Raw genomic sequence first — 72,089 nt, 5'->3', positions numbered from 1 at the left:
ACGGCCTATATTACCCAAAGAAATGACTGATGGATTGGGAGTAAACACTCAGTTCAAAATCCCTGTTGTAAAACCTGATATATAAAAACAAAAAATACCTTAGAATACCAAACATTTACACAAACTCTTTGCAATTATTTCACTCTACATTTGTGCACTTTATATTTTCATTTTAAATATACACTTTTTTCATAAATTAAAACTTTGAGTTTTCGCTCTCCCTTCATCCCGTAAACCAAAAAGGCAAATAGATCACAACAAAATGAAAATTTTAGAGTTCATGTAAGGAAAAATATTTAAAACAATAACAAATAAAATTAAAGAAAATTTATTCACACACCACAAATGAATACAAAAGTTTTGATGTCCACGTTTTGGAAATTCCACTAGTTCTACCCTAACAGCTTGGATTTTGATAAGAAAGTGATTTCCTCCACACATGCTTGAAAAATGGATTTGCATGTTTGAAACATGTTAAAGTTGCAAATCACCTATGGATCCAAAGATTTTGAAGAGAATAACAAATGCTCATTAAATTCTCAAGTGAACGTGCGGTGGGATATTCACCCGAGTCAAACAAGCCATTATTTTGCCCATCTACAAAAAGCTGACCCAACGATCATAGATGATTGTAAATTGATTTATCATGCGTAACAGGCTAGATTACCGTAAGAAATGACTTATGGATTCGGAGTCAAAACTCAATTAAAAATCCATGCCTCCCTTTTTTTCCCGACGATTGCAAAACCTGATATATAAAAACTAAGAAGAGCTTACAATCCCTAAAAATAACAAAAACTCTTTGGAATTATCTCTCTCTTCATTTGTGCATTGTGTAGTTCCAATCTAGAAGTACTCTTTTTTCTTAAAACAAAACTTTGAGTTTTCGCTCTCCCTTCATCTCGTAAACAAAAAAGGCAAATAGATCACAACAAAATGAAAATTTTGGAGTTTAAGTACGGAAAAGATTTAAAACAATAACAAATGTAAGTAAAGAAAATTTATTCACACACCACAAATGAACATAAGTTTTGTTGTCCAAGTTTGGGAAATTCCACTAGTTCAACCCTAACAGGTTGGAATTTTATAAGAAAGAGATTTCCTCCACACATGCTTTAAAAACGGATATGCATATTTTAAACATATGAAAGATGCAAATCACCTATGGATCCAAAGCTTTTGAAGAGAGCAACAAACGCTCATTCAATTCTCAAGTGAACGTGCGGTGGGATATTTACCCGAGTCAAACAAGCCATTATTTTGCCCATCTAAAAAAAGCTGACCCAACGATCATAGATGATTGTAAAGTGATTTATCATGCGTGACGGGCTATATTACCCAAATAAATGACTTATGGATTGGGAGTCAACACTCAGTTAAAAATCCTTGCTTCCCCCTTTTTCCCGACGATTGCAAAACCTGATATACAAAAACTAAAAAGACCATAGAATCCCTAAAAATTACAGAAACTCTTTGGAATTATCTCACTCTACATTTGTGCATTGTGAATTTTCATTTTAGATGTACACTTTTTTCATAAATAAAAACTTTGAGTTTTCGCTCTCCCTTCATCCCGTAAACCAAAATGGGAACTAGATCACAACAAAATGAAAATTTTAGAGTTCATGTATGGAAAAAATATAAAACAAGAACTAATGTAAGTAAAGAAAATTTATTCACACAGCGTAAATGAATACAAAAGTTTTGTATTCCAAGTTTGGGAAATTCCACTAGTTCAACCCTAACAGCTTGGAATTTTATAAGAAATAGATTTCCTCCACACATGCTTAAAAAATGGATTTGCATGTTTGAAACATGTTAAAGATGCAAATCATCTATGGATCCAAAGCTCTTGAAGATAATAACAAACGCTCATTAAATTCTCAAGTGAACGTGCGGTGGGATATTTACCCGAGTCAAACAAGCCATTATTTTGCCAATCTACAAAAAGCTGACCCAAAGATCGTAGATGATTGTAAAGTGATTTATCATGCGTAACGGGCTATACTACCCTAAGAAATGACTTATGGATTGGGAGTCAAGACTCAGTTAAAAATCCCTGCCTCCCCCTTTTTCCCGATGATTGCTAAACCTGATATATAAAAACTAAGAAGAGCTTGCAATCCCTAAAAATTACAGAAACTCTTTGGAATTATCCCTCTCTACATTTGTGCATTGTACATTTCCATTCTAGATGTACTCTTTTTTTTTAAAACAAAACTTTTAGTTTTCGCTCTCCCTTCATCCCGTAAACCAAAAAGGCAAATAGACCACAACAAAATGAAAATTTTGGAGTTCAAAACGGAAAAAATTTAAAACAATAATAAATGAACACAAAAGTTTTGTTGTCCAAGTTCGGGAAATTCCACTAGTTCAACCCTAACAGCTTGGAATTTTATAAGAAAGAGATTTCCTCCACACATGCTTAAAATATGGATTTGCATGTTTGAAACTGGTTAAAGATGCAACTCACCTATGGATCCAAAGCTTTTGAATAGAATAACAAACGATCGTAAAATTGTCAAGTGAACGTACGGTGGGTTATTTACCCGAGTCAAACACGCCATTATTTTGCCCACCTACAAAAAGCTGACCCAACTATCATAGTTGATTTTAAAGTGATTTGTCTTGCCTAACAGGCTATATTACCCTAAGAAATGACTTGTGGATTGGGAGTCAACGCTCAGTTAAAAATCTCTCCTTTCGCCTTTTTCCCGATGATTGCAAAACCTGATATATAATAACTAAAAAGACCTTAGAAACCCTAAAAATTCCAGAAACTCTTTGGAATTATCTCCCTCTACATTTGTGCACTGTGCATTTTCATTTTAGATGTACACTTTTTTCATATATCAAAACTTTGAGTTTTCGCTCTCCCTTCATCCCGTAAACCAGAAAGCAAATAGATGAATAAAAAATGAAAATTTTAGAGTTCATGTACGAAAAAAAATGTAAGTAAAGAAAATTTATTCACACACAACAAATGAATACAAAAGTTTTGTTGTCCAAGTTTGGGAAATTCCACTAGTTCAACCCTAACAGCTTGGATTTTGATAAGAAAGTGATTTTCTCCACACATGCTTTAAAAATGGATTTGCAAGTTTGAAACATGTTAAAGAGGGAAATCACCTATGGATCCAAAGCTTTCAAAGAGAATAACAAACGATCGGAAAATTCTCAAGTGAACGTGCGGTGGGTTAATTACCCGAGTCAAACACGCCATTATTTTGCCCATCTACAAAAAGCAGACCCAACGATCATAGATGATTGTAAAGTGATTTGTCATGCGTAACGGGCTATATTACCCTAAGAAATGACTTATGGATTAGGAGTCAACACTCAGTTAAAAATCCCTGCTACCCCTTTTTTCCCGACGATTGCAAAACCTGATATATAAAAACTAAAAAGACCTTAGAATCCCTAAAAATTCCAGAAACTCTTTGGAATTATCTCGCTCTACATTTGTGCACTGTGCATTTTCATTTTAGATGTACACATTTTTCATGAATCAAAACTTTGAGTTTTCGCTCTCCCTTCATCACGTAAACCAAAAAGGCAAATAGATAAACACAAAATGAAAATTTTAGAGTTCATGTATGAAAAAAAATTTAAAACAATAACAAATGTAAGTAAAGAAAATTTATTCACAAACCACAAATGAATACAAAAGTTTTGCTGTCCAAGTTTGCGAAATTCCACTAGTTAAACCCTAACAGCTTGGATTTTATAAGAAAGTGATTTCCTCCACACATGCCTAAAAAATGGATTTGCATGTTTGAAACATGTTAAAGATGCAAATCACCTATGGATACAAAGCTTTTGAAGAGAATAACAAATGCTCATTAAATTCTCAAGTGAACGTGCGGTGGGATATTCACCCGAGTCAAACAAGCCATTATTTTACCCATCTACAAAAAGCTGACCCAACGATCATAGATGATTGTAAATTGATTTATCATGCGTAACAGGCTAGATTACCGTAAGAAATGACTTATGGATTGGGAGTCCAAACTCAGTTAAAAATCCCTGCCTCACCTTTTTTCCTGACGATTGCAAAACCAGATATATAAAAACTAAGAAGAGCTTACAATCCCTAAAAATAACAAAAACTCTTTGGAATTATCTCTCTCTACATTTGTGCATTGTGCATTTCCAATCTAGAAGTACTCATTTTTCTTAAAACAAAACTTTGAGTTTTTGCTCTCCCTTCATCCCGTAAACCGAAAAGGCAAATGGATCACAACAAAATGAAAATTTTGGAGTTCAAGTTAGAACAAAATTTAAAACAATAACAAATGTAAGTAAAAAAAATTTATTCACACACCACTAATGAACATAAAAGGTTTGTTGTCCAAGTTTTGGAAATTCCACTAGTTCAACCCTAACAGCTTGAAATTTTATAAGAAAGAGATTTCCTCCACAAATGCTTTAAAAATGGATATGCATGTTTTAAACATGTTAAACATGCAAATCACCTATGGATCCAAAGATTTTGAAGAGAATAACAAACGATCGTTAAATTCTCAAGTGAACGTGCGGTGGGATATTTATTCGAGTCAAACAAGCCATTATTTTGCCCATCTACAAAAAGCTGACCCAACGATCATAGATGATTGTAAAGTGATTTATCATGCGTAACGGGCTATATTAAATTAAGAAATGACTTATGGATTGGGAGTAAGCTCTCAATTGAAAATCCCTGCTTCCCCCTTTTTCCCGACAATTGCAAAACCTGATATATAAAAACTAAAAGGACCATAGAATCCCTAAAAAATACAAAAACTCTTTGGAATTATCTCGCTCTACATTTGTGCACTGTGCATTTTCATTTTAGATGTACACATTTTTCATGAATCAAAACTTTGAGTTTTCGCTCTCCCTTCATCACGTAAACCAAAAAGGCAAATAGATAAACACAAAATGAAAATTTTAGAGTTCATGTACGAAAAAAAATTTAAAACAATAACAAATGTAAGTAAAGAAAATTTATTCACACACCACAAAAGAATACAAAAGTTTTGCTGTCCAAGTTTGCGAAATTCCACTAGTTAAACCCTAACAGCTTGGATTTTATAAGAAAGTGATTTCCTCCACACATGCCTAAAAAATGGATTTGCATGTTTGAAACATGTTTAAGATGCAAATCACCTATGGATCCAAAGCTTTTGAAAAGAATAACAAACGCACATTAAATTCTTAAGTGAACGTGCGGTGGGATATTCACCCGAGTCAAACAAGGTATTATTTTACCCATCTACAAAAAGCTGACCCAACGATCATAGATGATTGTAAATTGATTTATCATGCGTAACAGGCTAGATTACCGTAAGAAATGACTTATGGATTGGGAGTCCAAACTCAGTTAAAAATCCCTACCTCACCTTTTTTCCTGACGATTGCAAAACCAGATATATAAAAACTAAGAAGAGCTTACAATCCCTAAAAATAACAAAAACTCTTTGGAATTATCTCTCTCTACATTTGTGCATTGTGCATTTCCAATCTAGAAGTACTCTTCTTTCTTAAAACAAAAATTTGAGTTTTTGCTCTCCCTTCATCCATTAAACCGAAAAGGCAAATGGATGACAACAAAATGAAAATTTTGGAGTTCAAGTAAGAAAAAAATTTAAAACAATAACAAATGTAAGTAAAAAAAATTTATTCACACACCACTAATGAACATAAAAGGTTTGTTGTCAAAGTTTTGGAAATTCCACTATTTCAACCCTAACAGCTTGAAATTTTATAAGAAAGAGATTTCCTCCACAAATGCTTTAAAAATGGATATGCATGTTTTAAACATGTTAAACGTGAAAATCACCTATGGATCCAAAGCTTTTGAAGAGAATAACAAACGATCGTTAAATTCTCAAGTGAACGTGCGGTGGGATATTTATTCGAGTCAAACAAGCCATTATTTTGCCCATCTACAAAAAGCTGACCCAACGATCATAGATGATTGTAAAGTGATTTATCATGCGTAACGGGCTATATTAAATTAAGAAATGACTTATGGATTGGGAGTAAGCTCTCAATTGAAAATCCCTGCTTCCCCCTTTTTCCCGACAATTGCAAAACCTGATATATAAAAACTAAAACGACCATAGAATCCCTAAAAAATACAAAAACTCTTTGGAATTATCTCGCTCTACATTTGTGCACTGTGCATTTTCAATTTAGATGTACACATTTTTCATAAATCAAAACATTGAGTTTTCGCTCTCCCTTCATCCCGTAAACCAAAAAGGAAAATAGATCACAACAAAATGAAAATTTTGGAGTTCAAGTACGGAAAATATTTAAAACAATAAAAAATGTAAGTAAAGAAAATTTATTCACACACCACAAATGAACATCAAAGTTTTGTTGTCCAAGTTTGGGAAATTCCACTAGTTCAACCCTAATAGCTTGGAATTTTATAAGAAAGGGATTTCCTCCACACATGCTTTAAAAATGGATATGCATGTTTTAAACATGTTAAAGATGCAAATCACCTTTGAAGAGAATAACAAACGCTCATTCAATTCTCAAGTGAATGTGCGGTGGGATATTTACCCGAGTCAAACAAGCCATTATTTTGCCCATCTACAAAAGCTGACCCAACGATCATAGATGATTGTAAAGTGATTTATCATGCGTGGCGGGCTATATTACCCAAAGAAATGACTTATGGATTGGGAGTCAACACTCAGTTAATAATCCCTGCTTCCCTCTTTTTCCCGACCATTACAAAACCTGATATATAAAAACTAAAAAGACCTTAGAATCCCTAAAAAATACAAAAACTCTTTGGAATTATCTCGCTCTACATTTGTGCACTGTGCATTTTCCATTTAGATTTACACATTTTTCATAAATCAAAACATTGAGTTTTCGCTCTCCCTTCATCCCGTAAACCAAAAAGGAAAATAGATCACAAGAAAATGAAAATTTTGGAGTTCAAGTACGGAAAATATTTAAAACAATAACAAATGTAAGTAAAGAAAATTTATTCACACACCACAAATGAATATAAAAGTTTTGTTGTCCAAGTTTGCGAAATTCCACTAGTTAAACCCTAACATTTTGGATTTTATAAGAAAGTGATTTCCTCCACACATGCCTAAAAAATGAATTTGCATGTTTGAAACATGTTAAAGATGCAAATCACTTATGGATCCAAAGCTTTTGAAGAGAATAACAAACGCTCATTAAATTCTCAAGTGAACGTGCGGTGGGATATTCACCCGAGTCAAACAAGCCATTATTTTACCCATCTACAAAAAGCTGACCCAACGATCATAGATGATTGTAAATTGATTTATCATGCGTAACAGGCTAGATTACAGTAAGAAATGACTTATGCATTGGGAGTCAAAACTCAGTTAAAAATCCCTGCCTCACCTTTTTTCCTGATGATTGCAAAACCAGATATATAAAAACTAAGAAGAGCTTACAATCCCTAAAAATAACAAAAACTCTTTGGAATTATCTCTCTCTACATTTGTGCATTGTGCATTTCCAATCTAGAAGTACTCTTTTTTCTTAAAACAAAACTTTCAGTTTTTGCTCTCCCTTCATCCCGTAAACCGAAAAGGCAAATGGATCACAACAAAATGAAAATTTTGGAGTTCAAGTAAGAAAAAAATTTAAAACAATAACAAATGTAAGTAAAAAAAATTTATTCACACACCACTAATGAACATAAAAGGTTTGTTGTCCAAGTTTTGGAAATTCCACTAGTTCAACCCTAACAGCTTGGAATTCTATATGAAAGAGATTTCCTCCACAAATGCTTTAAAAATGGATATGCATGTTTTAAACAAGTTAAACATGCAAATCACCTATGGATCCAAAGCTTTTGAAGAGAATAACAAACGATCGTTAAATTCTCATGTGAACGTGCGGTGGGATATTTATTCGAGTCAAACAAGCCATTATTTTGCCCATCTACAAAAAGCTGACCCAACGATCATAGATGATTGTAAAGTGATTTATCATGCGTAACGGGCTATATTAAACTAAGAAATGACTTATGGATTGGGAGTAAGCTCTCAATTAAAAATCCCTGCTTCCCTCTTTTTCCCGACCATTGCAAAACCTGATATATAAAAACTAAAAAGACCTTAGAATCCCTAAAAAATACAATAACTCTTTGGAATTATCTCGCTCTACATTTGTGCACTGTGCATTTTCAATTTAGATGTACACATTTTTCATAAATCAAAACATTGAGTTTTCGCTCTCCCTTCATCCCGTAAACCAAAAAGGAAAATAGATCACAACAAAATGAAAATTTTGGAGTTCAAGTACGGAAAATATTTAAAACAATAACAAATGTAAGTAAAGAAAATTTATTCACACACCACAAATGAATAAAAAAGTTTTGTTGTCCAAGTTTGCGAAATTCCACTAGTTAAACCCTAACATTTTGGATTTTATAAGAAAGTGATTTCCTCCACACATGCCTAAAAAATGAATTTGCATGTTTGAAACATGTTAAAGATGCAAATCACCTATGGATCCAAAGCTTTTGAAGAGAATAACAAACGCTCATTAAATTCTCAAATGAACGTGCGATGGGATATTCACCCGAGTCAAACAAGCCATTATTTTACCCATCTACAAAAAGCTGACCCAACGATCATCGATAATTGTAAATTGATTTATCATGCGTCACAGGCTAGATTACCGTAAGAAATGACTTATGGATTGGGACTCAAAACTCAGTTAAAAATCCCTACCTCACCTTTTTTCCTGACGATTGCAAAACCAGATATATAAAAACTAAGAAGAGCTTACAATCCCTAAAAATAACAAAAACTCTTTGGAATTATCTCTCTCTACATTTGTGCATTGTGCATTTCCAATCTAGAAGTACTCTTTTTTCTTAAAACAAAACTTTGAGTTTCTCCACTCCCTTCATCCCGTAAACCGAAAAGGCAAATGGATCACAACAAATTTTGGAGTTCAAGTAAGAAAAAAATTTAAAACAATAAAAAATTTAAGTAAAAAAAAATTTATTCACACACCACTAATGAACATAAAAGGTTTGTTGTCCAAGTTTTGGAAATTCCACTAGTTCAACCCTAACAGCTTGGAATTTTATAAAAAAGAGATTTCCTCCACAAATGCTTTAAAAATGGATATGCATGTTTTAAACATGTTAAACATGCAAATCACCTATGGATCCAAAGCTTTTGAAGAGAATAACAAACGATCGTTAAATTCTCAAGTGAACGTGCGGTGGGATATTTATTCGAGTCAAACAAGCCATTATTTTGCCCATCTACGAAAAGCTGACCCAACGATCATAGATGATTGTAAAGTGATTTATCATGCATAACGGGCTATATTAAACTAAGAAATGACTTATGGATTGGGAGTAAGCTCTCAATTAAAAATCCCCGCTTCCCACTTTTTCCCGACGATTGCAAAACCTGATATATAAAAACTAAAAGCACCTTAGAATCCCTAAAAAATACAAAAACTCTTTGGAATTATCTCGCTCTACATTTGTGCACTGTGCATTTTCAATTCAGATGTACACATTTTTCATAAATCAAAACATTGAGTTTTCGCTCTCCCTTCATCCAGTAAACCAAAAAGGAAAATAGATCACAACAAAATGAAAATTTTAGAGTTCAAGTACGGAAAATATTTAAAACAATAAAAAATGTAAGTAAAGAAAATTTATTCACACACCACAAAATAACATCAAAGTTTTGTTGTCCAAGTTTGGGAAATTCCACTAGTTCAACCCTAACAGCTTGGAATGTTATAAGAAAGAGATTTCCTCCACACATGCTTTAAAAATGGATATGCATGTTTTAAACATGTTAAAGATGCAAATCACCTATGGATCCAAAGCTTTTGAAGAGAATAACAAACGCTCATTCAATTCTCAAGTGAACGTGCGGTGGGATATTTACCCGAGTCAAACAAGCCATTATTTTGCCCATCTACAAAAAGCTGACCCAACGATCATAGATGATTGTAAAATGATTTATCATGCGTGACGGGCTATATTACCCAAAGAAATGACTTATGGATTGGGAGTCAACACTCAGTTAAAAATCCCTGCTTCGCTCTTTTTCCCGACCATTGCAAAACCTGATATATAAAATCTAAAAAGACCTTAGAATCCCTAACAAATACAAAAACTCTTTGGAATTATCTCGCTCTACATTTTTGCCCTGTGCATTTTCAATTTATATGTACACATTTTTCATAAATCAAAACATTGAGTTTTCATTCTCCCTTCATCCCGTAAACCAAAAAGGAAAATAGATCACAACAAAATGAAAATTTTGGAGTTCAAGTACGGAAAATATTGAAAACAATAAAAAATGTAAGTAAAGAAAATTTATTCACACACCACAAATGAACATCAAAGTTTTGTTGTCCAAGTTTGGGAAATTGCACTAGTTCAACCCTAACAGCTTGGAATTTTATAAGAAAGAGATTTCCTCCACACATTCTTTAAAAATGGATATGCATGTTTTAAACTTGTTAAAGATGCAAATCACCTATGGATCCAAAGCTTTTGAAGAGAATAACAAACGCTCATTCAATTCTCAAGTGAACGTGCGGTGGGATATTTACCCGAGTCAAACAAGCCATTATTTTGCCCATCTACAAAAAGCTGACCCAACGATCATAGATGATTGTAAAGTGATTTATCATGCGTGACGGGCTATATTACCCAAAGAAATGACTTATGGATTGGGAGTCAACACTCAGTTAAAAATCCCTGCTTCCCTCTTTTTCCCGACCATTGCAAAACCTGATATATAAAAACTAAAAAGACCTTAGAATCCCTAAAAATTACAGAAACTCTTTGGAATTATGTCACTCTACATTTGTGCACTGTGCATTTTTATTTTAGATGTACACTTTTTTCTTAAATAAAAACTTTGAGTTTTCGCTCTCCCTTCATCCCGTAAACCAAAATGGCAAATAGATCACAACAAAACGAAAATTTTAGAGTTCATGTAAGGAAAAAATATAAAAAAAGAACTAATGTAAGTAAAGAAAACTTATTCACACAGCATAAATGATACAATAGTTTTGTATTCCATGTTTGGGAAATTCCACTAGTTCAACCCTAACAGCTTGAAATTTTATAAGAAAGAGATTTCTTCCACACATGCTTAAAAAATGGATTTGCATGTTTGAAACATGTTAAAGATGCAAATCACCTATGGACCCAAAGCTTTTGAAGAGAACAACAAACGCTCATTAAATTCTCAAGTGAACGTGCGGTGTGATATTTACCCGAGTCAAACAAGCCATTATTTTGCCAATCTACAAAAAGCTGACCCAACGATCATAGATGATTGAAAAGTGATTAATCATGTGTAACGGGCAATATTACCCTAAGAAATGACTAATGGATTGGGAGTCAAGACTTAGTTAAAAATCCCTGCCTCCCCCTTGTTCCCGACGATTGCAAAACCTGATTTATAAAAACTAAGAAGAGCTTGCAATCCATAAAAATTACAGAAACTCTTTGGACTTATCTCTCTCTACATTTGTGCATTGTACATTTCCATTCTAGATGTACTCTTTTTTCTGAAAAAAAAACTTCGAGTTTTCGCTCTCCCTTTATCCCGTAAACAAAAAAGGCAAATAGATCACAACAAAATGAAACTTTTGGAGGAAAAAATTTAAAACAATAACAAATGTAAGAAAAGAAAATTTATTCACACACCACAAATGAATTAAAAACTTTGTTGTCCAAGTTTGGGAAATTCCACTAGTTCAACCCTAACAGCTGGGAATTATATAAGAAAGAGATTTCCTCCACACATGCTTAAAAAATGGATTTGAATGTTTGAAACTTGTTAATGATGCAAATCACCTATGGATTTAAAGCTTTTGAAGAGAATAACTAACGATCATTAAATTCTCAACTGAACGAGCGGTGGGTTATTTACCCGAGTCAAACACGCCATTATTTTGCCCACCTACAAAAAGCTTACCCAATGATCATAGATGATTGTAAAATGATTTGTCATACGTAACGGGCTATATTACCCTAAGAAATGACTTATGGATTCGGAGTTAACACTCAGTAAAAAATACCTGCTTCCGCCTTTTTCCCGACGATTGCAAAACCTGATATATAAAAACTAAAAAGACCTTAGAATCCCTAAAAATTGCAGAAAATCTTTGGAATTATCTCGCTCTACATTTGTGAAGTGTGCATTTTCATTTTAGATGTTCACTTTTTTCATAAATAAAAACTTTGAGTTTTCGCTCTCCCTTCATCCCGTAATCCAAAAAGACAAATAGATCACAACAAAATGAAAATTTTGGAGTTCAAGTAAGAAAAAAATTTAAAAAATAACAAATGTAAGTAAAAAAAATTAATTCACACACCACTAATGAATACAAAAGTTTTGTTGTCCAAGTTTGGGAAATTCCACTAGTTCAACCCTAACAGCTTGGATTTTATAAGAAAGAGATTTCCTCCACACATGCTTAAAAAATGGATTTGCATGTTTGAAACATGTTAAAGATGCAAATCACCTATGGATCCAAAGCTTTTGAAGAGAATAACAAACTCTCATTAAATTCTCAAGTGAACGTGCGGAGGGACATTCACCCAAGTCAAACAAGCCATTATTTTGCCCATCTACAAAAAGCTGACCCCACGATCATATATGATTGAAAAGTGCATTATCATGTGTAACAGGCTATATTACCCTAAGAAATGACTTATGGATTGGGAGTCAAGGCCCACTTAAAAATCCATGCCTTCCCTTTTTTCCCGACGATAGCAAAACCTGATATTTAAAAACTAAGAAGAGTTTCCTAAAAATTACAGAAACGCTTTGGAATTATCTCTCTCTACATTTATAAATTGTGGATTTCCCTTCTAGATGTACTCTTTTTTCTTTAAAAAAACTTTCAGTTTTCGCTCTCCCTTCATCCCGTAAACCAAAAAGGCAAATAGATCACAACGAAATGAAAATTTTATAGTTCATGTACGGAAAAAAATTTAAAACAATAACAAATGTAAGTAAAGAAAATTTATCCACACACCACCAATGAATACAAAAGTTTTGTTGTCCAAGTTTGGGAAATTCCACTAGTTCAACCCTAACAACTTGGATTTTGATAAGAAAGTGATTTCGTCCACACATGCTTAAAAAATGGATTTGCATGTTTGAAACATGTTAAAGATGCAAATCACCTATGGATCCAAAGCTTTTGAAGAGAATAACAAACGCTCATTAAATTCTCAAGTGAATGTGCGGTGGGATATTCACCCGAGTCAAACAAAACATTATTTTGCCCATCTACAAAAAGCAGACCCAACGATCATAGATAATTGTAAATTGATTTATCATACGTAACAGGCTAGATTACCGTAAGAAATGACTTATGGATTGGGAGTCAAAACTCAGTTAAAAATCCCTGCCTCCCCCTTTTTCCCGACGATTGCAAAACCTGATATATAAAAACAAAAAAGAGCTTGCAATCCCTAAAAATTACAGAAACTCTTTGGAATTAAATCTCTCTACATTTGTGCATTGTACATTTCCATTCTAGATGTACTCTTTTTTCTTAAAACAAAACTTTGTGTTTTCGCTCTCCCTTCATCCCGTAAACCAAAAAGGCAAATAGATCACAACAAAATGAAAATTTTTGAGGAAAAAATTTTAAACAATAACAAAAGTAAGTAAAGAAAATTTATTCACACACCACAAATGAACACAAAAGTTTTGTTGTCCAAGTTTGGGAAATTCTACTAGTTCAACCCTAACAGCTTGGAATTTTATAAGAAAGAGATTTCATCCACACATGCTTAAAAAATGGATTTGCATGTTTGAAACTTGTTAAAGATGCAAATCACCTATGGATCCAAAGCTTTTGAAGAGAATAACAAACGATCGTTAAATTCTCAAGTGAACGTGCGGTGGGTTATTTACCCGAGTTAAACACGCCGTTATTTTGCCCATCTACAAAAAGCTGACCCCACGATCATAGATGATTGAAAAGTGATTTATCATGTGTAACGGGCTATATTACCCTAAGAATTGACTTATGGATTGCGAGTAATGGCGCAGTTAAAAATCCCTGCTACCACGTTTTTCACAACGATTGCAAAACCTGATATATAAAAACTAAAAAGACCTTAAAATCCCTAAAAATTACAGAAACTCATTGGAATTATCTCGCTCTACATTTGTGCACTGTACATTTTCATTTTAGATGTACACATTTTTCATAAATCAAAACTTTGAGTTTTCGTTCTCCCTTCATCCCGTAAACGAAAAAGGCAAATAGATCACAACAAAATGAAACTTTTAGAGTTCATGTACGAAAAAAAATTTAAAACAATAACAAATGTTAGTAAAGAAAATTTATTCACACACCACAAATGAATACAAAAGTTTTATTGTCCAAGTTTGGGAAATTCCACTAGTTAAACCCTAACAGCTTGGATTTTAAAAGAAAGAGATTTCCTCCGGACATGCTTAAAAAATGGATTTGCATGTTTGAAACATGTTAAAGATGCAAATCACCTATGGATCCAAAGCTTTTGAAGAGAATATCAAACTCTCATTAAATTCTCAAGTGAACGTGCGGTGGGACATTCACCCGAGTCAAACAAGCCACTATTTTGTCCATCCATAAAAAGCTGACCCCACGATCATAGATGATTGAAAAATGATTTATCATGTCTAACGGGCTATATTACCCTAAGAAATGACTTATGGATTGGGAGTCAAAGCTCAGTTAAAAATCCATGCCTCCCCTTTTTTCCCGACGATTGCAAAACCTGATATTTAAAAACTAAGATGAGTTTCCTAAAAATTACAGAAACTCTTTGGAATTATCTCTCTCAACATTTGTGCATTGTGCATTTCCATTCTAGATGTATTCTTTTTTCTTTAAACAAAACTTTGAGTTTTCGTTCTCCCTTCATCCCGTAAACCAAAAAGGCAAATAGATCACAACAAAATGAAAATTTTATAGTTCATGTACGGAAAAAAATTTAAAACAATAACAAATGTAAGTAAAGAAAATTTATTCACACACCACAAATGAATACAAAAGTTTTGTTGTCCAAGTTTGGGAAATTCCACTAGTTCAACCCTAACAGCTTGGATTTTGATAAGAAAGTGATTTCTTCCACACATGCTTAAAAAATGGATTTGCATGTTTGAAACATGTTAAAGATGCAAATCACCTATGGATCCAAAGCTTTGGAAGAGAATAACAAACGCTCATTAAATTCTCAAGTGAATGTGTGGTGGGATATTCACCCGAGTCAAACAAGCTATTATTTTGCCCATCTACAAAAAGCTGACCCAACGATCATAGATGATTGTAAATTGATTTATCATGCGTAACAGGCTAGATTACCGTAAGAAATGACATATGGATTGGGAGTCAAAACTCAGTTAAAAATCCCTGCCTCCCCCTTTTTCCCGACCATTTCAAACCCTGATATATAAAAACTAAGAAGAGCTTGCAATCCCTAAAAATTACAGAAACTCTTTGGAATTATCTCTCTCTACATTTGTGCATTGTACATTTCCATTCTAGATGTACTCTTTTTTCTTAAAACAAAACTTTGAGTTTTCGCTCTACCTTCATCCCGTAAACCAAAAAGGCAAATAGATCACAACAAAATGAAAATTTTGGAGGAAAAAATTTAAAACAATAGCAAATGTAAGTAAAGAAAATTTATTCACACACCACAAATGAACACAAAAGTTTTGTTGTCCAAGTTTGGGAAATTCCACTAGCTCAACCCTAACAGCTTGGAATTTTATAAGAAAGAGATTTCCTCTACACATGCTTAAAAAAAGGATTTGCATGTTTGAAACTTGTTAAAGATGCAAATCACCTATGGATCCAAAGCTTTTGAAGAGAATAACAAACGATCGTTAAATTCTCAAGTGAACGTGCGGTGGGTTATTTAACCAAGTCAAACACTCCATTATTTTGCCCAAGTACAAAACTCTGACCCCACGATCATAGATGATTGAAAAGTGATTTATCATGTGTAACAGGCTATATTACCCTAAGAAATGACTTATGGATTGGGAGTCATGGCTCAGTTAAAAATCCATGCCACCCTTTTTCTTCCGACGATTGCAAAACCTGATATATAAAAACTAAGAAGACCTTAGAATCCCTAAAAATTACAAAAACTCTTTGGAATTATCTCGCTCTACATTTGTGGACTGTGTATTTTCAATTTAGAAGTACACTTTTTTCATAAATCAAAACTTGAGTTTTCGCTCTCCCTTCATCCTGTAAACCAAAAAGGCAAATAGATCACAACAAAATGAAAATTTTGGAGTTCAAGTACGGAAAGATTTAAAACAATAAAAAATGTATGTAAAGAAAATGTATTCACACACCACAAATGAACATAAAAGTTTTGTTGTCCAAGTTTGGGAAATTCCACTAGTTCGACCCTAACAGCTTGGAATTTTATAAGAAAGAGATTTCCTCCACATATGCTTTAAAAATGGATATGCATGTTTTTAACATGTTAAAGATGGAAATTACCTATGGATCAAAAGCTTTTGAAGAGAATAACAAACACTCATTCAATTCTCAAGTGAACAACACTCAGTTAAAAATCCCCTGCCTCCCCCTTTTCCCGACGATTGCAGAACCAGATATATAAAAACTAAACAGAGTTTAAAATGCCTTAAAATTTCAGACACTTTTTGGAATTATCTCTCTCTATATTTGTGCATTGTGCATTTTCATTTCAGATGAATACTTTTTTCTAAAATTATAAATTGAGTTTCCACTTTCCCTTCATCTCGTAAACAAAAAAGAGATAAAAAGGCAAATAGACCAAAACAAAATGAAAATTTTAGATTTTTATTATGGAAAGAATTTAAAGCAATAAAAAAATTTAAGTAAAGAAAATTAATTCACACACCACAAATGAACACAAAAATCTTGTTATCCAAGTTTGAGAAATTCCACTAGTTCAATTCTAATAGCTCTAAATTTTATCAGAAGTAGATTTTTCTACACGTGTTTTAAAAAATGGATATGCATGTTTGAAACATATTAAAGATGCAAATTACCTGTGGATCCAAACCTTTTAAAGAGAATAACATTAAATTCTCAAGTGAACGTGCGGTGGGATATTTACCCGAGTCAAACATGCCATTATTTTGCTCATTCACAAAAAGCTGACCTAAAGATCATAGATGATTGTAAAGTGATTTATCATGCGTCACACACTTTATTTTTTTGTAAGGAATAACTTATGGATTAGGAGTCAACACTCAATAAAAATCCCCTGCCTCCCTCCCCCTTTTACCCACGATTGCAAAACCTGATATATAAAAACTAAAAAGTGTTCACAATCCTTAAAAATTACAGACTTATTTTGGAATTATCTCTTTACATTTTTGCATTGTGCATTTCAATTTTAGATGTATACTTTTTTCTTAAATCAAAACTTGAGTTTTCACTTTCCCTTCATCTCGTAAACAAAAAAAGAGATAAAAGGTAAAAAGGACAAAACAAAATGAAAATGTTAGAGTTTATATAAGTAAGGAATTTCAAGTAATAAACAAATGTAAGTAAAGAAAATTTATTCACACACCACAAACGAACACAAAAGTTTTGTTATCCAAGTTTGGGAAATTCATGTAGTTCAACCCGAATAGCTCCGAATTTTTTAAGAAAAAGATTTTTCTACACATGCTTTAAAAAATGGATATGCATGCTTGAAACTTGCTAAAGATGCAAATGACCTATGGATCCAAACCTCATAAATAGAATAACATTAAAATCTCAAGTGAACGTGCAGTGGGATATCTACCGGAGTCAAACAAGCCATTATTTAGCCCAATGAAGAAAAGTTGTCCTAACGATCTTAGATGATTATAAAGTGATTTATCATGCGTAACGGGCCATATTTTTTTAAGGAATGACTTATGAATTGGGAGTAAACACTAAGTTCAAAATCCCCCGCCTCCCCCTTTTTCCGACGATTGCAGAACCTGATATATAAAAACTAAAAAGAGTTTACAATCCCTAAAAATTACATATACTTTTTTGAATTATCTCTCTCTTCACTTTTGCATTGTTCATTTCAATTTTAGATATATTCTTTTTTCTTAAATCAAAACTTGAGTTTTCACTTTCCCTTCATCTCGTAAACAAAAAAAGAGATAAAAGCAAAATAGATCACTACGAAATGAAAATTTTAGAGTTTATGTAAGGAAATAATTTAAAGCAATAACAAATGTAAGTAAAGATAATTTTTTCGCACATCACAAATGAACACAAAAGTTTTGTTATCCAAGTTTGGGAAATTCCACTTGTTCAACCCTAACAGCTCGTAATTTTAGAAAAAAGAGATTTTCTTCACATGTTTTAAAAAATGGATATGCATTCTTGAAACATGTTAAAGATGCAAATGACCTATGGATCCAAACCTTTTAAAGAGAATAACATAAAATTTTCAAGTGAACGTGCGGTGGGATATTTACCCAAGTAAAACAAGCCATTATTTGCCCATTTATAAAAAGCTGACCTAACTATCATAGATGATTGTAAAGTGATTTATCATGTGTAACGAGGTATATTCTTGTAAGGAATGACTTATGGATTGGGAGTCAACACTCATTTAAAAATCCCCCGGCTCCACCTTTTCCAAATGATTGCAGAACCTGAAATGTATAAACTAAAAAGAGTTTACAATCCTTAAAAATTACAGACACTTTTTGGAATTATCTCTCTTTAAATTTGTGCATTGTGCATTTCCATTTTTTATGTATAGTTTTTTTATAAACAAAAACTTGTGTTTTCAGTTTCCGTTCATCTCGTAAACAAAAACAGAGATAAAAGGCAAATAGATTAAAACAAAATGAAAATTGTAGAGTTTATGTGTGGAAAGAATCTAAAGCAATAAACTAATGTTTTTAAAGAAAATTTATTCACACACCACAAATGAACACAAAAGTTTTGTTCTCCATGTTTGGGAAATTTCGCTAGTTCAACCCAAAAAGCACAAATTTTTGTAAGAAAGAGATTTTTCTACACATGATTTAAAAACTGGATATGCCTGCTTGAAACATGTTAAGGATGCAAATGACCAATGAATCCAAACCTTTTAAAGAGAATAACATTAAATTCTCAAGTGAACGTGCAGTGGGATATTTACCCGAGTCAAATAAGCCATTATTATGCCCATTTATTATCAATTGACCTAACGATCATAGATGATTTTAAAGTGATTTATCATGCGTAACGGGCTATATTTTTGTAAGGAATGACTTATGGATTGGGAGTCAACACTCAGTCAAAAATCCCCCACCTCCACCTTTTCCCAACAATTCAGAACTCGATATGTAAAAACTAAAAAGAGTTTACAATCCCTAAAAACTACAGACACTTTTTGGAATTATCTCTCTCTACATTTGTGCATTGTGCATTTCCATTTTAGATGTATACTTTTTCTTAAATCAAAACTTGAGTTTTCACTTTCCCTTCATCTCGTAAACAAAAAATAGAGATATTAGGAAAATAGTTGACAACAAAATGAAAATTTTAGAGTTTATGTATGGAAAAAATTTATGGAAATAAACAAATCTAAGTAAAGAAAATTCATTCACACACCACAAATGAGCACAAAAGTTTTGTTATCCAAGATTGGGAAATTCAACTAGTTCAACCATAATAGCTAGGAATTTTATAAGAAAGAGATTTTTATACACTTGTCTTAATAAATGGATATGCATGCTTCGAACTTGTTAAAGATGCAAATGACCTATGGATCCAAACCTTTTAAAGAGAATAACATTAAATTCTCAAGTAAAAGTGCGGTGGGATATTTACTCGAGTCAAACAAGCAATTATTTTTCCCATTTACAAAAAACTGATCTAACGATCATAGATGATTGTAAAGTGATTTATCTTGCGTAACGGGCTATATTTTTGTAAGGAATGACTTATGGATCGGGAGTCAACACTCAGTTAAAAATCCCCCGCCTCCCCCTTTTCCCGATAATTCAGAACCTAATATGTAAAAGCTAAAAGGAGTTTACAATCCCTAAAAATTACAGACACTTTTTGGAATTACCTCTCTCTTCATTTGTACATAGTGCATTTCCATTTTAGATGTATAATTTTTTCATAAACAAAAGCATGAGTTTTCACTTTGTCCTCATCTCGTAAACTAAAAAAGAGATAAAAGGCAAATAGATCACAACAAAATGAAAATTTTAGAGTTGATGTATGGAAAGAATTTAAAGCAATAAACCAATCTAAGTAAATAAGATTTATTCACACACCACAAACGAAGACAAAAGTTTTATTGTCCAAGTTTGGGAAATTCCACTAGTTCAACCCTAATAGCTCGGAATTTTATAGTAGAGATTTTTCAACGCATGTTTTAAAAAATGGAATGCATGCTTGAAACATGTTAAAGATGCAAATGACCTATGGATCCAAACGTTTTAAAGAGAATAACATTAATTTCTCAAGTAAAGGTGCGGTGGGATATTTACCCGAGTCGAACTAGCAACTATTTTGCTCATTTACAAAAAGATGACCTAACGATCATAGATGATTGTAAATTTTCTTTATCATGTGTAACGGGAGATATTTTTGAAAGGAATGACTTATGGATTGGGAGTCAACACAATTAAAAATCCCCCGCCTCCACGTTTTCCAGACGATTGCAGAACCTGATATATAAAAACTATAAAGAGTTTTCAATCCCTAAAAATTATAGGCACTGTTTGGAATTATCTCTCTCTAAATTTGTGCATTGTGCATTTCCATTTTAGATGTATACTTTTTTCCTATATCAAAACTTGGGTTTTCACTTTCCCTTCATCTCGTAAACAAAAATAGAGATAAAAGGCAAATAGATCACAACAAAATGAGAATTTTAGAGTTTATGTATGGAAAGAATTTAAAGAAATAAAAAAATCTAAGTAAAGAACATTTATTCATAACTACAAATGAACACAAAAGTTTTGTTATCCATGTTTTGGAAATTCCACAAGTTCAACCCAAATGGCACGAAATTATAGAAGAAAGTGATTTTTCTACACAAGTTTTAAAAAATTGATATGCATGCTTGAAACATGTTAAAGATGCAAATGACCTATGGATCCAAACCTTTTGAAGAGAATAACATTAAATTCTCAAGTGAACGTGTGGTGGGATATTTACCCGAGTCAAACAAGCCATTATTTTGCCCATTTACAAAAAGCTGACCCAACTATCATAGATGATTGTAAAGTGATTTATCATACGTAACAGGCTATATTTTTGTAAGGAATCACTTATGGATTGGGAATCAACACTCAGTTAAAATCCCCCCGCCTCCCCCTTTTATCGACAATTTCAAAACCTAATATGTATAAACTAAAAAGAGTTTACAATCCCTAAAAATTACAAACACTTTTTGGAATTACCTCTCTTTAAATTTGTCCTTTGTGCATTTTCATTTTAGATGTATAGTTTTTTGAAAAACAAAAACTTGTGTTTTCACTTTCCGTTCATCTCGTAAACCAAAAAAGAGATAAAAGACAAATAGATTAAAACAAAATGAAAATTTTAGAGTTTATGTAAGGAAAGAATTTAAAGCAATAAACAATTGTTAGTAAAGAAACTTTATTTACACACCACAAATGAACACAAAAGTTTTGTTCTCCATGTTTGGGAAATTCCAATAGTTCAACCCAAAAAGCATGAATTTTTGTAAGAAAGAGATTTTCATACACATGATTTAAAAAATGGATATGCCTGCTTGAAACATGTTAAAGATGCAAATGACCTATGGATCCAAACCTTTTGACGAGAATAACAGTAAATTCTCAAGTGAACGTGCGATGAGATATTTATCCGAGTCAAACAAGACAATATTTTGTCCATTTACAAAAAGATGACCTAACTATCATAGATGATTGTAAAGTGATTTATCAAGTGTAATGGGTCTATTTTTATAAAGAATGACTTATGGATTGGGAGTCAACACTCTGTTAAAAATCCCCCGCCACCCCTTTTCTCGACAATTCAGAACCTGATATGTAAAAACTAAAAAGTGTTTACAATCCCTAAAAATTACAGACACATTTTCGAATTATCTCTCTCTACATTTGTGCATAGTGCATTTCCATTTTAGATGTATACTTTTTTCATAAACAAAAGCATGATTTTTCACTTTCCCTTCATCTCGTAAACAAGAAAAGAAATAAAAGGCAAATAGATCACAAAAAAATGAAAATTTTAGAGTGTATGTATGGAAATAATTTAAAGAAATAAACAAATGTAAGTAAAGAAAATTTATTCACACACCACAAATGAACACAAAAGTTTGTTATCCATGTTTGGGAAATTCTACTCATTCAACCAAAATACCACGGAATTTTAGAAGAAAGAGATTTTTCTACACATGTTTTAAAAAATTGATATGCATGCATGACACTTGTTAAAGAGGCAAATGACCTATGGATCCAAACCTTTTAACGAGAAAATATTAAATTCTCAAGTGAAAGGGTGGTGGGATATTTCCCCAATCAAACAAGAAATTATTTTGCTCATTAACAAAAACCTGACCTAACGATCTTAGATGATTGTAAAGTAATTTATCATGCGTACCGGGCTATATTATTTTAAGGAATGACTTTTGGATTGGGAGTCAACACTCTAGTTGAAAATCCACCGCCTCCCCCTTTTCCTGACAATTGCAGAACCTGATATTTAAAACTCAAAAAACTAGTTTACAATCCCTAAAAATTATAGAGACTTTTTGGAATTATCGTTCTCTTCATTTTTTCATTGTGCATTTCAATTTTGTATGTATACTTTTTTCTTAAATCAAAACTTGAGTTTTCACTTTCCCATGATATCGTAAACCTAAAAAGAGATAAATGGCAAATAGATCACAACGAAATGAAAATTTCACTAGATCAACCCTAACAGCTCGGAATTTTAGAAGAACGAGATTTTTCTACACATGTTTTAAAAAATGGATATGCATGTTTGAAACATGTTAAAGAAGCAAATTACCAATGAATCCAAACCCTCTAAAGAGAATAACATAAAATTCTCAAGTGAACATGTGGTGGGATATTTACCCGAGTAAAACAAGCCATTATTTTGCCCATTTAAAAAAAGCTGACCTAACTATCATAGATGATTGTAAAGTGATTTATCATGCGTAACGGGCTATGTTTATGTAAGGAATGACTTATGGATTGGGAGTCAACACTCAGCTAAAAATCCCCCGCCTCCACCTTTTCCTGACGATTGCAGAACCTGATATATAAAAACTAAAAAGAGTTTACAATACCTAAAAATTATAGACACTTTTTGGAGTTATCACTCTCTACATTTGTGCATTGAACATTTCCATTTTAGATGTATACTTTTTTCTTAAATCAAAACTTGAGTTTTCACTTTCCCTTCCTCTCGTAAACAAAAATAGAGATAAATGGCAAATGGATGACAACAAAATGAAAATTTTAGAGTTTATGTATGGAAAAAATTCAAAGAAATAAAAAAACGTAAGTAAAGAAAATTTATTCACACACCACAAACGAACACAAAAGTTTTGTTATCCAAGTTTGGGAAATTCCACTAGTTCAACCCAATAGCTAGGAATTTTATAAGAAAGAGATTTTTCAACACTTGTTTTAAAAAATGGATATGCATGCTTGGAAATTGTTAAAGATGCAAATGACCTATGGATCCAAACCTTTTAAAGAGAATAACATTAAATTCTCAAGTGAAAGTGCAGTGGGATATTTGCCCGAGTCAAACAAGCAAGTATTTTGACCATTTACAAAAAGCTGACCTAACGATCATAGATGATTGTAAAGTGATTTATCATGCGTAATGGGCTATATTTTTGTAAGGATTGACTTATGGATTGGGAGTCAACACTCAGTTAAACATCCCCTCCCTCCCCCTTTTCCCGACAATTCAGAACCTGATATGTAACAACTAAAAATAGTTTACTATCCATAAAAATTACAGACACTTTTTGGAATTATCTCTCTCTACATTTGTACATAGTGCATTTCCATTTTAGATGTATACTTTTTTCACAAAAAAAAGCATGAGTTTTCACTTTGCCTTAATCTCGTAAACTAAAAAAGAGATAAAAGGCAAATAAATCACAACAAAATGAAATTTTTAGAGTTTATGCATGGAGATAATTTAAAGCAATAAACAAATGTAAGTAAACAAAATTTATTCATACACCACAAATGAACACAAAATTTTTGTTATCCAAGTTTGGGAAATTCAACTAGTTGAACCCAAATAGCACGAAATTTTAGAAGAAAAAGATTTTTCTCCACAAGTTGAAAAAAAATGGATGTGCATGCTTGAAACATGTTAAAGATTCAAATGACAAATGGATCCAAACCTTTGAAAGAGAATAACATTAAATTCTCAAGTGAACGTGCTGTGAGAAATTTACCTGAGTCAAACAGGCCATTATTTTGCCCATTTACAAAACGCTGACCTAATGATCATAGATGATTGTAAAGTGATTTAACATGCATAACGAGCTATATTTTTTTAAGTAAGGACTGATGGATTGGGAGTCAACACTCAGTTAAAAATCCCCTGCCTCCCCCTTTTCCCGACGATTGCAGAACCTGATATATAAAAACTCAAAAAAGTTTACAATCCCTAAAAATTACAGCCACTTTTTTGAATTATCTCTCTCTACATTTGTGCATTATGAATTTCCATTTTAGATGTATACTTTTTTCCTAAATCAAAACATGAGTTTTCACTTTCCCTTCATCTTGTAAACCAAAAAATGATATAAAAGGTAAATAGATCACAAAAAAATGAAAATTCTAGAGTTAATTTATGCAAAGAATTTAAATAAATAAAAAAATCTAAGTAAAAAAAATATATTGACACACCAAAAACGAAGACAAAAGTTTTGTTATCCAAGTTTGGGAAATTCGACTAGTTCAACCTTCATAGCTAAAAATTTTGTAAGAAAGAAATTTTTCTACAAAAGTTTTAAAAAATGGATATGCATGCTTGAAACATGTTAAAGATGCAAGTGACCTATGGATCCAAACCTTTTTAAGAGAATAACATTAAATTCTCAAGTTAACGTACGGTGGGATATTGACCCGAGCCAAACAAGCCATTATTTTGCCCATTTAAAAAAAGCTGACCTAACGATCATAGATGATTGTAAAGTGATTTCTCATGCGTAATTGGCTATATTTTTTAAAGTTAGGACTGATGGATTGGGAGTCAACACTCATTTAAAAATCCCTTGCCTCCCCCTTTTTCGGATGATTGCATAACTTTGATATATAAAAACTAAAAAGAGTTTACAATCCCGAAAAATTATAGACACTTTTTGGAATTATCTCTCTCAACATTTGTGCATTATGCATTTCCATTTTGTATGTATACTTTTTTCTTAAATCAAAACTTGAGTTTTCACTTTTCCTTCATCTCGTAAACAAAAAAAGAGATAAATGGAAAATAGATCACAACAAAATGAAAATTTAAGAGTTGATCTATGGAAAGAATTTAAAGCAATAAACAAATCTAGGTAAAGAAAATTTATTCACACACCACAAACGAAGACAAAAGTTTTGTTATCCAAATTTGGGAAATTCAACTAGTTCAACCCTAATAGCTCGGAATTTTATAGGAGAGATTTTACTACACATGTTCTAAAAAATGGAATGCATGCTTGAAAATTGTTAAAGATTCAAATGACCTTTGGATCCAAACCTTTTATAGAGAATATTATTAAATTCTCAAGTAAAGGTGCGGTGAGATATTTACCCGAGTCAAACAAGCAATTATTTTGCTCATTTTCAAAAAGCTAACGTAAAGATCATAGATGATTGTAAAGTGATTTATCATGCGTAATGGGTGATATTTTTGTAAGGAATGACTTATGGATTGGGAGTCAACACTTAGTTAAAAATCCCCTGCCTCCCCCTTTTCTTGACTATTGCAGAACCTGAAAAATAAAAACTTAAAAGAGTTTACAATCCCTAAAAATTACAGACACTTTTTGGAATTATCTCTATCTTCATTTTTGCATTGTGCATTTCAATTTTAGACGTATTCTTTTTTCTTAAATCAAAACTTGAGTTTTCCTTTTCCCTTCATCTCGTAAACAAAAAAAAAGATAAAAGGTAAATAGATCACAACGAAATGAAAATTTTAGAGTTTAAGAATGGAAAGAATTTAAAGCAATAAAAAATTTAAGTAAAGAAAATGTATTCACACACCACAAATGAACACAAAAGTTTTTTTATCTATGTTTGGGAAATTCCACTAGTTCAACCCTAACAGCTCGGAATTTTAGAAGAAAGAGATTTTTCTACAAATGTTTTAAGAAAGGGATATGCATGCTTGAAACATTTTAATGATGCAAAAGACCTATGGATCCAAACCTTTTAAAGTGAATATCATAAAATTCTCAAGGGAACGTGTGGTGGGATATTTACCCGAGTAAAGCAAGCCATTATTTTGCCCATTTACAAAAAAATGACCTAATTATCATCGATGATTGTAAAGTGATTTATCATGCGTAATAGGCAATATTTATGTAAGGAATGACTTATGCATTGGGAGTCAACACTCTAGTTCAAAATCCACCGCCTCCCCCTTTTCCCGACGATTGCAGAACCTGATATTTAAAAAAGTAAAAATAGTTTACAATCCCAAAAAATTACAGAGACTATTTGGAATTATCTCTCTCTTCATTTTTGCATTGTGCATTTCAATTTTGGATGTATACTTTTTTCTTAAATCAAAACTTGAGTTTTCACTTTCCCTTCATCTTGTAAACAAAAATAGAAATAAAAGGCAAATGGATGACAACGAAATGAAAATTTTAGAGTTTATGTATGGAAACAATTTAAAGAAATAAAAAAAATGTAAGTAAAGAAAATTTATGCACACACCACAAACGAAAACAAAAGTTTTGTTATCCAAATTTGGGAAATTCCACTAGTTCAACCCAATAGCTCAAGAATTTAATAAAAAAGAGATTTTTCAACACTTGTTTTAAAAAATGGATATGCATGCTTGTAACTTGTTAAAGATGCAAATGACCTATGGATCCAAACCTTTTAAAGAGAATGACATTAAATTCTCAAGAGAAATTGCGGTGGGATATTTGCCCGTGTCAAACAAGCAATTATTTTGACCATTTACAAAAAGCTGACCTAACAATCATAGATGATTGTAAAGTGATTTATCATGCGTAACACGCTATAATTTTTTAAGGATTGAGTTATAGATTGGGAGCCAACACTCAGTTAAACATCCCCCGCCTCCCCCTTTTCCCGACAATTCAGAACCTGATATGTAAAAACGAAAAAGAGTTTACAATCCATAAAAATTATAGACGCTTTTTGGAATTATCTCTCTCTACATTTGTGCATAGTGCATTTCCATTTTAGATGTATAATTTTTTCATAAACAAAAGCATGAGTTTTCACTTTGCCTTCATCTCGTAAACTAAAAAAGAGATAAAAGGAAATTACATCACAACAAAATGAAAGTTTTAGAGTTTATGCATGGAAAGAATTTAAAGCAGTAGACAAATATAAGTAAAGAAAATTTATTCATACACCACAAATGAACACAAAAGTTTTGTTATCCAAGTTTGGGAAATTCCACTAGTTCAACCCAAATAGCACGAAATTTTAGAAGAAAGAGATTTTTCTTCACAAGTTTAAAAAAATGGATATGCATGCTTGAAACATGTTAAAGATGAAATGACCTATGGATCCAAACCTTTGAAAGAGAATAACATTAAATTCTCAAGTGAACGTGCGGTGGACTATTTACCCGAGTCAAACAAGCCATTATTTTGCCCATTTACAAAACGCTGACCTAACAAGCATAGATGATTGTAAAGTGATTTCACATGTGTAACGGGCAATATTTTTTTAAGTAAGGATTGATGGATTGGGAGTCAACACTCAGTTAAATATCCCCTGCCTCTCCCTTTTCCCGACGATTGCAGAACCTGATATATAAAAACTCAAAAGAGTTTACAATCCCTAAAAATTAAAAAGACTTTTTGGAATTATCTCTCTCTACGTTTGTGCATTATGCATTTCCATTTTAGATGTATACTTTTTTCTTAAATCAAAACATGAGTTTCCACTTTCCCTTCATCTCGTAAACCAAAAAAAGATATAAAAGGTAAATAGATCACAAAAAAATGAAAATTCTAGAGTTAATGTATGGAAAGATTTTAAAGCAATAAATAAATTTAAGTAAATAAAATATATTCACACACCACAAACGAAGACAAAAGTTTTGTTATCCAAGTTTGAGAAATTCGACTAGTTCAACCTTAATAGCTCGAAATTTTATAAGAAAGAGATTTTTCTACAAAAGTTTTAAAAAATGGATATGCATGCTTGAAACATGTTAAAGATGCAAATGACCTATGGATCCAAACCTTTGAAAGAGAATAACATTAAATTCTCAAGTGAACGTGCGATGGGATATTTACACGAGTCAAACAAGCCATTATTTTGCCCATTTACAAAACGCTGACCTAACGATCATAGATGATTGTAAAGTGATTTAACATGCGTAATGGACTATATTTTTTTAAGTAAGGACTGATGGATTGTGAGTCAACACTCAGTTAAAAATCCCCCGCCTCCCCCTTTTCCCGACAATCGCAGAACCTGATATATAAAAACTCAAAAGAGTTTACAATCCCTAAAAATTACAAAAAATTTTTGGAATTATTTCTCGCTACATTTGTGCATTATGAATTTCAATTTTAGATGTATACTTTTTTTTTTAAATCAAAACATGAGTTTCCACTTTCCCTTCATCTCGTCAACCAAAAAAAGATATAAAAGGTAAATAGATCACAAAAAATTGAAAATTCTAGAGTTAATGTATGGAAAGAAATTAAAGCAATAAACAAATCTATGTAAATAAAATATATTCACACACAACAAACGAAGATAAAAGTTTTGTTATCGAAGTTTGGGAAATTCGACTCGTTCAACCTTAATAGCTCAAAATTTTATAAGAAAGAGATTTTTCTACAAATGTTTTAAAAAATGGATATGCATGCTTGAAACATTTTAACGATGCAAATGACCTATGGATCCAAACCTTTTAAAGTGAATATCATAAAATTCTCAAGGGAACGTGTGGTGGGATATTTACCTGAGTTAAACAAGCCATTATTTTGCCCATTGACAAAAAAATGACCTAACTATCATCGATGATTGTAAATTGATGTATCATGCATAACTGGCTATATTTATGTAAGGAATGACTTATGCATTGGGAGTCAACACTCAATTAAAAATCCCTTGCCTCCACCTCCACCTTTTCTAGACGATTGCAGAACCTGATATATAAAAACTAAAAAGAGTTTACAATCCCTAAAAATTGCAGACACTTTTTTGAATTATCTCTCTCTACATTTGTGCATGGTGCATTTCCATTTTAGATGTATACTTTTTTCTTAAATCAAAACTTGAGTTTTCATTTTCCCTTCATCTCGTAAACAAAAATAGAGATAAAAGGTAAATAGATCACAACAAAATGAAAATTTTAGAGTTTATGTATGAAAACAATTTAAAGAAATAAACAAATGTCAGTATAGAAAATTTATTCACACACCACAAACGAACACAAAAGTTTTGTTATCCAATAGTTCGGAATTTTATAGGAGAGATTTTTCTACACATGTTTTAAAAAATGGAAAGCATGCTTGAAACTTGTTAAAGATTCAAATGACCTATGGATCCCAACCTTTGAAAGAGCATAACATTAAATTCTCAAGTAAAGGTGCGGTGGGATATTTACCCGAGTCAAACAAGTAATTATTTTGCTCATTTACAAAAAGCTGACCTAATAATCATAGATGATTGTAAAGTGATTTATAATGTGTAATGGGCGATATTTTTTTAAGGAATGACTTATGGATTGGGAGTCAACACTCAGTTAAAAATCACCCCCCCCCCCCCTCCCTTTTCCCGACAATTCAGAACCTGCTATGTAAAAACTAAAAAGAGTTTACTATCCCAAAAAATTACAGACACTTTTTGGAATTATCCCTCTCTACATTTTTGTATAGTGCAATTCCATTTTAGATGTATACATTTTTCATAAACAAAAGCATGAGTTTTCACTTTGCCTTCATCTCGTAAACAAAAAAATAGATAAAAGGCAAATAGCTGACAACCAAATGAAAATTTTAGAGTTGAAGTATGGAAAGAATTTAAAGCAATAAACAAATGTAAGTAAAGAAAATTTATTCACACACCACAAATGAACACAAAAGTTTTGTTATCCATGTTTGGGAAATTCCACTAGTTCAACCCAAATTGCATGAATTTTAGAAGAAACAAATTTTTCTACATAAGTTTTAAAAAATGGATATGCATGCTTGAAACTTGTTAAAGATGCAAATGACCTATGGATCCAAACCTTTTAAATAGAATAACATTAAATTCTCAAGTGAACGTGCGGTGGGATATACCTGAGTCAAAAAAGTCATTATTTTGGTCATGTAGAAAACAAGGACCTAACGATCATAGATGGTTGTAAAGTGATTTATCATGCGTAACGGGCTATATTTTTTTAAGTGAGGACTGATCGATTGGGATTCAACACTCAGTTAAAAATCCCTCGCCTTCCCCTTTTCCCGACGATTGCTGAACTTGATATATAAAAGCTAAAAAGAGTTTACAATCCCTAAAAATTACAAACATTTTTGAAAATTATCTCTGTCTACATTTTTGCATTATGCATTTCCATTTTAGATGTATACTTTTTTTCCTAAATCAAAAGTTGAGTTTTCACTTTTCCTTCATTTCGTTAACAAAAAAAGAGAAAAAAGGCAAATAGATTACAACAAAATGAAAATTTTAGAGTTAATGAATGGAAAGGATTTAGAGCAATAAACAAATCTAAGTAAAAATAATTTATTCACACACCACAAACGAATTAAAAAGTTTTGTTATCCAAGTTTGGGAAATTTGACTAGTTCAACCTTAATAGCTCAGAATTTTATAAGAAAGGGATTTTTCTACACAAGTTTTAAAAAATGGATATGCAAGCTTGAAACATGTTAAGGATGCAAATGACCTATGGATCCAAACCTTTTAAAGAGAATAACATTAAATTCTCAAGTGAACGTGCGGTGGGATATTTACCCGAGTCAAACAAGCCATTATTTTTCCCATTTACAAAAAGTTGACCTAACGATCATAGATGATTGTAAAGTGATTTATCATGCGTAACGGGCTATATATGTTTAAGTAAGGACTGATGCATAGGGAGTCAACACTCAGTTAAAAATCCCCCGCCTCCCCCTTTTCCCAACGATTGCAGAACCTAATATATGAAATCTTAAAAGAGTTTACAATCCCTAAAAATTATAGACACTTTTTGGAATTTTCTCTCTCAACATTTGTGCATTATGTATTTCCATTTTAGATGTATACTTTTTTCTTAAATCAAAACTTGAGTTTTCACTTTCCCTTGATATTGTAAACATAAAAAGAGATAAAAGGCGAATAGATCACAACGAAATGAAAATTCTGAAGTTTATGTATGGAAAGAATTTAAAGCAATAATAAATGAAGCTCATGAAAATTTATTCACACTCCACAAACGAAGACAAAAGTTTTGTTATCTAAGTTTAAGAAATTCCATTAGTTCAACCCTAATAGCACGGAATTTTTTAAGATAGATTTTTCTACGCATGTTTTAAAAAATGGAATGCATGCTTGAAACTTGTTAAAGATGCAAATGATCTATGGATCCGAACCTTTTAAAGAGAATAACATTAAATTCTCAAGTAAAAGTTCGGTGGGATATTTACCCGAGTCAAACAAGCAATTATTTTTCTCATTTACAAAAAGCTGACCTAACGATCTTTGATGATTGTAAAGTGATTTATCAAGTGTAACGTGTTAACACTCCGCCTCCACCTTTTCCAGACGATTGCAGAACCTGATATATAAAAACTAAAAAGAGTTTATAATCCCTAAAAATTATAGACACATTTTGGAATTATCTCTCTCTACATTTGTGCATTGAGCATTTCCATTTTAGATGTATACTTTTTTCTTAAATCAGAAGCTGAGTTTTCACTTTCCCTTCATCTAGCAAACAAAAATAGAGATAAAGGGATAATTGATCACTACAAAATGAAAATTTTAGAGTTTATGTATCGAAAGAATTTAAAGCAATAACAAATGTAAGTAAATAAAATTTATTCACACACTACAAATGAACACAAAAATTTTGTTATCCAAGTTTGGGAAATTCAACTAGTTCAACCCTAATAGCTTAGAATTTTATAAGAAAGAGATTTTTCTACACATGTTTTAAAAAATGTATATGCATGCTTGAAACATGTTAAAGATGCAAATGACCTATGGATCCAAACCTTTCATAGAGAATAATATTTAATTCTCAAATGAACGTGCGATGGGATATTTACCCGAGTCAAACAAGCAAATTTTTTTCCCATTTACAAAGAGATGACCTAACGATCATTGATGATTGTAATATTATTTATCATGCATAATGGGCTATATTTTTGTAAGGAATGACTTATCGATTTGGATTCAACACTCAGTTACAAATCCCCCGCCACATCCTTTTCTCCATGATTGCAGAACCTGATATATAAAAACTAAAAAGAGTTTACAATCCCTAAAAATTACAGAAACGGTTGGGAATTATCTCTCGCTACATTTGTGCATTGTGCATTTCCATTTTAGATGTATACTTTTTTCTTAAACAAAAACTTGAGTTTTCACTTTCCCTTCATCTCGTAAACAAACATAGAGATAAAAGGCAAATAGATCACAACAAAATGAAAATTTTAGAGTTTACGTATGATAAGAATTTAAAGCAATAACAAATTTAAGTAAAGGAAATTATTCACACACCACAAATGAACACAAAAGTTTTGTTATCCAAGTTTGGGAAATTCCACTAGTTCTAGGAATTTTATAGGAGAGATTTTTCTACACATGTTTTAAAAAATGGATATCCATGCTTGAAACATGTTAAAGTTTCAAATAACCTATGGATCCAAACCTTTTAAAGAGAATAACATTAAATTCTCAAATGAAAGTGCAGTGGGATATTTACTCGAGTCAAACAAGCCATTATTTTGCCCATTTACAAAAAGCTGACCTAACGATCATTGATGATTGTAATGTGATTTATCATGCATAACAAGCGATATTTTTGTAAGGAATGACTTATGGATTGGTTGTCAACATTCAGTTACAAATCCCCGGCCTCTTCCTTTTCCCGACGAATGCAGTACATGATATATAAAAATTAAAAAGAGTTTACAATCCCTAAGAATTACAAAATCTTTTTGGAATTATCTCTCCCTACATTTTTTGCATTGTGCATTTCCATTTAGATGTACACTTTTTTCTTAAATAAAAATTTGCGTTTTCACTTTCCCTTCATCTCGTAAACAAAAAAAGAGATAAAAGGAAAATAGATTACAACAAAATGAAAATTTAGAGTTTATGTATGCAAAGAATTTAAAGCAATAAACAAATGAACCCAAAAGTTTTGTTATCCAAGTTTGGGAAATTCCACTAGTTCAACCTAATAGCTCGGAATAATAAGAAAGATTTTTATACACATGTTTTAAAAAATGTATATGCATGCTTGAAACATGTTAAAGATGCAAATGACCTATGGATCCAAAGCTTTTAAAGAGAATAACATTAAATTCTCAAGTGAACGTGCGGTGGGATATTTACCTTAGTCAAACAAGCAATTATTTTGCCCATTAATAAAAAGCTGACCTAACGATCAAAGATGATTGTAAAATGATTTATCATGCGTAACGGGCTATATTTTGGTAAGGAATGACTTATGGATTGAGAGTCAACACTCAGTTAAAAATCCCCCGCCTGCCCCTTTTATCGACAATTGCCGAACCTGACATGTAAATACTAAAAAGATTTTACAATACTTAAAAATTATAGACACTTATTTGAATTATCTCTCTCTAAATTTATGCATTGTGCATTTCCATTTTAGATGTGTACTTTTTTCGTAAACAAAAACTTGAGTTTTCACTTTCCCTTCATGTCGTAAACAAAACAAGAGATAAAAGGCAAGTAGATTAAAACAAAATGAAAATTTTAGAGTTTATGTATTAAAAGTATTTAAAGCACTAAAGAAAAGTCAGTAAAGAAAATTTATTCACAAACCACAAAGGAACATAAAAGTTTTGTTATCCATGTTTCGTAAATTCCACTAGTTCAACCCAAATACAACGAAATTTTTAAGATTGAGATTTTCCTACACATGTTATAAAAAATGAATATGCATTCTTGAAACATGTTAAATCTGAAAATGACCTATGGATCCAAACCTTTTAAACAGAATAACATAAAATTTTAAAGTGAACATGCGGTGGGATATTTACCCAAGTAAAACAAGCCATTATTTTGCCCATTTACAAAAAGCTGACCTCACTATAATAGATGATTGTAAAGTGATTTATTATGCGTAACGGGCTATATTAATGTTAGGCATGACTTATGGATTGGGAGTCAACACTCAGTTAAAAATCCCCCGCCTCCTTTTCCAGACGATTGTAGAACCTGATATATAAAAACTAAAAAGAGTTTACAATCCCTAAAAATTAGAGACACTATTTGGAATTATCTCTGTCAACATTTGTACATTGTGGATTTCCATTTTAGAAGTATATTTTTTTCTTAAATAAAAATTTGAGTTTTCACTTTCCCTTCATCTCCTAAACAAAAAAAGAGATAAAAGGCAAATAGATCACAACAAAATCAAAATTTAGAGTTTATGTATGGAAAGAATTTAAAGCAATAAAGAAATGTAAGTAAAGAAAATTTATTCACTCACCACATTTGAACACAAAAGTTTTGTTATCCAAGTTTTGGAAATTTCACTAGTTCAACCTTAATAACTCAGAATTTTATAAAAAAGAGATTTTTCTACACATATTTTAAAAAATGGATAAGCTTGCTTGAAACATGTTAAAGATGCAAATGACCTGTTGATTGAAACCTTTTAAAGAGAATAACATTAAATTCTGAACTGAAAGTGCGGTGGGATATTTTCCCGAGTCAAACAACCCATTATTTTGCCCATTTACAAAAACCTGACCTAACAATCATAGATGATTGTAATATGATTTATCATGCATAATGGGTTATATTTTTGTAAGGAATGACAGTTGGATTGGGAGTCAACACTCAGTTGCAAATCCCCCGCCTTCCCCTTTTCCCGAAAATTGCAGAACTTGATATATAAAACCTAAAAGGAATTTACAATCCCTCAAAATTACATAAATTTTTTTGGAATTATCTCTCCCTACATTTGTTCATTGTGAATTTTCATTTTAGATGTATACTTTTTTCTTAAACCAAAACTTGAGTTTTCACTTTCCCTTCATGTCGTAAACAAAAAAAAAAGATAAAAGGAAATAGATCACCACAAAATGAAAATTTTAGAGTTTATGTATGGAAAGAATTAAAAGGAATAAACAAATGTAAGTAAATAAAGTTTATTCAACACCACAAATGAACACAAAAATTTTGTTATTCAAGTTTGGGAAATTCACTAGTTCAACCATAATAGCTCAGAATTTTATAAGAAAAAGATTTTTCTACACATGTTATAAAAAATGGATATGCATGCTTGAAACTTGTTAAAGATGCAAATGACCTCTGGATCAAAACCTTTTTAGGAGAATAACATTAAATTCTCAGGTGAACGTGCGGTGGGATATTTACCCAAGTCAAATAAGCCATTATTTTGCCCATTTACAAAAAGTTGACCTAACGATCATAGATTATTGTAAAGTGATTTTTCATGTGTAACGAGCTATTTTTTTGTAAGGAAAGACTGATGGGTTAGGAGTCAACACAAAGTTCAAAATCCCCCACCTCCCCCTTTTCCCAACCAGAACCTTATATATAAAAACTAAAAAGTGTTAACAATCCCTAAAAATCAAAGACACTTTTTGAAATTAAAACTCTCTCCATTTGTGCATTGTGCATTTCCATTTTAGATGTATACATTTTTTCTTAAATAAAAACTTGAGTTTTCAATTTCCCTTCATAGCGTAAACAAAAAAAGAGATAAAAGGCAAATAGGTCACAACAAAATGAAAATTTTTGAGTTTATGTATGGAAAGAAATTAAAGCAATAAACAAATGTAAGTAATGAAATTTTATTCACACACCGCAAACGAACACAACAGTTTTGTTATCCAAGTTTGGGAAATTCCACTAGTTCAACCCTAATAGCTCGGAATTTTATAAAAAAGAGATTTTTCTACACATGTTTTAACAAATGGATATGCATGCTTGAAACATGTTAAAGATGCAAATGACCTATGGATCGAAACCTTTTAAATAGAATAACATAAAATTCTCAAGTGAATGTGCGGTGGGATATTTACCCGAGTCCAATAAACCATTATTTGGCCCATTTAAAAAAAACTGAAACTACGACCAAGGATGATTGTAAAGTGTTTTATCATGCGTAACGGGCTATATTTGAGTAAGGAATGACTGATGGATTAGAAGTAACCACTCAGTTCAAAATCCTCACCCCCCCCCCCCCCCCCCCCCCCCCCCCCGGGTCCTCCCCATTTTCCCGGTGATTGCAAAACCTAATATATAAAAACTAAAAAGATTTTACAATCCCTAAAAATCAAAGACACTTTTTGGAATTAAATCTCTCTACATTTGTGCATTGTGCATTTCCATTTTAGATGTATCCTTTTTTTCTTCAATAAAAACTTGAGTTTTCACTTTCCCTTCATCTCGTAAACAAAAAAAGAGATAAAAGGCAAATAGATCACTACAAAAAGAAAATTTTAGAGTTTATGTATGGAAATATTTTAAAGCAATAAACAAATGTACGTAAAGACATTTTATTGACACACCACAAATGAACACAAAATTTTTGTTATCCAAGTTTGTGAAATTCCACTACTTCAACCTTAATAGCTCAAAATTTTATAAGAAAGAGATATTTCTACACATGTTTTAAAAAAATGGGAATGCTAACTTTAAACATGTTAAAGATGCAAATGACATATTAATCCAAAAATTTTAAAGAGAATAACATTAAATTTTCAGTGAACATGCGGTGGGATATTTACCTGAGTAAAAAAACCAATTATTTTGCCCATTAACAAAAAGCTGACCTAACGATCATAGATGATTGTAAAGTGATTTATCATGCATAACGGGCTATATTTTTAAAAGGAATGACTTATGGATTGGGAGTCAACACTCAGCTAAAAATCCCCCGCCTCCCCCTTTTATCGACAATTGTAGAACCTAATACGTAAATACTAAAAAGATTTTACAATCCCTAAAAATTATAGACACTTTTTGGAATTATCTCTCTCTACATTTGTGCATTGTGCATTTCCCTTTTAGATGTGTACTTTTTTCGTAAACAAAAATTTGAGTTTTCACTTCCCTTCATGTCGTAAACAAAACAAGAGATAAAAGGCAAATACATTAAAACAACATGAAAATTTTAGTGTGTATGTATGGAAACAATTTAAATCAATAAAGAAATGTCAGTAAAGAAAATTTATTCACAAACCACAAATGAGCACAAAAGTTTTGTTTTCCATGTTTGGGAAATTCCACTAATTCAAACCAAATACAACGAAATTTTTAAGACAAATATTTTTCTACACATGTTTTAAAAAATGGATATGCATGCTTGAAATATGTTAAAGATGGAAATGACCTACGGATCCAAACCTTTTAAATAGAATAACATTAAATTTTCAAGTGAACGTGCGGGTGGATATTTACCTGAGTCAATAAGCCATTATTTTGCCCATTTACAAAAAGTTGACCTAAAGATCATAGATGATTGTAAAGTGATTTATCATGCGTAACAGTCTATTTTTTTTGTAAGGAATGACTGATGGATTAGGAATCAACACTCAGTTCAAAATCCCCCGCCTCCCCCTTTTCCCAACGATTGCAGAACCGGATATATAACAACTAAAAAGAGTTAACAATCCATAAAAGTCACAGAAACTTTTTGGAATTAACTCTCTCTACATTTGTGCATTGTGAATTTCCATTTTAGATGTATACTTTCCCTTGATATCGTAAAAGTCACAACAAAATGAAAATTTTAGAGTTGATGTATGGAAAGAATTGAAGGCAATAACCAAATGTAAGTAAAGAAAATTTATTCACACACCACAAATGAACACAGAAGTTTTTTTTTCCAAATTTTGAAAATTCCACTAGTTCAACCCTAATAGCTCGGAATTGTATAAGAAAGATTTTAATACAAATGTTTTAAAAAATAGATATGCAAGCTTGAAACTTGTTAAAGATGGAAATGACCTATGGATCCAAACCTTTTAAAGAGAATAACGTTAAATTCTCAAATGAAACTGTGGTGGGATATTTACCCGAGTTAAACAAGCAATTATTTTGGTCATTTACAAAAAGTTGACCTAACGCTCTTAGATGATTCTAAAGTGATTTATAATGCGTAACGGGCTATATTTTTGTAAGGAGTGACTTATGGATTGGGAGTCAACACTCTTGTTAAAAATATTGCGCCTCCCCCTTTTCCCGACGATTGCAGAAACTAATATGTAAAAATTAAAAAGAGTTTACAATCCCTAAAAGTTACAGACACTTTTTTGAATTATCTCACTCAATATTTGTGCATTGTGCATTTCCTTTTTAGATGTATACATTTTTTTTAAATCAAAACTTGAGTTTTCACTTTCCCTTCATCTTGTAAACAAAAATAGAGATAAAAGGTAAATAAATTAATACAAAATAAAAATTTTAGAGTTTATGTATGGAAAGAATTTAAAGAAATAACAAATGAAAGTAAAGAAAATTTATTCACACACTACAAATGAACAAAAAAGTTTTGTTATCCAAGTTTGGGAAATTCCACTAGTTCAACCATAATAGCTCGGAATTTTATAAGAAAGAGAATTTTCTACACATGGTTTAAAAAATGGATATGCATGCTTAAAACATGTTAAAGCTGCAAACGACCTATGGATCCAAAACTTTCAAAGAGAATAACAATAAATTCTCAAGTGAACGTGCGGTGGGATATTTACCCGAGTCAAATAAGCCAACTTTTTTTCCATTTACAAAGAGCTTACCTAACGATCATAGATGATTGTATTATGATTTATCATGCGTAACGGGCTATATTTTTTTAAGGAATGACTTATAGATTGGGAGTCACCACTCAGCTACAAATCCCTTGCCTCCCCTTTTTCCCGACGATTGCAGAATCTGATATATAAAAACCAAAAAGAGTTTACAATCCCTAAAAATTACAAAATATTTTTGGAATTATCTCTCCCTACATTTGTGGATTGTGCATTTCCATTTTAGATGTATACTTTTTTCTTAAACCAAAACTTCAGTTTTCACTTTCCCTTTATCTTGTAAACAAAAAAAGAGATAAAAGGCAAATAGATCACAACAAAATGAAATTTTAGAGTTTATGTATGAAATATTTTTAAGAAATTTACAAACAATTGACCTAACGATCATAGATGATTGTAAAGTAATTTATCATGTGTAACGGGCAATCTTTTTGTAAGGATTGACTTATGGATTGCGAGTCGACACTCAGTTAAAAATCCCCCGCTTCCCCTTTTTCTCGACGATTGCTGAACCTGATATATAAAAACAAAAAAAGAGTTTACAATTGTAAAAAATTACAGACAATTTTTGGAATTATCTCTCTCTACATTTTTACATTGTGCATTTCCATTTTAGATGTATATATTTTTCTTAAATCAAAACTTGAGTTTTCACTTTCCCTTCATCTCATAAACAAAAAAAGAGATAAATGGCAAATAGATCAAAACAAACTGAAATTTTTATAGTTTATGTATGGAAAGAATGTAAAGAAATAAACAAATGTAAGTAAAGAAAATTTATTCACACACCACAAACGAACATTAAAGTTTTGTTATCCAAGTTTTGGAAATTCCACTAGTTCAAACCTAATTGCTCAGAATTTTATCCGAAAGAGATTTTACTACACATGTTTTAAAAAATGGATTTGCATGCTTCAAACTTGTTAAAGATGCACATGACCTATGGATCCAAACCTTTTAAAGAGAATAACATTAAATTCTTAAGTGAAAGTGCGGTGGGATATTTACGTGAGTCAAACAAGCAATTATTTTGCCCATTTACAAAAAGCTGACCTAATGATCATACATGATTTTAAAGTGATTTATCATCGTAACGCGCTATATTTTTGTAAGAAATGACTTATGGACTGTGGGTCAACACTAAGTTAAAAATCCCCCGCCTTCCCCTTTTCTCAAAAATTGTAGAACCTGATAAGTAAAAACTAAAAAGAGTTTACAATCCCTAAAAATTACAGACACTTTTGGAAATTATCGCTCTCTACATTTGTGCATTGTGCATATTCATTTTAGATGTATACTTCTTTCGTTTCACTTGCCCTTCATCTCGTAAACAAAAAAAGAGATAAAAGGCAAATAGATCACAACAAAACGAAAATTTTAGAGTTTACGAATGGAAAGAATTTAAAGCAATAAACAAATATTCATAAAGAAAATTTATTGACACACCACAAATGAACACAAAAGTTTTGTTATCCATGTTTTGGAAATTCAACTAGTTCAACACAAATAGCACGGAATTTTATAAGAAAGAGATTTTTTGACACATGTTTTAAAAATTGGATATGCATGCTTGAAGCATGTTGAAGATGCAAATGACCTATGGATCCAAACCTTTTAAAAAGAATAACATAAAATTCTCAAGTGAACGTGCGGTGGGATTCTTACCCGAGTAAAACAAGCCATCATTTTGCCCAGTAGCAAAAAGATGACCTAACTTTCATAAATGATTTTAAAGTGAATTATGATGTGTAATGGGCTATATATTTTTAAGGAATGACTTATGGATTGGGAGTCAACACGTAGTTAAAAATCCTCCGCCTCCACCTTTTCCAGACGATTGTCGAACCTGATATATAAAAGCTAAAAAGAGTTTACAATCCCAAAAATTACAGACACTTTTTGGAATTTTCTCTCTCTACTTTTGTACATTGTGCATTTGCATTTTAGATGTATACTTTTTTCTTAAATCAAAACTTGAGTTTTGACTTTCACTTCATCTCGTAAACAAAAATAGAGATAAAAGGTAAAAACATAACAACAAATTGAAAATTTTAGAGTTTATGTAAGGAAAGAATTTAAAGCAATAACAAATGTAAGTAAAGAAAAATTTATTCGCACACTACAAATGAACACAGAAGTTTTGTTATCCAAGTTTGGGAAATTCCACTAGTTCAACCCTAATAGCTCGAAATTTTATAAGAAAGAGATTTTCTACACATGTTTTAAAAAATGGTTATGCATGCCTGAAACATGTTAAAGATGCAAATGACCTATGGATTCAAACATTTTAAAGAGAATAACATTAAATTCTCAAGTGAACGGGCGGTAGGATTTTTACCCGTGTCAAACAAGCCATTATTTTGCCCATTTACAAAAAGCTAACCTAATGATCATAGATGATTGTAATATGATTTATCATGCGTAACGGGCTATATTTTTGTAAGGAATGACTTATGGATTGGGAGTAACTCAGTTACAAATCCCCCACCTTCCCCTTTTCCCAACGATTGCAGAACCTGATATATATAAAAAAAAGAGTTTAGAATCCCTAAAAAGTGCATAAACTTTTTGGAATTATCTGTCCCAACATTTGTGCATTGTAGATTTCTATTTTAGATGTATACTTTTTTCTTAAACCAAAACTTGAGTTTTCACTTTCTCTTCACCTCATAAAATAAAAAAAGAGCTAAAAGGCAAATAGATCACAACAAAATGAAAATTTTAGAGTTTATGTATGGAAAGAATTTAAAGCAATAAAAAAATTTAAGTATAGAAAATTTATTCACACACCACAAATGAACACAAAAGTTTTGTTATCCAAGTTTTGGAAATTCCACTAGCTCAACCCTAATAGCTCGGAATTTTATACGAAAGAGATTTTTCTACACATGTTTTAAAAAATGGATATGCATGCTTGAAACATGTTAAAGATGCAAATGAACAATGCATCCAAACCTTTTAAAGAGAATAACATTAAATTCTCAAGTGAATGTGCGGTGGGATTTTTACCCAAGTCAAACATGCCATTATTTTGCCCATTTACAAAAAGCTGACCTAACGATCATAGATGATTGTAATATGATTGATCCTGCGTAACGGGCTGTATTTTTGTAACGAATGACATATGTATTGGGAGTCAACACTCAGTAACAAATCCCCTGCTTCGCCTTTTCCCGATGATCGCAGAACCTGATATATAAAAAAAAATGAGTTTAGAATTCCTAAAAATTACAAAAAAATTTGGAATTATCTCTCCCTACATTTATGCATTGTGCATTGTGCATTTCCATTTTAGATGTATACTTTTTTCTTAAACCAAAACTTGAGTTTTCACTTTCTCTTCATCTCATAAACTAAAAAAGAGATAAAAGGCAAATAGATCACAACAAAATGAAAAATTTAGAGTTTATTTATGGAAAGAAATTAAAGCATTAAAACAAATGTGAATAAAGAAAATTTATTCACACACAGCAAATGAACACAAAATTTTTGTTATCCAAGTTTGGGAAATTCCACTAGTTCTACCCAAATAGCTCGGAATTTTATAAGAAAGAGATTTTTCTACACATTTTTTAAAAAATGGATATACATGCTTGAAACATGTTAAAGATGCGAATGAGCTGTGGATCCAAACCTTCTAAAGAGAATAACATTAAATTCTCAAGTGAACGTGCAATGGGATATTCACCCGAGTCAAATAAGCCATTATTTTGCCCATTTACAAAAAGCTGACCTAACCATCATAGATGATTGTAAAGTGATTTATCATGCGTAACAGGCTATAGGTTTGTAAGGAATGACTCAATTCAAAATCCCCATCTCCCGCTTTTCACGACGATTGCAAAACCTGATATATAAAAACTAAAAAGAGTTAAAAATCCCTAAAAATCACAGACACTTTTTGGAATTAAGTCTCTCTACATTTGTGCATTGTGCATTTCCATTTTAGATGTAAACTTTTATTCTTATATAAAAACTTGAGTTTTCACTTTCCCTTCATCTCGTACACAAAAAATGAGATAACAGGCAAATAGATCACAAGAAAATGAAAATTTTAGAGTTTATGTATGGAAATAATTTAAAGCAATAAAAAAATGTAAGTAAGGAAAATTTATTCACTCACCACCAATGAACACAAAAGTTTTGTTATCCAAGTTTTGAAATTCCACTCGTTCAACCTTAATAGCTCGGAATTTTAGAAGAAAGAAAATTTTCTACACATGTTTTAAAAAATGGATATGCTTGCTTGAAACATGTTAAAGATGCAAATGACCTATGGATCCAAACCTTTAAAATAGAATAACATTAAATTCTCAAGTGAACGTGAGGTGGGATATTTACCCTTGTCAAATAAGCCATTATTTTGCCCAATTACAAAAAAATGTAGTAACGATCATAGACGATTGTAAAGTGATTTATCATGCGTAACAAGAAATATTTTTGTAAGGATTGACTAAGGGATTAGGAGTCAACACTCAGTTAAAAATCCCCCGCCTCTCCCTTTTCCCGATGATTGCAGAAACTGATATTTAAAAAAAAAAAAATGAGTTTCCAAACCCTAAAAATTACAGACACTTTTTGGAATTATCTCTCTCTAGATTTATGCATTGTGCATTTCCATTTTAGATGTATACTTTTTTTTAAATCAAAACTTGAGTTTTCACTTTCCCTTCATCTTGTAAATAAAAAAATAGATAAAAGGCAACTAGATCCCAACAAAATGAAAATTTTAGAGTTTATTTATGGAAATAATTTAAAGCAATATACGAATGTAAGTATAGAAATTTTATTCACACACCACAAACGAACAAAAAAGTTTTGTTATCCAAGTTTGGGAAATTCCACTAGTTCAACCCTGGTAGCTCGAAAATTTATAAGAAAGAGTTTTTTTTACCCATGTTTTTAAAAATGGATATCCATGCTTGAAACATGTTAAAGATTCAAATGACCTACGGATCCAAAGCTTTTAAAGAAATAACGTTAAATTCTCAAGTGAAAGTGCGGTGGGATATTTACCTGAGTCAAACAAGCAATTATTGTGCCCATTTACAAAAAGTTGACCTAACAATCATACATGATTTTATAGTCATTTATCATGCGTAACAGGTTATATTTTTTTAAGGAATGACTTATGGATTGGGAGTGAACATTCAGTTAAAAATATACTGCCTCCCCTTTTTCCTGATAATTGCGGAACCTGATATGTAAAAACTAAAAAGAGTTAACAATCCCAAAAAATTACAGACACTTTTTGGAATTATCTCTCTCTACATTTCTGCATTGTACATTTCATTTTTAGATATACACTTTTTTTGTAAACAAAAACTTGAGTTTTCACTTTCCCTTCATCTCATAAACAAAAAAAGAGATAAAAGGCTAATAGATGACAACAAAATGAAAATTTTAGAGTTTATGTAAGGAAAGAATTTAAAGCAACACAAAAATGTTAGTAAAGAAAATTTATCCAGACACCACAAATGAACACAAAATTTTTGTTATCCATGTTTGGGAAATTCCACTAGTTAAACCAAAATAGCACGAAATTTTATAAGAAAGAGATTTTTCCACACATGTTTTAAAAAATGGATATGCATGCTTGAAACATGTTGAAGATGCAAATGACCAATGAATCCAAACCTTTTAAAGAGAAAAACATTAAATTCTCAAGTGAACATGCGGTATGATATTTACCCGAGTCAAACAAGCCATTATTTAGCCCATTTACAAAAGTTGACTTAACGATCATAAATGATTGTAAAGTGATTTATTATTCATAACGGGCTATATTTTTTAAGAAATGATTGATGGATTGGGAATCAACACTCAGTTCAAAATCCCCCGCCTCCCCCTTTTCCCAACGATTGCAAAACCTGATATATAAAAACTTAAAAGAGTTTACAATCCCTAAAAATTACAGACACTTTTTGGAATTATCTCTCTCTACATTTGTGCATTATGCATTTCCATTTTTGATGTCTACTTTTTTCTTAAATCAAAACTTTAGTTTTCAATTTCCCATCATCTCGTAAACAAAAAAAGAGATAAAAGGCAAATAGATCACAAAAAAATAAAAATTTTATGAGTTGATGTATGGAAAGAATTTAAAGCATTAAATAAATTTAAGTAAAGAAAATTTATTTGCACACCACAACCAAACACAAAAGTTTTGTTATCCAAGTTTGGGAAATTCCACTAGTTCAACCCTAATAGCTCGGAATTTTATAACAGAGACTTTTCTACACATGTTTTAAAAAAAGGATGTGCATGCTTGAAACTTGTTAAAGATTCAATTGACCTATGGATCCAAACATTTTAAAGAGAATAACATTAAACTCTCAAGTGAAAGTGTGGTGGGACATTTACCCGAGTAAAACAAGAAATTATTTTGCCCATTTACAAAAAGCTGACCTAACGAATAGATAATTGTAAAGTGATTTATCACGCGTAACAGGCTATATTTTTGTAAATTATGACTTACGGATTGGGAGTCAACACTCTAGTTAAAAATCCCCCCGCCTCCCCTTTTTCCCGAGGATTGTACAACCTGATATATAAAAACTAACAAAGAGTTTACAACCCAAAAAAATTAAAAACCCTTTTTGGAATTATTTCTCTTCATTTCTGTATTGTGCATTTTAATTTTAGATGAATACTTTTTTCTTAAATATAAACTTGAGCTTTCACTTTCCCTTCATCTCGTAAACAAAAAAAGAGATAAAAGGCAATTGGATCACAATGAAATGAAAATTTTAGAGTTTATGTATGGAAGGAATTTAAAGCAATAACAAATGTAAGTAAAGAAAATCTATTCACACACCACAAATGAACACATAAGTTTTGTTATCCAAGTTTGGAAAATTCCACAAGTTCAACCCTAATAGCTCGGAATTTTATAAGAAAGAGATTTTTCTACACATGTTTTAAAAAATGGATATGCATGCTTGAAACATGTTAAAGATGCAAATGACCAAAGGATCCAAACCTTTTAAAGTAAATAACATTAAATCCTCAAGTGAACATGCGGTGGGATATTTACCTGAGTAAAACAAGCTATTATTTTGCCCATTTACAAAATGCTAACCTAACTATCATAGATGATTGTAAAGTAATATATCATGCGTAACGGGCTATATTTTTGGAAGGAAGGACTTATGAAATGGGAGTCAACACTCAGTATAAAATCCCCCGCCGCCACCTTTTCGAGATGCTTGCCGAACCTGATATATAAAAACTAAAAAGAGTTTACAATCCCTAAAAATTACAGATACTTTTTGGAATTATCTCTCACTACATTTGTCCATTGTGCATTTCCATTGTAGATGTATAATTTTTTTCTTAAATCAAAACTTGAGTTTTCACTTTCCCTTCATCTCGTAAACAAAAATAGAGATAAATGGCAAATAGATTACAAAAAAATGAAAATTTTAGAGTTTTTTTATGGAAAGAATTTAAAGCAATAAAAAAAGTAAGTAAAGAAAATTTATTCACACACGAAAAATAATCACAAAAGTTTTGTTATCCAAGTTTGGGCAATTCCACTAGTTCAACCGTTATAGCTCGGAATTTTATAAGAAAAAGATTTTTCTACACATGTTTTAAAAAATGGATATGCATGCTTGAAACATATGAAAGATTCAAATGACCTATGGATCCAAAACTTTTAAAGAGAATAACCTTAAATTCTCAAGTGAACGTGCGGTGGGATATTTACCCGAGTCGAACAAGCCATTATTTTGCCCATTTACAAAACGCTGACCTAACGATCATAGACTATTGTAATATGATTTATCATGCGTAACGGGCTATATTTTTGTAAGGATTGACTTATGGATTCGGAGTCAACACTGCATTAAAAATCCCCCGCCTCCCCCTTTTCCCGACGATTGCAGAACCTGATATTGAAAAACTAAAAAGAGTTAACAATCCCTAAATATTACAGAAACTTTTTGGAATTACCTCTCTCTACATTTGAGCATTGTGCATTTCCATTTTAGATGTATACTTTTTTCTTAAACCAAAACTTGAGTTTTCACTTTCCCTTCATCTCGTAAACAAAAAAAGAGATAAAAGGCAATTAGATGACAACAAAATGAAAATTTTAGAGTTTATGTATGGAAAGAATTTAAAGCAATAAACAAATGTAAGTAAATAAAATTGATTCACACAGCAAAAATTAACACAAAATTTTGGTTTTCCAAGTTTGGGAAATGCCACTAGTTCATTCCTAATAACTCGGAATTTTATAAGAAAGAGATTTTTCTACACATGTTTTAAAAAATGATGTGCATGCTTGAAACATGTTAAATATACAAATGACCTATGGATCCAAACCTTTTAAAGAGAATAACATTAAATTCTTAAGTGAACGTGCGGTCAGATATTTACCCGAGTCAAATAAGCCATTATTTTGGCTATTTACAAAAAGCTGACCTAACGATCATAGATGATTTTAAAGTGATTTATCATGAGTAACAGGCTATATATTTTTTAAGGAATGACTGAAGGATTAGGAGTCAACACTCAATTCAAAATCCTCCGCCTCCTCCTTTTCCCGACGAAAGCAGAACCTGATATATAAAAAAAATAAGAGTTAACAATCACTAAAAATCACAAACACTTTTTGGAATTAATTCTGTCTATATTTGTGCATTGTGCATTTCCATTTTAGATGTATACTTTTTTTCTTAAATAAAAACATGAGTTTTCACTTTCCGTTCATCTTGTAAACAAAAAAAGAGATAAAAGGCAAATAGATCTCAACAAAATGAAAATTTTAGGGTTTATGTATGGAAAGAATTTAAAGCAATAAAAAATGTAAGTAAAGAAAATTTATTCACACACCACAAATGAACACAAAAGTTTTTTTATCCAAGTTTGGGAAATTCCACTAGTTCAACTTTTATAGCTCGGAGTTTTATAAGAAAGAGATTTTTTTACATATGTTTTAAAAAATGGATATGCTTGCTTCAAATATGTTGAAGATGCAAATGACCTATGGATCCAAACCTTTTAAAGAGAATAAAATTAAATTCTCAAGTGAAAGTGTGGTGGGATATTTACCCGAGTCAAATAAGCAATTGTTTTGCCCATTTACAAAAAAATAACCTAACGACCATAAATGATTGTAAAGTGATTTATCGTGCATAATGGGCTATATTTATGTAAGGAATGACTTATGGTTTGGGAGTCAACTCTGAGTTAAAAATCCCCCGCCTCCACCTTTTCCAGACGATTAGAGAACCTGATATATAAAAACTAAAAAGAGTTTACAATCCCTAAAATTTATAGACACTTTTTGGAATTATCTCTCTCTACATTTGTGCATTTTAGAGTTTATGTATGGAAAGAATTTAAAGCAATAACAAATTTAAGTAAAGAAAATTTATTCACACACCACAATTGAACAACAAAGTTTAGGTATCCAATTTTGGGAAATTCCACTAGTTCAACCCTAATAGTTCGGAATTTTATAAGAAAGAGATTTTTCTACACAAGTTTTAAAAATTGGATATGCATGCTTGAAACAGGTTAAAGATGCAAATGACCTATGGATCAAAACCATTTGAAGAGAATCTTTAAATTCTTAAGTGAACATACGGTTGGATATTTACCCGAGCCTAACAAGCCATTATTTTGCCCATTTCCAAAAAGCTGACCTAACTATCATAAATGATTGTAAAGTGATTTATCATGCGCTATATTTTTGTAAGGAATGACTTATGGATTGGGTGTCAACACTCAGTTAAAAATCCCCCGCCTCCCCCTTTTAACGACGACTACAGAACCTGATATATAAAAAATTAAAAGAGTTTACAATCCCTAAAAATTATAGACACTTTTTGGAATTATCTGTCTCTACATTTTTGCATTGTGCATTTCCATTTTAGATGTGAACTTTTTCTTAAATCAAAACTTTAGTTTTGCACTTTTCTTTCATCTCGTAAAAAAAAAAAAGAGATAAAAGGCAAATACATCGCAACAAAAAGAAAATTTTAGAGTTTATAAATGGAAAGAATTTAAAGCAACAAACAAATAAGATTAAAGAATTTTTTTTTACACACCACAAATGAACGCAAAAATTTTGTTATCCTAGTTTGGGAAATTCCACTAGTTGCACCCTAATAGCTCAGAATTTTATAAGAAAGAGATTTTGCTACACATGTTTTAAAATAAGGATATGCATGCTTGAAACAAGTTAAAGATGCAAATGACTTATCGATCCAAACCATATAAAGAGAATAACATTAAATTTTCATGTGAACGTGTGGTGGGATATTTAGCCGAGTCAAACAAGCCATTAATTAGCCCATTTACAAAAACCTGACCTAACGATCATAGATGATTGTAAAGTGATTTATCATGTGTAACAGGCTATATTTTTGTAAGGAATGAATAATGGATTGGGGGTCAACACTCAATTAAAAATCCCCCGCCTCCCCCTTTTCCCGATGATTGCTGAACCAGATATATAAAAACTATAAAGAGTTTATAAATCCTAAAAATTGAAAACATTTTTTGGAATTATCTCTCTTTACATTTGTGCATTGTGCATTTCCATTTTAGATGTATACTTTTTTCTTCAAGCAAAACTTGATTTTTCACTTTCCATTCATCTTCTAAAAAAAAAAAGAGATAAAAAGCAAATAGATCACAAAAAAATGAAAATTTTAGAGTTTATGTATGGAAATAATTTAATGCAATAACCAAATGTAAGTAAAGAAAATTTATTCACACACCACAAATGAACACAAAAATTTTGTTATCCAAGTTTGGGAAATTCCACTAGTTCAACACTAATTGCTCGGAATTTTATAAGAAAAATATTTTTCTACACATGTTTTATAAAATGGATATGCACACTTGAAACATGTTAAAGATGCAAATGACCTATGGATCCAAACATTTTAAAGAGAATAACATTAAATTCTCAAGTGAATGTGTGGTGGGATATTTACCCAAGCCAAACAAGCAATTATTTTGCCATTTACAAAAAGATGACCTAGCGATCATAGATGATATTAAAGTGATTTATCATGCGTAACGGGCTATAGTCTTCTAAGGAATGACTTATGGATTGGGAGTCAACACTCACTAAAAAATCCCCCGCTTCCCCCTTTTATCGACGGTTGGAGAACTTGATATATAAAAACTAAAAAGAGTTTACAATCCCTAAAAATTATAGACACTTTTTGGAATTATCTCTCTCTACATTTGTGCATTGTGCATTTCCATTTTAAATGTATAATTTTTTCTTTTACCAAAACTTTAGTTTTCAGTTTCCCTTCATCTCGCAAGCAAAAAAGAGATAAAAGGTGAATTGATCACAACAAAAAGAAAATTTTAGAGTTTATGTATGGAAAGAATTTAAAGCAATAAAAAAATGTAAGTAAAGAAAATTTATTCACACAGCACAAATAAACACAAAAGTTTTGTTGTCCAAGTTTGGGAAATTCCACTAGTTCAACCCTAATAGCTCGGAATTTTATAAGAAAGAGAGTTTTCTACACATGTTTTAAAAAATGGATATGCATGCTTGAAACATGTTAATGATGCAAATTACTTATCGATTCAAAACTTTTAAAGACAATAACATTAAATTCTCAAGTGAATGTGCGATGGGTTGTTTACCCCAGTCAAACAAGCCATTATTTTTCTCATTTACAAAAAGCTGACCTAACGATCATAGATGATTGTAAATTGATTTATCATTCGTAACAGACTATATTTTTGTAAGAAATGACTTATGGATTGGGAGTCAACACTCAGTTAAAATTCCCCCACCTCCCCCTTTTCCCGACGATTGCGGAACGTTACATATAAAAACTAAAAAGAGTATACAATCCCAAAAAATTACAGACACTTTTCAAAATTTTCTCTCTCTAAATTTGAGCAATATGCATTTCCTTTTTAGATGTATACTTTTTTCTTAAATCAAAACTTGAGTTTTCACTTTCCCTTCTTCCCGTAAACAAAAACAGAGATAAATAGCAAAAAGATCACAAAAAAATGAAAATTTTAGAATTTATGTATGGAAATAATTTAAATCAATAAAAAAATGTAAGTTAAGAAAATTTATTCACACACCACAAATGAACACAAAAGTTTTGTTATCCAATTTTGGGAAATTCCACTTGTTCAACCCTAATAGCACGGAATTTTATAACAAAGAGATTTTTCTACACATCTTTTAAAAAAAGATATCCATGCTTGAAACATGTTAGAGATGCAAATGACCCATGCATCAAAACCTTTTAAAGAGAATAACATTAAATTCTCAAATGAACGTGCGGTGGGATATTTACCGGAGTCAAACAAGCCATTATTTTTCCCATTTACAAAAAGCTGACCAAACAATTACAGAAGATTGTAAAGTGATTTTTCGAATGGAACGGGCTATATTTTTGCATGGAATGACATATGGATTGGGAGACAACACTCAGTTAAAAATCCTCTGCCTCCCCCTTTTCCCGACGATTGCAGAACCAGATATATAAAAACTAAAAAGACTTTAAAATCCCTAAAAATTACAAACATTTTTTGAAATTATCTCTCTCTACATTTGTGCATTGCGCATTTCCATTTTAGATTTATACTTTTTTCTTAAATCAAAACAGGTGTTTTCACCTTCTCTTCATCTCGTAAACAAGAAAAGAGATAAAGGCAAATAGATCATAAGAAAATGAAAATTTTAGAGTTGAAGTATGGAAAGAATTTAAAGAAATAAAAAAATCAAAGTAAAGAAAATTTATACACACACCTCAATTGAACAGAAAAGTTTTGTTATCCAAGTTTGGGAAATTCCACTAGTTCAACCCTAATAGCTCGGAGTTTTTTAAGATATCTATTTTTCTACACATGTTTTAAGAAATGGATATGCATGCATGAAACTTGTTAGAGATGCAAATGACCTATGGATCCAAACCTTTTAAAGAGAATAACATTAAATTCTCAAGTGAATGTGTGGTGGGATATTAACCCGAGTCAAACAAGCCATTATTTTGCCTTTTTTTCTTAAAGTTGACCTAACAATCATAGATGATTGTAAAGTGATTTATCATGCAAAACAGCCTATATTTTTGTAAGGAATGATTGATGGATACGGAGTCAACACTCTGTTAAAATCCCCCGCCTCCTCATTTTCCCGACGATTGCAGAACCTGATATATAAAAAGTAAAAACATATTACAATCACCAAGAATTACAGATAGTTTTTGAAATTATCTCTCTCTACATTTTTGCATTATGCATTTCCATTTTAAATGTATACTTTTTTCTTAAATCAAAACTTGAGTTTTCACTTTCCCTTCATCTCGTAAACAAAAAAAGAGATAAAAGGCAATTACATCACAACAAAATGAAAATTTTAGAGTTTATGTATGGAAATTATTTAAAGAAATAAAAAAATGTAAGTAAAGAAAATTTATTCGCACACCACAAATGAACACAAAAGTTTGGTTCTCAGAGTTTGGGAAATTCCACTTCTTCAACCCTTATAGCTCGGAATTTTATTAGAAAGAGATTTTTTTGCACATGTTTAAAAAAATGGATATGCATGCTTGTAACATGTTAAAGATGCAAATGACCTATGGAACCAAACCTTTTAAAGAGAATAACATTAAATTCTCAAGTGAACGTGCAGTGGGATATTTACTCGAGTCAAACAAGCCATTACTTTGCCCATTTACAAAAAGCTGACCTAACGAGCGTTAATGATTGTAAAGTTATTTATCAAGCGTAACAGGCAATATTTTTGTAAGGAAGGACTTATGGATTGGGAGTCAACATTCAGGTAAAGATCCCCCTCCTCCCCTTTTTTTCGATGATTGCAACACTTGATATATAAAAAATAAAAAGAGTTTACAATCCTTAATAATTAAAGACACTTTTTGGAATTATCTCTCTCTACATTTGTGCATTGTGCATTTCCATTTTAGATATATACTTTTTTCTTAATTCAAAACTTGAGTTTTCACTTTCCCTCCATCTCGTAAACAAAAAAAGTGATAAATGGCAAATAGATCACAACAAAATGAAAATTTTAGAGTTGATGTATGGAAGGATTTTAAAGCAATAAAAAAATGTAAGCAAAGAAAATTTATTCACACGCCACAAATGAACACAAAAGTTTTGTTGTCCAAGTTTGGGATATTCCACTCGTTCAAACCTAATAGCTCGGAATTTTATAAGAAATAGATTTTTCAATACATATTTTTAAAAAATGGATATGCATGCTCGCAACATGTTAAAGATGCAAATGACCTATGCATCCAGACCTTTTAAGGGAATATCATTAAATTCTCAAGTGAAGGTTCGGTTTGATATTTCCCGAGTCAAACAAGCCATTATTTTGCGCATTTACAAAAAGCTGACCAAACGGTCATAGATAATTGTAAAGTGATTTATCATGCGTAATGGGCTATATTTTTTTAAGGAATTACTTATGGATTGGGAATCAACACTCAGTCAAAAATCCCCTGCCTCCCCCTTTTCACGACGATTGCAGAACCTGATATACAAAAATTAAAAAGTGTATACAATCCCAAAAAATTACTGACACTTTTTAGAATTATCTCTCTCTACATTTGTGCATTGTGCATTTCCATTTTAGATGTATACTTTTTTTCTGAAATAAAAACTTGACTTTTCGCTTTCCCTTCATCTCGTAAACAAAAAAAAAAAAAAGATAAAAGGCAAATAGATCAGAACAAAATGAAAATTTTAGAGTTTATGTATGGAAAGAATTTAAAGAAAAAACAAATATAAGTGAAGAAAATTTATTCACACACCACAAATGAACACAAAAGTTTAGTTATCAAATTTTGGGAAATTCCTCTACTTCAACCCTTGCTGCTCAGAATTTTATAAGAAAGAGATTTTTCTACACATGTTTTAAAAAATGGATATGCATGCTTGAAACATGTTAGAGATGCAAATGACCTATGGATCCAAACCTTTTAAAGAGAATAACATTAAATGCTCAAGTGAACGTGTGGTGGGATATTTACCCGAGTCAAACAAGCCATTATTTTGCCCATTTTCAAAAAGCTGACCTAACAATCATAGATGATTGTAAAGTGATTTATCAAGCGTAATGAGCTATAGTTTTCTAAGGAATGTCTTATGGATTGGGAGTCAACACTCAGTTAAAAATCACCCGGCTCCCCCTTTTCCCGACGATTGCATAACCTGATATATAAAAACTAAACAGAGCTTGTAATCCCTAAAAATTACAGACTCTTTTTGGAAATATCTCTCTCTACATTTTTACATTGTGCATTTCAATTTTTGATGTATACTTTTTTCATAAATCAAAACTAGAGTTTTCACTTTCCCTTCATCTCATAAAAAAAGAGATAAAAGGCAAATAGATCAGAAGAAAATGAAAATTTTAGAGTTTATATATGGAAAGAATATAAAGCAAAAACAAATTTAAGTGAAGAAAATTTATTCACACACTACAAAGAAAAAAAAAGTTTTGTTATCCAATTTTTGGAAATTCCACTAGTTCAACCCTAGTTGCTCAGAATTTTATAAGAAAGAGATTTTTCTACATATGTTTTAAAAAAATGGATATGCATGCTTGAAACATGTTAGAGATGCAAATGACCTATGAATCCAAACCTTTTGAAGAGAAACATTAAATTCTCAAGTGAACTTGCAGTGACATATTTACATGAGTCAAACATGACATTATTTTGCCCATTTAAAAAAAGCTAACCCAACTATTATAGATGATTGTAAAGTATTTTATCATTCGTAACAGACTATATTTTTTTAATAAATAACTTATGGATATGGAGTCAACACTCAGTTAAAATTCCCTGCCTCCCTCTTTTCCCGACGATTGCAGAACCTTACATATAAAAACTTAAAAGAGTTTACAATCCCTTAAAATTATAGACACTTTTGGAATTTTCTCTCTCTACATTTCTGCATTATGCATTTCCTTTTTAGATATATACATTTTTTCTTAAATCAAAACTTGAGTTTTCACTTTGCCTTTTTCTCATAAACAAAAAAAGTGATAAAAGGCAAAAAGATCACAATAAAATGAAAATATTAGATTTTATGTATGGAAATAATTTAAAGCAATAAAAAAATGTAAGTAAAGAAAATTTATTCACACAACACAAATAAACACAAAAGTTTTGTTATCCAAGTATTGGAAATTCCACTAGTTCAACCCTAATAGCTCGGAATTTTATAAGAAAGATTTTTCTACACATGTTTCGAAAAATAGATATGCATGCTTGAAACATGTTAAAGATGCAAATGATCTATGGATCCACACCTTTTAAAGAGAGTAACAATAAATTTTCAAGTGAACGTGCGGTGGGATATTTACCCGAGTCAAACAAGCCAACATTTTGCCCATTTACTAAAGGCTGACCTAACGATCATAGATGATTGTAAAGTGATTTATCATGCATAACGGGCTATATTTTTGTATGGAATGATTTATGGATTGGGAGTCAACACTCAGTTAAAAATCCTTCGCGTCCCCCTTTTCCCAACGATTGCAAAATCGGATATATAAAAACTAAAAGGAGTTTAAAATCCATAAAAATTACATAAACTTTTGGGAATCATCTCTCTCTACATTTGTGCATTGTGCATTTCCTTTTTAGTTGTTTACTTTTTTCATAAATCAAAACTTGAGTTTTCACTTTCCCTTCATCTCATAAACAAAAAAAGAGATAAAAGGCCAATAGATCACAACAAAATGAAAATTTTCAAGTTTATGTATGGAAAGAATTTAAAGCAATAAACAAATGTAAGTAAAGAAAATTTATTCAGACACCAAAAATGACCACAAAAGTTTTGTTATCCAATTTTGGGACATTCCACTTGTTCAACCCTAATAGCTCGGAATTTTGTAAGATAGCTATTTTTTTACACATGTTTTAAAAAATGGATCTGCATTCTTGAAACATGTTAGTGATGCAAATGACCTATGGATCCAAACCTTTTAAAGAGAATAACATTAAATTCTCAAGTGAACTTGCAGTGGCATATTTACACGAGTCAAACAAGACATTATTTTGCCCATTTTAATAAAGCTGACCTAACTAGTATAGATGATTTGTAAAGTGTTTTATCATTCGTAACTGACTATATTTTTGTAATAAATGACTTATAAATTGGGAGTCAACACTCAGTTAAAAATCCCCCGCCTACCCTTTTTTCCGTCGATTGCAGAACCTTACATATAAAAACTTAAAAGAGTTTACAATCCCTTAAAATTACAGACACTTTTTAGAATTTTCTCTCTCTATATTTGTGCATTATGCATTTCCTTTTGAGATGTATACTTTTTTTCTTAAATCAAAACATGAGTTTGCACATTGCTTTCTTCTCATAAACAAAAAAAGAGACAAAAGGTAAAACGATCACAACAAAAAGAACATTTTAGAGTTTATGTATGGAAATAATTTAAAGCAATAAAAAAATATAAGTAAAGAAAATTTATTCACACACCACAAATAAACACAAAAGTTTTGTTATCCAACTTTTGGAAATTCCACTAGTTCAACCCTAATAGCTCGGAATTTTATAAGAAATATTTTTCTACACATGTTTTAAAAATAGATATGCATGCTTGAAACATGTTAAAGATGAAAATGATCTATGGATCCTCACCTTTTAAAGAGAGTAACAATAAATTTTCAAGTGAACGTGCGGTGGGATATTTTGCCGAGTCAAACAAGCCAATATTTTGCCCATTTACTAAAGGCTGACCTAACGATCATAGATGATTGTAAAGTGATTTATCATGCGTTACGGGCTATATTTTTGTAAGGAATGACTTATGGATTGGGAGTCAAATTTTCAGTTAAAAATCCTCCGCGTCCCCCTTTTCCTGACGATTGCAAAATTGGATATATAAAAACTAAAAAGAGTTTAAAATTCATAAAAATTACAGACACTTTTGGGAATTATCTCGCTCTACATTTGTGCATTGTGCATTTCCCTTTTAGATGTATACTTTTTTCATAAATCAAAACTTGAGTTTTCACTTTCCCTTCATCTCATAAAAAAAAAAAAGAGATAAAAGGTAAATATATCACAACAAAATGAAAATTTTCGAGTTTATGTATGGAAATAATTTAAAGCAATAAACAAATGTAAGTAAAGAAAATTTATTCAGACACCAAAAATGACCACAAAATTTTTTTTATCCAATTTTGGGACATTCCAATTGTTCAACCGTAATAGCTCGGAATTTTGTAAGATAGCTATTTTTTTACACATGTTTTAAAAAATGGATATGCATGTTTGAAACATATTAGAGATGCAAATGACCTATGGATCCAAACCTTTTAAAGAGAATAACATTAAATTCTCAAGTGAATGTGAGGTGGCATATTTGCTCGAGTCAAACAAAACATTATTTTCCCATTTAAAAAAAGTTGACCTAACGATTATAGATGATTTTAAAGTGATTTATCATTCGTAACAGACTATATTTTTGTAAGAAATGACTTATGTATTTGGAGTCAACACTCAGTCAAAAATCCCCCGCCTCCCCCTTTTCACGACGATTGCAGAACCTTAAAATTACAGACACTTTTTGGAATTTTGTCTCTCTACATTTGAGCAATATGCATTTCCTTTATAGATGTATACTTCTTTCTTAAATCAAAACTTGAGTTTTCACTTTCCCTTCTTCTCGTAAACAAAAAAAGGGATAAAAGGCAAAAAGATCACAACAAAATGAAAATTTTAGAGTTTATGTATGGAAATAATTTAAAGCAATAAAGAAATGTAAGTAAAGAAAATTTATTTACACACCACAAGTGAAAACAAAAGTTTTGTTATCCAATTTTTGGAAATTCCACTTGTTCAACCCTAATTGCTCAGAATTTTATATGGAAGAGATTTTTCTACATATCTTTTAAAAAATGGATATCCATGCTTGAAAAATGTTAGAGATGCAAATGACCCATGGATCAAAACCTTTTAAAGAGAATAATATTAAATTCTCAAGTGAACGTGCGGTGGGATATTTACCTGAGTCAAACAAGCCATTATTTTGCCCAATTACAAAAAGCTGACCTAACAATCATAGATAATTGTCAAGTGATTTATCATGTGTAATGGGCTATATTTTTTGTAAGTAATGACTTATGGATTGGGAGTCAACACTCAATTGAAAATCCCCCGGCTCCCCCTTTTCCCGTCGATTGTAGAACCTGATATATAAAAACTAAAAAAATTTTAAAATCCCTAAAAATTAGAGACACATTTTGGAATTATCTCTCTCTACATTTTTGCATTGTGCATTTCCATTTTAGATGTGTACTTTTTCTTAAATAAAAAGTTGAGTTTTCACTTTCCTTTCATCTCGTAAACAAAAAAGGTGATAAAAGGCAAATAGATCACAACAAAATGAAAATTTTAGATTTTATGAATGGAAATAATTTTGAAGCAATAAACAAATTAAAGAAAATAAAATGTATACACACAACAAAAATGAACACAAAAATTTTGTTATCCAATTTTGGGAAATTCCACTAATTCAACCCTAATAGCTTGGAATTTTGTAAGATAGCTATTTTTCTACACATGTTTTACAAAAAGGATACGCATGCTTGAAACATGTTAGAGATGCAAATGACCAATTGATCCAAACCTTTTAAAGAGAATAACATTAAATTCTCAAGTGAACGTGCAATGGGATATTAACCAGAGTCAAACGAGCCATTATTTTGCCTTTTTTCTAGAAGCTGACCTAATGGTCATAGATTATTGTAAAGTGATTTATCATGCATAACGGACTATATTTTTTTAAGGAATGACTGCTGGATACAGAGACAACACTCTGTTAAAAATCCCCTGCCTCCATGTTTTCCTGACGATTGTAGAACCTGATATATAAAAACTAAGAAGATTTTACAATCCCCAAAAATTACATGCACTTTTTGGAATTATTTCCCTCTACCTTTGTGCATTGTGCATTTCCATTTTAGATGTATACTTTTTTCTCAAATCAAAACTTGAGTTTTCACTTTCCCTTCATCTCATAAACTAAAAAAGAGATAAAAGGCAATTAGATGACAACAAAATGAAAATTTTAGAGTTTATGTATGGAAAGAATTTAAAGCAATAAAAAAATGTAAGTAAAGAAAATTTATTCACACACCACCAATGAACACAAAAGTTTTGTTCTCCAAGTTTGAGAAATTCCACTTGTTCAACCCTAATAGGTCGGAATTTTATACGAAAGAGATTTTTTACACATGTTTTAAAAAATATATATGCATGATTGAAACATGTTAAAGATGCAAATGACCTATACAACCAAACATTTTAAAAAGAATAACATTAAATTCTCAAGTGAACATGCGGTGGCATATTTACCCAAGTCAAACAAACCATTACTTTGCCCGTTTACCAAAAAATGACCTAACGAGCATTTGTGCTCAATTAAAAATCCCCCGCCTCCCCTATTTCCCGACGATTGCAGCACCTGATATATAAAAAATAAAAAGAGTTTACAATCCCTACAAATTACAGACACTTTTTTGAATTAACTCTGTCGACATTTGTGCTTTGTTCATTTCCAATTTAGATTTATACTTTGTTCTTAAATCAAAACATGAGTTTTCACTTTCCCTTCATCTCGTAAACAAAAAAAATAGATAAATGGCAAATAGATCACAACAAAATGATAATTTTAGAGTTGATGTATTGAAGGATTTGAAAGTAATAAAAAAATGTAAGTATAGAAAATTTATTCACACACCACAAATGAACACAAAAGTTTTGTTATCCAAGTTTGGGATATTCCACTTGTTCAACCCTAAGAGCTCGGAATTTTATAAGAAAGTGATTTTTCTACACATGTTTCAAAAAATGGATAAGCATTCTTGAAACATGTTAAAGATGCAAATTACCTATGGATCCAAACCTTTTAAAGAGAATAACATTAAATTCTCAAGTGAACGTGTGGTGGGATATTTACCTGAGTCAAACAAACAAATATTTTGCCCATTTACAATAAGCTGACCGAACGATCATAGATGATTGTAAAGTGATTTATCATCCATAACGGGCTATTTTTTTTTTAAGGAATTACTTATGGATTGGTAGTCAACACTCAGTTTAAAATCCACCGCCTTCCCTTTTTCGCAATAATTGCATAACCTGATATATAAAAACAAAAAGTGTTTGCAATCCCTAAACATTACTGAAAATTTTTAAAATTATCTCTCTATACATTTGTGCTATGTGCAGTTCCATTTTAGATGTATAGTTTTTTCTTAAATCAAAACTTGAGTTTTCACATTCTCTTCATTTCGAAAACAAAAAAAAGAGAAAAAAGGCTAAAAGATCACAACAAAATGAAAATTTTAGAGTTTATGTATGGAAAGAATTTAAAGGAATAAACAAATTTAAGAAAAAAAAATTATTCACACACAACAAAAGAACACAAAAGTTTTGTAATCCAATTTAGGAAATACCACTAGTTCAGCCCTAATAACTCAGAATTTTATAAGAAAGAGATTTTTCTACACATGATTTAAAAAATGGATATCCTTGCTTTAAATGTGTTGAAGATGCAAATGACCCATCGATCCAAACCTTTTAATGAGAATGACATTAAATTCTCATGTGAACGGGGTGAGATATTTTCCTGAATCAAACAAGCCATTATTTTACCCATTTACATAAAACTGACCTAACGATCATAAATGATTGTAAAGTGATTTATCATGCATAATGGGCTAAATTTTTGTAAGAAACGACTTATGGATTGGGAGTCAACACTCAGTTAGAAATCCCCCGCCTCCCCCTTTTCCTGGCCATTGCAGAACCTGATATATAAAAACTAAAAATAGTTTACAATCCCTAAAAATTACAGACACTTTTTGGAATTACCTCTCTCTACTTTTGTGCATTGTGCTCTTCCATTTACATGTATACTTTTTTCTTAAATCAAAACTTGAGTTTTCACTTTCCCTTCATCTCATAAACCAAAAAAGATATAGAAAGCAAATAGATCACCACCAAAAGAAAATTTTAGAGTTTATGTATGGAAAGTATTTAAAGCAAAAACAAAATGTAAGAAAAGAAAATTTATTCACACACCACAAATGAACACAAAAGTTTTGTTATCCATGTTTTGGAAATTCCACTAGTTAAACCCCAATAACTCGGAATTTTATAAGAAAGAGATTTTTCTACACCAGTTTAAAAAAATGGATTTGCATGCTTGAAACATGTTAAAGATTCAAATGACCTATGGATCCAAACCTTTTAAAGAGAATAACATTAAATTCTCAAGTGAACGTGCGGTGGGATATTTACTCGAGTCAAACAAGCCATTATTTTGCCCATTTACAAAAAGATGACCTAACGATCGTAGATGATTGTAAACAGATTTACCATGCGTTATGGGCTATAGTTTTTTAAGGAATGATTTATGGATTGGGAGTCAACACTCAGTTAAAAATCCCCCGCCTCCCTCTTTTCTGGACGATTGCCGAACTTGATATATTTAAAAACCAAAAAGATTTTACAATCCCTAAAAGTTACAGACACTTTTTGGAATTATCTCTCTCCACAATTGTGCATTGTGCATTACCATTTTAGATGTATAATTTTTTATTAAATCAAAACTTGAGTTTTCACCGTCCCTTCATCTAGTAAACAAAAAAAGAGATAAAAGGCAAATAGATCACAATTAATGAAAATTTTAGAGTTTAAGTATGGAAATAAATTAAAGCAAAAAAAATGTAAATATAGAAAATTTATTCACACACCACAAATGAACACAAAAGTTTTATTATCCAATTTTGGGAAATTCCACTAGTTCAAACCTAATAGCTCGGAATTTTATAAGAAAGAGATTTCTCTACACATGTTTTAAAAATTGGATATGCATGCTTGAAACATTTTAGAGATGCAAATGACCTATGGATCCAAATATTTTAAAGAGAATAACATTAAATTCTCAAGTGAACGTGCGGTGGGATATTAACTCGAATCAAACAAGCCAGTATTTTGCCCTTTTTCAAAAAGCAGACCTAACGATTATTGATGATTGTAAAGTGATTTATCTTGCATAACGGGCTATATTTTTTTAAGGAATGACTGATAGATACGAAGTCAACATTCATTTAAAAATCCCCCGCCTCCGCCTTTTCCCGACGATTGCAGAACCTGATATATAAAAACTAAAAAGACATTACAACCCCAAAAAATTACAGAAACTTTTTAGGAATTATCTCTCTCCACATTTCTCCATTGTGCATTTTCATTTTAGAGGTATAATTTTTTCTTAAGTCAAAACTTGAATTTTCACTTTCCCTTCATCTCGTCAACAAAAAAAGAGATAAAAGGCAAATAGATGACAAAAAAATGAAAATTTTAGAGTTTATGTATGGAAAGAATTTAAAGCAATAAACAAATGTACGTAAGGAATATTTATTCACACACCACAAAAGAACACAAAAGCATTGTTATCCAAGTTTGGGAAATTACACTTGCTCAACCCTAATAGTTTAGAATTTTATAAGAAAGAGATTATTCTACACATGTTTTAAAAAATGGATATGCATACTTGAAACATGTTCAAGATGCAAATGACCTATGGATCCAAACCTTTTAAAGAGAATAATATTAAATTCTCAAGTGAACGTGTGGTGGGATATTTACCCGAGTCAAACAAGCTAATATTTTGCCTATTTACTAAACGTTGACCTAACGATCATAGATGATTGTAAAGTGATTTATCATGCGGAACGGGCTATATTTTTGTAAGGAATGACTTATGGATTGGGAGTCAACACTCAGTTAAAAATCCCCCGCCTCCCCTTTTCCAGACGATTGCAGAACCTGATATTTAAAAACTAAAAAGAGTTTAAAATCACTAAAAATTACAGATTTTCTGGAATTATCTCTCTCTAAATTTGTGCATTGTGCATTTCCTTTTTGGATGTATACTTTTTTCTTAAATCAAAACTAGAGTTTTCACTTTCCCTTCATCTCGTAAACAAAAAAAGAAATAAAAGGGAAATAGATCACAACAAAATGAAAATTTTAGAGTTTATGTATGGAAATAATTTAAATCAATTATCAAATGTAAGTAAAAAAAATTTATTCACACACCACTAAAGATCACAAATGTTTAGTTATCCAATTTTACGAAATTCCACTAGTTCAACCCTAATAGCTCGGAATTTTATAAGAAAGAAATTTTTCAACACATGTTTGAAAAAATGGATATACATGCTTGAAACATGTTAGAGATGCAAATGACCTATGTATCCAAACCTTTTAAAGAGAATATCATTAAATTCTCTAGTGAACGTGTGGTGGGATATTTACCCGAGTCAAACAATCCAAAATTTTGCCCATTTACAAAAAGCTGACCTAATGGTCATAGATGATTGTAAAGTGATTTATCATGCGTAACGGGCTATTTTTTTTGTAAGGAATGAATTATGGATTGGGAGTCAACACTCAGTTAAAAATTCCCCGCACCCCTCTTTTTTCGACGATTGCAAAACCTGATATATAAAAACTAAAAAGAGTTTAAAATCCCTAAAAATTATAGAAAATTTATGGAATTATCTCTGTCTACATGTGTGCATTGTGCTTTTCCATTTTAGATGTATACTTTTTTTTTTAAATCAAAACTTGAGTTTTCACTTTCCCTTCATCTCGTCAACTAAAAACGAGATAAAAGGCAATTAGATGACAACAAAATGAAAATTTTAGAGTTTATTTATGGAAAGAATTTCAAGCAATAAACAAATGTAAGTAAAGAAAATTTATTCACACACCACAAATGAACACAAAAGTTTTGTTATCCAAGTTTGGGAAATTCCACTTGTTCAATCCTTATAGCTCGGAATTTTATGAGAAAGAGATTCTTCTACACATGTTTTAAAAAATGGATATGCAAGCTTGAAACAGGTCAAAGATGCAAATGACCTATGAACCAAACCTTTTAAAAAGAATAACATTAAATTCTGAAGTGAACGTGCGGTGGGATATTTACCCGAGTCAAACAAGCCATTATTTTGCCCAATTACAGAAAGCTGACCTAACGAGCATAGATGATTGTGAAGTGATTTATCATATTTAACGGGCAATATATTTGTAAGGAACGACTTATGGATTGGGACTCAACACTCAGTTAAAAATCCCCCGCCTCCCGCTTTTCCCGACGATTACAGAACCTGATATATAAAAACTAAAAAGAGCTTACAATCCCTAAAAATTACAGACACTTTTTGGAATTATCTCTCTCTACATTTTTATATTGTGCATTTCCATTTTAGTTGTATACTTATTTCTTAAATCAAAACTTGAGTTTTCACTTTTCCTTCATCTCGTAAACAAAAATAGAGATAAAAGGCAAATAGATCACAACAAAATGAAAATTTTAGAGTTGATGTATGGAAAGAACTTAAAGCAATAAAAAAAATGTAAGTAAAGAAAATTTATTCACACACCACAAATGAACACAAAAGTTTTGTTATCCAAGTTGGCGATATTCCACTTGTTCAAACCTAATGGCTCGGATTTTATAAGAAAAAGATTTTTCTACACATGTTTTAAAAAATGGATATGCATGCTTGAAACATGTTAAATATGCAAATGACCTATGGATCCAAACCTTCTAAAGAGAATAACATTAAATTTTCAAGTGAACGTGTGGTGGGATATTTACCCGAGTCAAATATGCCATTATTTTGCCCATTTACTAAAAGCAGACCTAACGATAATAGAAGATTGTAAAGTGATTTATCATGTGTAACAGGCTATATGTTTTTAAGGAATGACTATTGGATTGGGAGTCAACACTCAATTAAAAATCCCCCGCCTCCCCCATTTCCCGACGATTGCAGAACCTTATTTATAAAAACTAAATAGAGTTTATAATCCATAAAATTATAGACACTTTTTGGAATTATCTCTCTCCACATTTGTGCATTGTGCATTTCCATTTTAGATGTATAGTTTTTGCTAAAATCAAAACTTGAGTTTTCACTTTCCCTTCATCTCATAAATAAAAAAGAGATAAAAAGCAAATAGCTCGCTACTAAATGAAAATTTTAGAGTTTATATATGGAAAGAATTTAAGGCAATAAAAAAATGTGAGAAAAGAAAATTTATTCAAACTCCACAAATGAAGAAAAAAGTTTTGTTATCCAATTTTGGGAAATTCCACTAGTTTAACCCTTATAGCTCGGAATTTTATAAGAAAGGGATTTTTCTACACATGTTTTAAAAAATGGATATCCATGCTTTAAACATTCTAAAGATACAAATGACCTATCGATCCAAACCTTTTAAAGTGAATAACATTAAATTCTCAAATGAACGTGCGGTGGGATATTTACCCGAGTCAAACAAGCCATTATTTTGCCCATTTACAAAAAGCTGACCTAACGATCATAAATGATTGTAAAGTGATTTATCATGCGTAACGGGCTATATTTTTTTAAGGAATGACTAATGGATTGGGATTCAACCCTCAGTTAAAAATCCCTCGCCTCCCCCTTTTCCCGACGATTGTTGAACCTAATATATAAAAACTAAAAAGAGTTTACTATCCCTAAAAATTGCAGACACTTTTTGGAATTATCTCTCTCTAAAGTATTGCATTGTGTATTTCTGTTTTAGATGCATACTTTTTTCTTAAATCAAAACTTGAGCTTTCACTTTCCCTTCATCTCGTAAACAAAAAAACAGATAAAAGGCAAATAGATCTCAACTAAAATGAAAATTTTAGAGTTGATGTATGGAAAGAATTTAAAGCCATAAACAAATGTAAGTAAAGAAAAATTATTCACACACCACAAATTAACACAAAAGTTTTGTTATACAAGTTTGGGAAATTCCACTTGTTCAACCCTTATAACTCAAAATTTTAAAAGAAATATAGTTTTCTACACATGTTATAGAAACTAGAAATGCATGCTTGAAACGTGTTAAAGATGGAACTGACCTGTGGATCCAAATCTTTTAAAGAGAATAACTTCAAATTCTCAAGTGAACGTGGGGTGGGATATTTACCCGGGTCAAACAAGCCATTATTTTGCCCATTTACAAAAAGCTGACCTAACGATCATAGATGATTGTAATGTGATTTATCATGCGCCATGGGTTATATTTTTGTAAGGAATGAATTATGGATTGGGAGTCAACACTCAGTTAAAAATCCCCTGGCACCCCCTTTTCACGATGATTACATAACCTGATATATTAAAACTAAAAACAGTTTACAATCCCTAAAAATTGCAAACATTGTTTGGAACTATCTCTCTCTACATTTGTGCACTGTTCATTTCCATTTTAGATGTATACTTTTTTCTTAAATCAAAACTTGAGTTTTCACTTTCTCTTCATCTTGTAAACAAAAAAAGAGACAAAAGGCAAATAGATCACAACAAAATGAAAATTTTAGACTTTTTGTATGGAAAGAATTTAAAGCAATAAAAAATGTAAGAAAAGAAAATTTATTTTCACACCACAAATGAACACAAAAGTTTTGTTATCAAAGTTTGGGAAAATCAATTAGTTCAACCCTAATAACTTGGAATTTTATAAAAAAGAGATTCTTCTACACATGTTTTAAAAAATGGATATGCAAGCTTGAAACAGGTTAAAGATGCAAATGACCTATGGAACCAAACCTTTTAAAGAGAATAACATTAAATTCTGAAGTGAATGTGCGGTGGGATATTTACCCGAGTCAAACAAGCCATTATTTTCCCCATTTACAAAAAGTTGATCTAACGATCATAGATGATAGTAAAGTGATTTATCATGTGTAACAAGCTATATTTTTGTAAGGAAAGACTTATGGATTGGGAGTCAACACACAGTTAAAAATCCCCCACCTCCCCCTTTTCCAGGCGATTTATGAACCTCATATATAAAAACTATAAGAATTGACAATCCCTAAAAATTACAGACACTTTAAGGAATTATCTCTGTCTACGTTTGTGCATTGTGCATTTCCATTTTTGATGTATACTTTTTTCTTAAATCAAAACTTGAGTTTTCACTTTACCTTCATCTTGTAAAACAAAAAAAGAGATAAAATGTAAATGGATCACCACTAAATGAAAATTTTAGAGTTTATGTATGGAAAGAATTTAAAGCAAAAAACAATTGAAAGAAAAGAAAATTTATTCACACACACAAATGAACAAAAAAGTTTTGTTATCCAATTTTTGGAAATTCCACTAGTTCAACCCTAATAGATCAGAATTTTAAAAGAGAGGGATTTTTCTACACATGTTTTAAAACATAGATTTTCTTGCTTTAAACATTTTAAAGATGCAAATGACCTATCGATCCAAACCTTTTAAAAGAGAATAACATTAAATTCTCAAGTGAATGTGTGGTGGAATATTTACCCGAATCAAACAAGCCATTATTTTGCCCATTTACAAAAAAGCTGACCTAACGATCATAGATGATTGTAAAGTGATTTATCATGGGTAACGGTGTATATTTTTGTAAGTAATGACTTATGGATTGGGAGTCAACACTTAGTTAAAAATCCCCCGCCTCCTGCTTTTCCCGACGATTGCGAAACCTGATATATAAAAACTAACAAGAGTTTACGATCCCTTAAAATTACAACCACTTTTTGGAAATATCGCTCTCTACAATATTGCATTGTGCATATCCATTTTATATGTATACTTTTTTCTTAAATCAAAACTTGAGTTTTCACTTTCCCTTCATCTCGTAAAGAAAAAAATAGACAAAAGGCAAATAGATCACAACTAAATGAAAATTTTAGAGTTGATGTATCCAAGAAATTTAATGAAATAAAAAAATGTAAGTAAAGAAAATTTATTCACACACCACAAATGAACACAAAAATCTTGTTATACAAGTTTGGGAAATTCCACTAGTTCAACCCTAATAACTCAGAATTTTTAAAGAAAGAAATTTTTCTACACATGTTTTAAAAAATGGATATGCATTCTTGAAACATGTTAAAGATGCAAATGACCTACGGATCCAAACCTTTTAAAGTGAATAACATTAAATTCTAAAGTGAACGTGCGGTGGGATATTTACCGGAGTAAAACAAGCCATTATTTTTCCCATTTACAAAAAGCTGACCTAACGATCATAGATCATTGTAAAGTGATTTATCATGCGTAACAAGCTATATTTTTTTAAGGAAAGACTTATGGACTGGGAGTCAACACTCAGTTAAAAATCCGCCACCTCCCCCTTTTCCCGACGATTGCTGAACCTCATATATAAAATCTAAAAGAATTTACAATCCCTAAAAATTACAGACACTTTTATGAATTATCTGTGTCTACGTTTGTGCATTGTGAATTTCCATTTTAGATGTATACTTTTTTCTTAAATCAAAACTTGAGTTTTCGCTTTCCCTTCATCTCGAAAATCAAAAAAAGAGATAAAATGCAAATAGATCATTACTAAATGAAAATTTTAGAGTTTAAGTATGGAAAGAATTTAAAGCAATAAACAATTGTAAGAAAATAAAATTTATTCACACACAACAAATGAACAAAAAAGTTTTGTTATGCAATTTTTTGAAATTCCGCTAGTACAACCCTTATAGCTCGGAATTTTATAAGAAAGGGATTTCTCTACACAAGTTTTAAAACATGGATATCCTTGCTTTAAATATTTTAAAGATGCAAATGACCTATCGATCCAAACCTTTTAAAGAGAATAACATTAAATTCTCAAGTGAACGTGCGGTGGGAAAAGTACTCGAGTCACACAAGCCATTATTTGGCCCATTTAAAAAAAGCGGACCTAACAATCATAGATGATTGTAAAGTGATTTATCATGGGTAATGGTCTATATTTTTGTAAGGAAGGTCTATGATTGGGAGCCAACACTCAGTTAAAAATCCCCCGCCTCCCCTTTTTCCTGACGATTGTCGAACCTGATATATAAAAACAAAAAATAGTTTACAATCGCTAAAAATTACAAACATTTTTTTGGAATTATCTCTCTCTACAATATTGCATTGTGCATTTCCGTTTTTTATGTATACTTTCTTCTTCAATAGAAACTTGAGTTTTCAATTTCCCTTTATCTCGTAAACAAAAAAACAGATAAAAGGAAAATTGATCACAACTAAATGACAATTTTAGAGTTGATGTATCTACAGAATTTAATGCAATAAAAAAATGTAAGTAAAGAAAATTTATTCACACGCCACAAATGAACACAAAAGTTTTGTTATACAAGTTTGGGAAATTCCACTAGTTTAACTCTAATAACTCGGAACTTTTAAAGAAAGATATTTTTCTACACATGTTTTAAAAAATGGATATGCATACTAGAAACATGTTAAAGATTCAAATGACCTATGGATCCAAACCTTTTAAAGTGAATAACATTAATTTCTCATGTGAACGTGGGGTGGGATATTTACCCGAGTCAAACAAGCCAATTTTTTGCCCATTTACAAAAAGTTGACCTAACAAGAATAGATGATTGTAAATTGATTTATCATGCGTAACGGGAAATATTTTTGTATGGAAGGACTTATGGATTGGGAGTCAACACTCAGTTAAAAATCCCCTTGTCCCTTTTCCCGACGATTGCAAAACCTGATATATAAAAACTACAAAGAGTTTACAATCCCTAAAATTTACAGACACTTTTTAGAATTATCTCTCTCCACATTTGTGCATTGTGCATTTCCATTTTAGATGTATACCTTTTTCTTAAATCAAAACTTGAGTATTCACTTTCCCTTCATCTCGTAAACTAAAAAAGAGATAAAAGGCAAATAGACCACGACAAAATGAAAATTTTAGACTTTATGTATAGAAAGAATTTGAAGCAATAAAAAAATGTAAGCAAAGAAAATTTATTGACACACCAAAAATGAACACAAAAGTTTTTTATCCAAGTTTTGGAAATTCCACTTGTTCAACCCTTATAGCTCTGAATTTTATAAGAAAGAGATCATTTTACACATGTTTCAAAAAAGGATATGCATGCTTCAAACATGTTAAAGATGCATATGACCTATGGATCCAAACTTTTTTAAGAGAATAACAATAAATTCTCAAGGGAACGTGTGGTTTGATATTTCCTCGAGTCAAACAAGCCTATATTTTGCCCATTTACAAAAAGCTGACCTAACGATCATAGATGATTTTAAAGTCTACATTTTTTTAAGGAATGACTTGTGGATTAGGAGTCAACACTCAGTTAAAAATCCCCCACTGCCCCCTTTTCCTGATGATTGCATAACCTGATATATAAAAACGAAAAAGAGTTTACAATCCCTAAAAATTACAAACACTTTTTGGAATTATCTCTCTCTACTTTTGTGCATTGTGCATTGCCAATTTAGATGTATACTTTTTTTTAAAATCAAAACTTAAGATTTCCCTTTCTCTACATCTCGTCAACAAAAAAAGAGATAAAAGGATAATAGATCACAACAAAATGAAAATTTTAGAGTTTATGTGTAGAAATAATTTAAAGCAATAAACAAATGTAAGGAAAAGTTATTCTCACACCACAAATGAACCCAAAAGTTTCGATATCCAAGTTTGGGAAATTCCACTAGTTCAGCCCTAATTGCTCGGAATTTTATAAGAAAGATATTTTTCCACACATGTTTCAAAAAATGGATATGCATGCTTGAAACATGTTAAAGATGCAAATAACCTATGGATCCAAACCTTTTAAAGAGAATAACATTAAATTCTCTATTGAACGTGTGGTGGGATATTTCCCGAGTCAAACAAGCCTATATTTTGCCGATATACATAAAGCTGACCTAACGATCATAGATGATTGTAAAGTGATTTATCATGCGTATCGGCTATGTTTTTGTAAGGAATGAAATATGGATTGGGAGTCAACACTTAGTTAAAAATCCCCCGCACCCCCTTTTCACGACGATTGCATAACCTGATATACAAAAACTGAAAAGAGTTTACAATCCTTAAAAATTACAGACACTTTTTGGAATTATCTCTCACTACATTTGTGCATTGTGCATTTCCGTTTTAGATATATACTTTGTTTTTTTAAATCAAAACTTGAGTTTTCACTTTCTCTACATATCGTCAACAAAAAAAGAGATAAAAGACAAATAGATCACAACAAATTGAAAATTTTAGACTTTATGTATGGAAAGAATTTAAAGCAATAAAAAATGTAAGTAAAGAAAATTTATTCACACACCACAAATGAACACAAAAGTTTTGTTATCCAATTTTTGGAAATTCCACTAGTTCTACCCTAATTGCTCGGAATTTATAAGGAAGAGATTTTTCTACGCATGTTTTAAAAAATTGATATGCATGGTAGACACTTGTTAGATATGCAAATGACCTATGGATCGAAACCTTTTAAACTGAATAACATTAAATTCTCAAGTGAACGTCGGGTGGGATATCTACCCGAGTCAAACAAGCTAATTTTTTGCCCATTTACAAAAAGCTAACATAACGAGCGTATATGATTCTAAAGTGATTTTTCTTGTGTAACGGGAAATATTTTTTTATGGAGGGACTTAAGGGTTGGGAGTCAACACTCATTTAAAAATCACCCGCCTCCCCCTTTTCCCGACGATCGCAGAACCTGATATATAAAAACAAAAAAAAGTTTACAATCCCTAAAAATTACAAACACATTTTCGAATTATCTCTCTCTACATTTGTGCATTGTGCATTTCCATTTTAGATGTATACTTTTATCTTATATCAAAACTTGAGTTTTTACTTTCCCTTCATCTCATAAAAAAAAAAAAAGAGATAAAGGGCAAATAGATCACAACAAAATGAAAATTTTAGAGTTTATGTATGGAAAGAATTTGAAGCAATAAAAACATGTAAGCAAAGAAAATTTCTTAACACACCATAAATGAGCACAAAATTTTTGTTATCCAAGATTGGGAAATTCCGCTAGTTCAACCCTTATACCTCGGAA

This window comes from Aristolochia californica, unplaced genomic scaffold (genome assembly GCF_029961685.1).
Source record: "Aristolochia californica isolate CCGP_79_NKW_82.1479 unplaced genomic scaffold, dmAriCali1.0.hap1 SCAF_1, whole genome shotgun sequence".
Classification (NCBI taxonomy): domain Eukaryota; kingdom Viridiplantae; phylum Streptophyta; class Magnoliopsida; order Piperales; family Aristolochiaceae; genus Aristolochia; species Aristolochia californica.
The sequence above is the reverse complement of the archived record's forward strand: the minus strand, read 5'-3'. Positions refer to the sequence as shown.